The 60,948-nt window shown below is 30.3% G+C and overlaps 7 protein-coding genes and 1 long non-coding RNA gene across 12 annotated transcripts in view; 3 read left to right on the top strand and 5 right to left on the bottom strand.

The window, feature by feature from the left end:
* Positions 1-4,054, bottom strand: part of LOC101268504 (uncharacterized) — a 5,321-nt gene extending 1,267 nt beyond the window's left edge. Inside the window, exons 1-10 of the mRNA XM_069289004.1 lie at positions 3,797-4,054; positions 3,052-3,189; positions 2,568-2,649; positions 2,199-2,275; positions 1,282-1,397; positions 867-975; positions 666-782; positions 493-584; positions 310-376; positions 75-156 (exon numbers count right to left, since the gene is read on the bottom strand). Coding sequence (XP_069145105.1) covers positions 75-156; positions 310-376; positions 493-584; positions 666-782; positions 867-975; positions 1,282-1,397; positions 2,199-2,275; positions 2,568-2,649; positions 3,052-3,189; positions 3,797-4,024 — 1,108 coding nt within the window. The 5' untranslated portion in view covers positions 4,025-4,054. The remainder of the gene's footprint in view (positions 1-74; positions 157-309; positions 377-492; positions 585-665; positions 783-866; positions 976-1,281; positions 1,398-2,198; positions 2,276-2,567; positions 2,650-3,051; positions 3,190-3,796) is intronic.
* A 6,529-nt stretch (positions 4,055-10,583) lies between these two features.
* Positions 10,584-12,642, top strand: LOC101257997 (protein NUCLEAR FUSION DEFECTIVE 4-like). Its single transcript, XM_010327661.4, has one exon. The coding sequence runs from the start codon at positions 10,673-10,675 to the stop codon at positions 12,518-12,520; it is 1,848 nt and encodes a 615-aa protein (XP_010325963.1). The 5' UTR covers positions 10,584-10,672; the 3' UTR covers positions 12,521-12,642.
* Positions 12,643-19,483: 6,841 nt separating this feature from the next.
* Positions 19,484-24,719, top strand: LOC101257697 (probable pectate lyase 12). The gene is made up of 4 exons (XM_004246563.4): positions 19,484-19,815; positions 21,332-22,238; positions 23,166-23,368; positions 24,352-24,719. Exons 1-4 carry the CDS (start codon positions 19,679-19,681, stop codon positions 24,554-24,556), a joined length of 1,452 nt encoding a protein of 483 aa, XP_004246611.1. The 5' UTR covers positions 19,484-19,678; the 3' UTR covers positions 24,557-24,719.
* A 2,635-nt stretch (positions 24,720-27,354) lies between these two features.
* On the bottom strand, positions 27,355-28,235 carry LOC138338246 (uncharacterized). The gene is made up of 2 exons (XR_011211689.1): positions 27,796-28,235; positions 27,355-27,488 (listed from the first exon to the last, which is right to left on the bottom strand). It is a non-coding gene; the product is annotated as an uncharacterized lncRNA (long non-coding RNA).
* Positions 28,236-29,052: 817 nt separating this feature from the next.
* On the bottom strand, positions 29,053-35,582 carry LOC101257402 (serine/threonine protein phosphatase 2A 57 kDa regulatory subunit B' beta isoform). The gene is made up of 2 exons (XM_004246562.5): positions 33,305-35,582; positions 29,053-29,873 (listed from the first exon to the last, which is right to left on the bottom strand). The coding sequence occupies exons 1-2, from the start codon at positions 34,481-34,483 to the stop codon at positions 29,571-29,573; spliced, it is 1,482 nt and encodes a 493-aa protein (XP_004246610.1). The 5' UTR covers positions 34,484-35,582; the 3' UTR covers positions 29,053-29,570.
* A 258-nt stretch (positions 35,583-35,840) lies between these two features.
* LOC101257104 (peptidyl-prolyl cis-trans isomerase CYP21-4) lies at positions 35,841-44,550 on the bottom strand. Its single transcript, XM_004246561.5, has 8 exons — positions 44,371-44,550; positions 43,203-43,382; positions 40,063-40,102; positions 39,033-39,089; positions 38,519-38,604; positions 37,621-37,758; positions 37,376-37,526; positions 35,841-36,316 (listed from the first exon to the last, which is right to left on the bottom strand). The coding sequence occupies exons 2-8, from the start codon at positions 43,352-43,354 to the stop codon at positions 36,230-36,232; spliced, it is 711 nt and encodes a 236-aa protein (XP_004246609.1). The 5' UTR covers positions 43,355-43,382; positions 44,371-44,550; the 3' UTR covers positions 35,841-36,229.
* A 2,143-nt stretch (positions 44,551-46,693) lies between these two features.
* LOC101267926 (carbonic anhydrase Nec1-like) lies at positions 46,694-51,504 on the top strand. 2 transcript variants are annotated; one of them, XM_026032822.2, is made up of 7 exons: positions 46,694-46,822; positions 48,447-48,667; positions 49,373-49,479; positions 50,127-50,232; positions 50,517-50,690; positions 50,805-50,858; positions 51,219-51,504. In XM_026032822.2, exons 1-7 carry the CDS (start codon positions 46,723-46,725, stop codon positions 51,291-51,293), a joined length of 837 nt encoding a protein of 278 aa, XP_025888607.1. In that variant the 5' UTR covers positions 46,694-46,722; the 3' UTR covers positions 51,294-51,504. The 2 variants fall into 2 exon arrangements, with proteins under 2 accessions (XP_025888607.1, XP_019071065.1); XM_019215520.3 differs by lacking the exon at positions 46,694-46,822 and adding an exon at positions 47,843-47,975.
* A 249-nt stretch (positions 51,505-51,753) lies between these two features.
* Positions 51,754-57,602, bottom strand: LOC101256801 (RING finger and CHY zinc finger domain-containing protein). 4 transcript variants are annotated; one of them, XM_004246560.5, is made up of 13 exons: positions 57,419-57,602; positions 55,770-55,924; positions 55,593-55,680; positions 55,447-55,506; positions 54,717-54,749; positions 54,546-54,623; positions 54,419-54,462; positions 53,665-53,705; positions 53,342-53,424; positions 53,033-53,124; positions 52,748-52,817; positions 52,388-52,429; positions 51,754-52,299 (listed from the first exon to the last, which is right to left on the bottom strand). In XM_004246560.5, exons 2-13 carry the CDS (start codon positions 55,853-55,855, stop codon positions 52,150-52,152), a joined length of 867 nt encoding a protein of 288 aa, XP_004246608.1. In that variant the 5' UTR covers positions 55,856-55,924; positions 57,419-57,602; the 3' UTR covers positions 51,754-52,149. The 4 variants fall into 4 exon arrangements, with proteins under 4 accessions (XP_004246608.1, XP_010325961.1, XP_069145107.1 ...); XM_010327659.4 differs by having other exon boundaries at positions 55,770-55,913; positions 57,419-57,579; XM_069289006.1 differs by having other exon boundaries at positions 56,149-57,511.
* Positions 57,603-60,948: the final 3,346 nt, after the last annotated feature.

Consider the following 60,948-nt stretch of genomic DNA (forward strand, 5'->3'; position numbering starts at 1 on the left):
ATTAAATATCTAAAAATAATATAAATTTTTAATTTCATCGATTATGGTGAAATAGATAGGAACGATAAATTTACCGTCTGAAAAATGTAGAATAAAGGCTGTAATAAGTAAACCTAACCCCATTGAGATCCATTGTTTTAGCCTCTCACCATGACCCTAAAAAAAATTGGTCCATTGTATTTAACTTATATACACTGACAGTATATCAAAATTTTATATTTACAAGTGCACTTTAACCAAATGTAGCGCGTGATAGTGTAAAATTTCTTCTACGTTGTCAGTGTATAAACGTTAAATCGTTGAAAGTACCTTAAAATGAATCAAAACATGTCCATAATGTATGCCAATTGTTCCAGACATGATAGCTGAAATTGAACTAAACAGAGGAAACAGAACAAATGTTCTTAGCTTAAAATTTTGTAAACATTATCTTTTTCATTTTCGATGAATAGAATACAAACACGATATATATATATACACACACACACGAACCTCAGCAAGCCTTCGGGTTCAAATGGAGCACGACACCAACTAGGAGCATCATCTCGAAATGGACCTGTTTCTGGATAACTCAATGTACATACCTAAATATATAGTTTAGTGATTTCAAATTAAGATTCTTAGTATAATAATCAACGTAATTAGCTTTGATTATGTTGCGATACCTTGGAACGTGCCCAAACAGGTTGATTATACAGATGATTGATACCCCAAACTTGTCGATCAACGTAACCTACTGCATTGCAGGCAGGTCCTAAATGCCCCCTCATACCACATTTTACCTGAAAATTTTCACGTCGCTATGGGTTCAGATAAAGTTCAAATCCTGAATACGTATCTAAGTATACTATTCTAATGATGTATACCGTGTATCTTTGTGATGTATCTCCGTCGTGCACCAGGAAGTTCCAGTCAGGAACATAAAGACCATATATTGTTGTCGTGTAAACAACGAATGCAACGAATCCTCCAAGCCTACAAACAACGATAGAAAGATCTAAAAGTCACGTGTTTGAACCATGAAAAATAACCAGGCCAACACGTAAGGAGTGTGTTGAAGGTAAACAAATACGTTACTCTCTGTAACAAATTAAGCTTTTAGATGATCGTATTATCAAACAATTAAACAAGTTCTATGACATGAAAGAATTTCACATTTTCTTGAACCATTGAACACGAAATGAGTAAAGAATCAAGCTATAAGTCTCAAATTTATACGAAATATACAGGACGACGCGATGATTAATTATCAATTAACATGATGAAATTGTGTTTGCTTACCATTGCCATTTATAGGCAGTGAAAATTGAGAAATGGCCAGGGGTTAAAGTTGTTGGCCTTAGCTTGGTAGTTAAGATCTCTATTAAAGCCACTATCAAATACACCAAGGCTATTCTCTGTAAAAATAAAAATAAAAATAAAAAATTGTATTAGATTAAAAAAATAAATTCATTTCAATATAATAGCTCCCTAAATTTGACACCGTTTTTCATTTAGATATCTTATCGTGGGATTTGACATACTGAATACCTAATGTAAAAAAGTACTGAATAGGGGGTTGTCGATGTATTTGGCTTAGCTCAAAGGCCAAATAGATCAACGGTTGACCCCCTAAATTTGACATCATTTTTCATTCAGACACTTAATCGTGAGAGTTTGATATATTCAACACCTATTGAAAAAATAGTGTCGAGTTAGGGGCTAGTCGATCGATGTATTTGGCCTAGCTCAAAGGACAAACACATCAACGACCGGTTCCCCGAATTGACACCCTTTTTCATTTAGACACATCATCGTGGGATCTGACATACTGAGTGAAAAATAACATTGAAAAAGGGGTTGTTGATGCATTTGGCCTAGTTTAAAGGACGAATTGACACCATTTTTCATTTAGACGCGTCATCATGGGTTCTGACATATTAAACACTTAATTAAAAGATAGCGTTGAGTAGGGGGCTATAGCCAAATTTATCTACAACCCCTTCAATTTAGCATCATTTTTTATTTAGACACCTCATCGATCACGGGAGTTCACCATATTGAATACCAATTGAAAAATAACGCTAAACTATGTCACTCGAATCCTTCGAAATATTGTTATATCTATGTCGGAGGAATTTACACACACTTGAGCATATTTTTGAAGAGTCCGAGCAACGCATAGACGCAAAGTAAAGAATGAAAGAGGTTGAGATCACCTGTAGAATACCACACCATCTTATTACTTTCATGTCCACTCCATAAGCTAAATCATATGGTGCATGTGAGTATCCTCCTATATTTATGCATACACAAATTTTATTTATCAAAAAATATATATATATAATTCCAATTCGGACTTAACTTATATACACCGAGGACTGATATTTAAAGAATTTTACACTATTCGTAATTATGTTACAACAGGTAATCTGTTTTATTTTTATGAACATGTTTACACTATCAATGTATCAAAAGTTAAACTCTTTCCTTGTATACATGTAAAATTTCACAATTTTTTTTTTTAAAAAACTTTAGTCTATGAAATTATTTGATCAACAAAAGTTTGCAAAATTTATAGTTTATACCTTGTAGAATAATTCCCCAAAAGAGAAGCTTCAATGTCCTTAGTGTTACTTTTTTAATTGCAGCACTAACCTTTGGAACTCTCTGAAAATTCAGAAATAACTCCATTAAAATAATTCCAATATTTAAAAGTTTTATTTTACTTTCGAATAACGAGCTATTTATAAGAATGACTTTGAAAGTAGGTGATCTTGAACTTTTGACATCAGTTGCTATGAGCAAAACCGTTTTTTTAGTACTTTTGAGTTTAGACATTGAAAATTTGACCATTAGAAAAACATAGTCAAAAGTTCAAGATCATCTACTTTACGTGTATCAGGTGTAATTTCCTGAAGTATAATGTGTCATTATATATTTTTGAAGAAATAATATCAATTGATCACTTTTCGGATATATCTTCAAAAAATTATTATTTTCTTAAAATTTCACTCGTAGAATTTAAAATTATATCATGGAAACTATTATATATTTTAATTATATGTGTACCTTTAAGGCAAGAGCAATTGCAACACCAACAATGAAGAGAAAAAATGGCATTACAAAATCAGCCAATGTGCAACCATTCCATGGTGAATGATCAATACATGCATATGCTCCTCCAGCATCATCAACTAATATCATTAACTATAAGAAGAAAAAAATAAAAATAAATCGCAAGGGAAGTTAGTGTTACGAAGCAATATAGAAAAAAAATAAAAAAATCGCAAGAAAAGTTAATGTTACGAAGCAATAAAGAAATAAAATAAATAATAAGTAGTGGTATTAGCAAGTTAAAGAACAACATGGAGAAAAACTACGATATACTAGATTTCATCGAGTTTAACTTTTGCATACTGATAATATGAATAAAATGAATCACACTATCAATTCACCAAAATGACAAATGAGTGTAACATATTAAACTTTATGTTATCTCTTGTATTCAGGTCAGACCAAAAAAATAACAATGAAGATAAAACAGACAGAAAATAAATAATTCGAGTCCACGTCTACTAAGTAACAAACAAGCATTTTATTAGAGGTTTCTAATCCATTTTTATGTGATTCATTATAAGATTATAAATTATAGGGGTATATAAGTTAAACTCAAAATAAAGATATGTAATACAATTCACAAAAAGATAAAACTAAGTAACCTAAAAAAAAAACAAAGGATATAGTTACGTGCTATAACATGTTAAAATAAACTGATAATTTTATCATATCAGTATATATAAGTTAAATCGCGTACCACTATAGTGAGACCTCTAAATGCATCCAATGTTGCAACCCTTTTACCCTTCTTAATAATTGGTTCTTCTTCTTCCTTCTTTTGCAATGGTTGGCTCAATATTTTTTGATCATTTTCATGGCTAACCAAATCTTGATTATTATCAATTCTATTTGTATCAATATTTTCTTCACTAATATTATTCTTTTGATTGCTAAATCCTTCTTCTAACTTCTTGGGATCCTCCATTAATGCTAATATAATTAACTCTCTTACTTTTCTTTTTTAAATTTCAAATAATATGCATGAATTTATAATACTAGTATGAAATTGTGACCATAGTAAAATATATAAATAAATTGATGGGGAAATGGACAAGGCTAAAATCAAAGCCGGCTATTTAATTAATTTTTAGCCTCTAACTTGGATGGATTATATTTAGCGTAAATTACATAAATTTCATAGTTTTAATATGAAATTACAATTTATATATTCTAATAAATGTCTAATTACATTAATCCTTTAAAAATTAAAAAAATTGTATACAATAATTGAAGCTTGAAAACATTAATATATAGGCCGGATACATTAAATACTAATTTGGATACATTAATATGTAGCTCGAATATATTAAATACTGATTCAGATACATGAATATGCAACTCGAATATATTAAAGAAATAAGAGATTTTAAATTTTTTAAAAAATATAGAAATAATAAAAATAAGTGGAACAAATGATGTGTACTTCTGTAGTTTTAGCCTTATATTATATGTATATAAAATAAGTCCTTAATATGGAGTGAGAGAATGTATTTACCTTCTAATGTGAAACTTCTTGAGTTTTGATATAAATTTAAATAGATAAATGACAGAAATTTCTCATTTAAATTCTCTTATTATCATTATCCTCTATTAATTTTACAAATTTCTAAAATCTCTCATTTTCACGCATCAGATTAATGTATCAGCACATCAAACTTATGTATTTCGCGCATCAGATTATTGTATCGTATATAAAATGTAATGCATCTTACTTAACGATTAATGTATCTCGCGCATCAGATTAATGTATCATATATAAAATGTAGCACATCTTACTTAACGATTAATGTATCTCGCGTATCAAATTAATGTATCGTCGCTTATATTATTGTAACAGTTTGAAAATTTTTGTAATTATATACTTATAAGAGACAAATAATAATTTTTTGCACTAAAAATACGTGATTCATATCCTTTGCCCAATTTAAATTTAATCAAACTTAGTACGTATATTAAATATCTGGTGGACAATCACAAAATACATAGTGTATACTTCTTTAATTTTCTACTCACTTCAACTCTTTGACAACTTATGGGTATTGGTCAGACACATGGAATCAAATTATTATACTTTAAAAATCAACCTTAATTTTGTACTATATGATTGAACATATTTGTCCTAACAATATTTGATAATTTTTTTAATCTCTCAACTACATTAAAGGTTGATAAATGAGTCTAAAGGAAGAAAACAAAATTGACTACAAAAAGTAGGTGGAATTGCAACTCTTCTACTTTGTTTCAATTAGTTCCAATAAGAGCAAAACAAAGGGGTCATATATTTAGTTTATAGTCAAGATGTGACAATGTTGTCACACAGAGTTTGAATCACAATTATCTTATCATGGCCGTTGATGAGATTTTTCTTTTTAAAATTAGTCTGTCCCGTTCGTTATTTTAAATTGAGCAACTTTCACATTTAATAAACACAAAAATCATATTTGTTATAATTTTGCTATGTTATTTCGCTATACATATATACAAAGGCAGTGACTATTTGCTATACATATATACAAAAGAAACAATTGTATAATTAATGGTTGGCTCCTCATCAGATTTGTATAATTTCGCTGGCAGGTCATTTGCATAAATTGTTGTCAGTCTCTCATTTGTATAAATAGTTGACATCCCCTCGATTCAATTTTATGTGTTTGTATATCTGTATAAAATTTGAATTTGTATACAATTGAATCGAAATAAAACGTTTGTATATCAAATATCTCTCTCTCTCGCTCTCTTGCTTTATACAAACATAAATTATACATTATATTTTGTATATTTTGTGTTTGTATAAAGCGAGAAAGAGAGAAAAACACAAGAAAATTGACATGGAACATTTGTATTGTATAATTATAAGTGTATAGGACGAAGATATATGTATTTGCATGTGTATATATTATTTTCTCTCGATTTATACAAACAGAAACACAATTTGTACATTTCTGTTTGTATAAAGCGAGAGAGGCGAGACTGAGAGTGGTGAGCGAAATTTTAAAGGAGAGACGTGACTGGCAACAATTTGCTGGGGCACAATTAAATCAAAATATAATTATAATATTCAATTTAAATTATAATTTGTCATTATATACAATTTTTCGTTCACCTTGAAGCCTGGTTAATTATGACTCATGTCAGAAAGTCTCACTTTAAAGATAAAGTGTTTTTTATCAAAAGCGATTTTATTTCAAAACACGAACCTGACACCTTTAATTAAAAAAAATAGAATTCAATGTACTTTGTGTTTGTAAGGAAGTCAACAAGCAATCATATAGCTGCCGGCATAAAATTCTCAAACATCCAAATTGCTACAAAGACTATAAGTTTAATTAATTTTTTTGTACATAATATTTAGTATTGAAAATTAAAATCCCTCTTAGTATCTTTTTACCATGTTAGTCCATACTCAAAATATAATTTGTCACACAAAAATTAGTCTTTGCAATAGCAATGTCAAATGCAAATTTTAGCCTTTATGAAGTTTATTCTACAAAAAAAAGTTCACTTTTAATTTGGAAGTGCAAAAAAAGGACTAGTGAACGCGTCAATTCAAGTGAAAAATCCTCCTTCATCGAAAACAAATTGGAGTTTGTGCTTTTAGAGCGCGTTTAATCCACCAAAAAGAGGTGAAGATCACACAATCTTGCAAGCATTCTTCAACATTGACAAGTTGATTCTATTTGTAGCTACAACATTCGGGGTTGGAGGTACATTAACATCTATCGATAACTTAGGTCAAATTGGGAAGGCCTTAGACTATCCTGACTCAAGCATCAATACGTTCGTGTCCTTAGTAAGCTCCCACTACTACACCATCGACCATGGTGTTTCAAGTATTAAGAGGAATCCTTTGCTTTTCTTCCGTCAAAGATTATGTAACAACCTCACATTTTAATGAAAATTTTGGATTCTGAATGTAATAAGGTCTGCGTATATTTTACCCTTCTTAACATGACTTGATCATGTAAGTTTTAGTTAAGCGTGAAAGGATCATATTCAACCTATACCACCATCATTGTTGAAAAAATTGTTCATTAATTTGTACCATAGTATTAACATTATTGTTGGTCCCAATTTATATAAATCTAACAAAAGTTGAAAGCTAGTGATAGCATGCGCAATGCGCTAAGGTGGAGGGGACCTCAGGGGATCATGACGTCGTACTAACATGGCTATAGGAAAGACTATAAAAATCAGTGACAGATTCAGAATTTTTGTTTAAAGAAATTCAAAATATAAAGAAGTAAACATACGAAGAAATCTCAATTATATTTACATAAAAAGTAATGTTGACAGTGTATTTAGGGATATAATTTTCGATGAAGAGGATTCAGATTAACCCCCTTATGCTACACCTAGCTTTGTCCCTACTAATTAACTTCCACCCTTAATCGCGATGGGTGCTAGATCTTTCTTTACTCTATTACCTCTATACTCAGTTAAAGATTCGAATAATTCAAATTTGTTCAGAAAGTTTGACCTTATTACCAAAGCTCAATTTTAAAATTTCTAATTAAAAATAAAACGAAACTTATCACTAAACTACAACTTAATTTTTTGTGGTTGTAATAAGTGCAACTTGATATAACTTTACAACATTATGTATTGTTGGTCAATATAAACTCTTTATACATCCATCAAGATCACTTTTATAGTGGAAAAGGAAAATGATTGATTACGAAAACTCCAAATTAGGTTTTCATTGTCTAGTAAAACCCACCCAACAAATTAGGAAAGTGAGGTATGGAATTTTCCTACGTAAAAAATATGAGTTCGGAGTCTGGTATAAAATATTAATAAAAATTTCAAAATGATATATAAAATTTTATATCAACCAAAACGGCAAAATTGCTGGAACAACAGCGATTTCCTCCACTGAAAAAAGCAAAATCGCTGCTACTGCAACGATTTTACAAAATGTGATTTTTTTAAAAATTTTATATACCGTTTTAAAATTTTTGTTAATATTTTATACCCTTTACGCTCCAAACACTAAAAAATATTACTATCTTGTTAATTATTACACGTAAACAAACACACACTTGATAATTCATTGAAGAAATGTCACAAATATTATCTAGTGTCTAGTCAAATTCTAAAAGAGATATACCAAATTTCCTTTTCCCTATTATATATGCCCCTCGGTCCAAATAGTGACGGAATCAGAATTTCGAATTAGAAAATTAAAAAAATAAAAACTATAAATAATATTTAATATTATATTTCGAGTAAGTTACTTAACTAATGAGATTTACATGATAGATCAATTTAATTTTAAAGTTATGTACTAATTAAAAAGTCGTTCAACCATTGAAAATGATGTAACATATATAATTACTTTGCTTTATTTTGTAACAGAAAAATTATTGTTCACACCAAATATTCTCTAAGCCTAAAGCGTATTTATGACACAATACATGGAGCCAAGTAAATTAAAAAAGAAAAAACCTTAAAACCATTTAAACCAAAATTACAATATCCTACCAATAAACCCGACCCGTATTACATAGAAAAGGTCACAATGCATTTGAGATAAAATCGGGTTTGATTCGGGTCAATATTTTTTGAGTAACTTTCATATATAGCAAACATAAAAATCATATTTATATGTTATAACTATATTTTGCATAATCGCGCTTATCAAACATAAATATGTATATTTCGCTATATATATATAAAAAAAGGGCAACTTTCACATATAGCAAACAAAAAATTCATATTTGTATAATATAGCAAACTTTGCATAAATGCGCTCCATAGCAAACATAAAAACTGTATAATTCGCTATAAATATACAAGTGTATAATTCGCTGGCCTAAATTGTATAATTCGCTGGCCTATTTCGCTGCAATTGTATAATTTGCTTTGCATATAGTTGAATCGAATTAAAATGTATGTATATTGCATAATTATAAGTTTATAGCAAAAAGATATATGTTTTTCTCGCTTTATACAAAAACAGAAACACAATATATACACTTCTGTTGTATAAAGCTAGAGAAAATTGTATATAACTGCAATTGTATAATTCGCAATTGTATAATTCGTTGGCCTTTTTCTCTGCAATTTTTGAAGTAAAATGTTTGTAAATTGTATAATTAAGTGTGTAACACGAAGATATACGTTTTTGCATGTGTATATACAATTTTCTCTCGCTTTATACAAAACAGAAACAAAATTATACACTTCTGTGTATAAAGCGAGAGAGGTGAGCGAGATTCCTGGGAGAGAGACGCTAGCAAATTTTAGATAATGTTTGCTATGGAGCACAATTAAATCAAACCCTAGCTATTCTATTTAATTTAGGTTATTAGTTTGCTATTTTATACAATTTTCCCTTAAAAAAATAGTTGTATAATTCGCTATGCATATACAAAAAAAAGCAGTTGTATATAAAAGATCAATTGTACAATTTGTGCACGTATAAAACAAGAAAAAGAGAAAAAGACAAAAGAAAATTGGCCAGTGAAATATTTATATTGTATAATTACAAATGCATAGGACGAAGATATATGTATTTGCATTTGTATATATAATTTTCTCTCGCTTTATACAAACAGAAACGTAATTTATACATTTTGTTTCTGTTTGTATAAGCGAGAGAGGCGAGGGTGGCGAGCGAGATGTGGGAGAAAGGAGGGGAACGGAAATATATGTATATATATCATTTTCTCTCGCTTTATACAAATACAAACGCATTTTAAATATTCGTGTTTGTATAAAAACGAGAGAGGCGAGCGAGACTGTCACCAAACAAAAGTGGCAAGCGAGATTCCACTAGGAAGAGAGTCAAAAACAACAATAGTTTGTTATAAAGTACAACACCTAATTATTGACACGTTTAAGATGGAGAAAATTTAAGTTGTCATTTTCATTATTACAAGGCCCCTCCACTTGCAAAAGCCAAAAAATATAAAAATAAAAATAAAGAATGGTCAACTATAAAGTCAATGTGAAATTCCATTCCTAAGTTTAGATAATAACATACATCATCGCCCCGAATTGTGACGAAACGAATAAAATTTTTCTATCGTTAATAAAAAAATTTCAGATTCAAACTTTGAAATAAAAACAATCATGATAATAATTATTTTACTCTTTAATAATATTTTTGCGTCTCAATTTCGATTTACTCAGCCTCAAAGCACGTGTACCAGACAGGTATTTATAAGAATGACCTTGAAGGTGAATAATCTTGAATTTTGACCTCGTTTTTTCCATGGGTAGAATTTAACATTTTAATTTTATTTTTTAACCTTAAAGGTTTTCCTTTGAGCAAACGTGAATCAAAAGTTTAAAATCATTTATTTTCTAAATTATCGAGCGTAATATCTTGATTTTCGCGGAGTAAAAATTTTTAAAATAGAAAGTTCTTTTAACACACTACCAAACAAATATATATATATATATACCAAACAAATATATATATATATATATATATATATATATATATATATATATATATATATATATATATATTCCCATAGTGCACTCAACATTTACACAAACAAAACACTCAAACCAAAATCAAAGCACACAAAATATATTTTTCCTTATCATAAGCCAAAAAAAAAAAATGGTGAACACTAAGTTCATGATGAATGGACATGGTGGCCTTAACTCCATGGCGAGTTTTGGCCACCATGTCTTCACGGGTCGATGGTTCATGGTATTCGCGAACCTTTTAATCATGTCCATGGCTGGTGCAACCTACATGTTCGGTCTCTATAGTGATGAAATCAAATCATCGTTAGGGTATGACCAAACCACGTTAAATTTGTTAAGTTTTTTTAAAGACTTAGGTGGTAATATTGGAATTATTTCGGGTTTAATCAACGAGGTAACTCCACCATGGGTCGTACTATTCATAGGTGCAATTATGAACTTTTTTGGGTATTTTATGATTTGGCTATGCGTCACAGGACATATAGCCAAACCGCGTATTTGGCAAATGTGTTTGTACATTTGCATAGGTGCAAATTCACAAACATTTGCTAATACTGGTGCATTAGTAACTTGTGTTAAAAATTTCCCAGAAAGCAGGGGAAGTTTATTAGGGTTATTAAAAGGATTTGTTGGTTTAAGTGGTGCAATTATAACACAATTGTACCATGCTTTTTATGGTAATAATGGCAAGTCATTGATTTTATTAATTGGTTGGCTTCCTAGTGTTGTGTCTTGTATTTTTCTACGAACGATTCGAATTTTAAGAGTTGTTAAACAAGCCAATGAGACCAAAATATTGTACAAATTTTTGTACATTTCACTTGGCCTAGCTTGTTTTATCATGTTAGTTATCATCATACAAAATAAGATCAATTTCGCGAGGTTTGAGTATGCAGGAAGTGCAGCCGTTGTGTTGATTTTGCTCTTTGCCCCGTTGATCATCGTGTTTCAAGAAGAAGTTAAGCTTTGGAACGCTAAGCAACAAGCCCTGGATGAGCCTCGATTGAAAGTTGTTAGCGAAAATCCGCCTTCAGTAGAGCTGACTCAGCCCCAGAAGCTAGCTTTAAGTGAATCTGAGGAAAGTTTGACATCAGTTGACCTGAGTCAACGTCAGAAGTTAGCTTTAAGTGAATTTGAGGAAAAATTGTCATCAGTTGACCTGACTCAACCTCAAAAGCTAGCTCAGAAAGAGTACGAGGAAAAAGAAACTTCTTGCTTTAGTAATGTGTTTAATCCACCACCTAGAGGGGAGGATTATACGATATTGCAAGCGCTTTTTAGCATAGACATGATCATTCTATTCATCGCGACAACATTTGGCGTGGGAGGTACATTGACAGCTATCGATAACTTAGGTCAAATTGGAAAAGCCTTAGGTTATCCTGAGAAAAGTATCACGACATTTGTGTCACTAGTAAGCATTTGGAACTACCTAGGACGAGTTGTCTCAGGATTTGTATCTGAAATCTTTCTAAAAAAGTACAAATTCCCGCGCCCTATGATGCTCACATTAGTCCTCCTCCTCTCATGTTCGGGCCATCTACTTATCGCGTTTGGTGTCCCTAACTCCCTCTACATCGCGTCAATACTAATGGGGTTCTGTTTCGGAGCTCAATGGCCTTTGATTTTCGCGATTATATCGGAGCTTTTCGGGTTGAAGTACTACTCAACATTGTACAATTTTGGTGGTGGTGCTAGCCCTGTTGGTGCATATTTGCTCAATGTAAGAGTAACTGGCCATTTGTATGATAAAGTGGCTAAAAAGCAAATGTTAGCAAAAGGGCTAAAAAGGGAAATTGGTCAAGATTTAACATGCATTGGAGTGGAGTGTTACAAAATGGCCTTTCTTATAATTACCGGGGCTACATTGTTAAGTTGTGCTATTTCATTAATTTTGGTTATTAGAACAAGGAAATTTTATAAAGGTGATATTTATAAAAAGTTTAGGGAACAAGCTAAACATGTAGGTAGTTCTTAATTAATTTTTATCACTAAGTATATATATATACTGATAAAAAATAATTATGAGCAATTATTGAGTCATAGAAATTATATGTTGTATCATTTTCACTAATAGACAAATATAATACTGAATAGTCACATGTTCTTGTTTTTTTTTTTGTCTTTTTATCGAAGACGGCTGAATTTTAAATTTACGATTCTCTCATAAAAGGTAATATGGAATGTTTCTGTCTTCAATGAATCTTACATGTAATGTAAGACATGAAATCAGACTGATACGAGCCTTGAGATGAATATAAATATCAAATTTAAAATCCAAGAAAATATTGACAAAGGACATTTCACCGCTTGTGAAATCATAAATTTTAATACGAGTGTTCAAAATTTAATATTATTATAAGATCTGATTTTTTTAAAAATCTATATACCTAATATAACTATTTTTAGGCAAGGGTATTTTGTTGACCCATTTTTTAGTCTACATATATACACTACTATGCTTCACCTTTAAGTAGATTTTACGTGACGTGAATAATTTATATATTATATATTTATTTATTATTTTTAATTTAAATGTTAAGTAAATGATTATAAAGAATTATTTATTATAAATATTTCGATAAGAAAAGAATTTTATCTAATATTATAGTATAAATTTAAATTAATTAAAATTTTAAAATGAATAGCAAAATATCGAATGAAAAATTAAAAAAAGACAGACTTATTATGGCAAAAAATATATATTTATATATATTTTCTTGGGGCACCCACCATAAACCTGTCCAAAAGATATGTATGATCACCAAAAATCTAATAATAGAGCAAAAATTGACAAAAAAAAAAAAAAAAACTCTATTTAGAAATTTTATTAATTTTATCCCTTCAATAATGTCAGTATCTAAGAAATGAAAAACAACAAATTCAATGCATGCTTTTATTTGTTTTGTGTAGCTTTCACTTAATTTAACAAACAAACAAATGAATATGCAAGAAGAGTCTACCCATCTTTTTGGTCAAATATAATTATTTTATTATCTTTAAAAAAAAATTGCTTTTGAGACTGTTTAGTCGAACTTCAACGTGGTATTAGACATCAGATGAGAAATTAAAAAAAGGAGAAAAATTTGCATAAACATGTTATATTAAAAAAATATTTTTATTTATAGCAATACAATAACATTTATTTTCATTGAAACAGTTATAATACAATTTTAATATATACTACAGAAAACAATTTATGAAATACATATATACAAGTTTTATTGATGAATATTATGTTTATTACACATTTTAATACAGTTATATCAAACATGCATACTATATTTCAAATATATTATTGCATTTATAATACATCAATATTGCAGGTATTTTTCACTTTTAATACATAGTGCATATTTATCTTACTAAATAAAAAATATCGCTAAAATAAGTAATTATTATTTTTTTCAAGAAGACTGTAAATGGGCTTTAGTTCCTGAGAAAGCCCATAGTTAGCATTTTTTGGGCCTTGTAATATTTGCGGACATTATACCAAAGGCCTGTTCAACAAGCAAAGAGCACGAAAATCACGGCGGAGATTTTCGTAAGTAGTCATTATAATAAATTTATTTATGCTACATAACTATAGTTTGTATATTTAAAAAATGTATTAATAGTTTAAGATTCGTCATTTGTAAAATTTGAGGGTTTAGTTTATATAATTGAGTTATTTTTATATAAATTCGTTATAAAGAATTTATACAAATACAAACATCTGGAATTTTAAACAGTTACACAAATTTTAAATTATACAAACTTGAAACTCCAGTCCACATAATTATCACTGAATATTCATCGCGAATAATAAATAACTAAAACTGTAACTATAATAACTAATTAGTTTAATATATATATTTATTCAACCATGTACTTCTCCCAATCGCGAATACTTGATTTTGAGATCATCATTTTAAGTTATATTGTAGTTATTATTATAATTTTAAGAATTGAAATAGTAATTCTTGTAGACATATTATTTCAACCATCACAAATAGTGATGTATCAATGTCATGCCTACACTAGAGCATTACAGTATATTTTAGCTCTGTTTGGTCGTAATCAAGGTCGAATATATATATATATATATATATATATATATATATTGTCCAAAGTAGGGTTATCGAATGGGTAAATTTTAGCGAGGACGTTGAGTTTATAAGAAGGTGTATATGTGATGTCCTAATTTATGTTAAAAATTCACATTAATATAATATATGAGTAATTTTATTTATATAAAGTAAAGCATTACATCTTAGTGATATTTTTAAAGTCGAGAAGGTCTAGGTTGATCCAAAGCAGACAAACATCACTAGCAGATTAAGCTGTTACATTTTTTTTAAAGCTTCATATCAAGTTAAATTCAAACAAAAAACCAAAACGAACTAAGTACTCAATGATATGTTTGGTTTCAAATTTATAATCTCCTCCTCACGTACCCGATACTCGATCACACCTCATGCGCCCTACACCCTATCTCTATCCATTTTCATAACATTTTACTAAATAACATATAAATATATTTAATTAAAACTTTCGATAAAAAATATTTTTTTTTTTACCAATTATACCCTTTAAAGTCTTGCAAAGAAGAAAAAAAATAGTCAAAGGAGATAGGACCCATGAAGATACAAAGTTCAAAAAAGGAGCTTCGAGTTTTGTATATTAGTGGACAGCATGTTGTATATTAGTCTTATGTTGGGCTCAAAAAGTCTCCGTGTATTGCACCCCCCTATACACTATATATAACGTTTTTTTGTTCTTTTATAGCTCTACTTTCGAGGATGTTGAAAATTAACTTTACCACATTCAATTAAATATATCATCATTTGGTAACTGGCTAGAGTTACGTAACGTATTAGCTATATATATATATATTTATTTGGTATTATTTGTTATGTTACGCTTTTTAAAAATTAATTGATTAATTTTTAAAGTTAAATTAAATCACATTAATTTGATATTTTAAACAAAAAAATTTAAATATTCTAATACAATATGAAAAGTACTATAAATTAGAATTTTTTGTATATTGATATGATGAAAAAATACATCTTAAATTATTAGTTAAAATTTTTATAGTTTGACGCTAAAAATAAAAATTATGACAAATAATATCGAAAGGAGGGAATAATAATAAAAATTTTAGTAATGAATATTTGTTATGTTTCTATATATGGAAATTTGATTTCTCTGGATTTTCCTTGTTATTTGCATCGCATTGTTGTGATGTATTTAATCATTAGGAATGTTGGAAGAATAATTTTGATAAAGATAATATTTGACGTCTTGATCTATTTATGAATATTTAGGGAGCATATATGATATTAAATTTTAGTAGTTGTTTCTTCTTCTCAACAAACCCTAACAGAAAACTGATATAGTACACGCCAAAATTATTATTTTTTCTTCGAAAAAGTAATTGTCATGATGATAGCTCCACGAGGTTACTCTGCGTAATTGCGCTCCGTAGCAAATATAAATATATATATATAAAAATATAGTTGTACAATTTGATGTACATATACAAAGAAAACAGTTGTATAATACTCTATACTTATACAAAATAAAGCAGTTGTGCAGAAGATCAATCGTATTGTGTATGTATAAATTGAAACGAGTAAAGAGAAAGATAAAAAAAACTGGATAGGAGAATATTTGTATTGTATAATTATAAGTGTATAGAACGAAAATATATGTATTTGCGTGTGTATATATATAATTTTCTCCCGCTTTATACAAACAGAAACATCATTTATACATTTCATTTCTGTTCGTATAAGCGAGAGAGTTGAGGGTGACAAGCGAGATCGGTAAGAGGGGAATGAAAATATATGTGTATACACAATTTCATCTCGCTTTATACACACACAAATATATTTATATTTTATACATTTTTGTTTTATAAAAGCGAGAGAGGCGAGCAAGATTCCACTAAGAAAAGAGGCCTTACAATAATTTATTATAAAGTATAATTAAATGAAAGTATATTTACAACACTTAATTTGAATTAATAATTTGCTATTATATACCAAATTTTTATATTTTATTTAGAATTTATAAATATAGAATTGCAAAACAGATTTGAAATCCAACTGCAAATAAATAACTTGTCATGGTCAAATTACACAAACTAGTCAAATGCAATGATGGGATTAATAATGTGGTCTAGTAACTAAATTTCTATCTATTTTTTACATTATTTTGTGTGATACAATTTATATGTATACAATTTTTTAAAAACTATATTCCAAAAAGAACAATATTTATTTTACTTTAAAATATTTTTAATTTTTATTTATAATTTCTTCAAAGATTATAGCCATAGATTCATGATAAGACAAAATAAAGGGTCCAATGATAGTTAAATTTTGGTAGAAATTAAAGAAGTTTTGTTACTTTATAATGTTTGATAGGAAAAGAATATACCTCTCTTCTCAAGCTTGAAAATGTATATGTAATTATTTATGTAAAGAAATATTGTCACATTTTTTCATTTTCATTTTTTTGCTTTGTCTAAGTGACTTTAAATAAAGCAAATGATGCATCTTGAAATATTGTAATGATATATATAGTTTAAATTATATATATATATATATATATATATATCATTAATTTAGATTTAATTAATCTAAAATTGGATATCTAAAGTATAATTATCTTTTCTTAAGATGACAACATCATTGGTTGAGAATGCAACTTTATTTGCTGAAACTTTACGTGAAGTTAGAAATTAAAATTTATGATTTATGGGTTTTTATATTTTAAGATATTGATTTATTAAGTAATAATTTATACATACCAAATAATTATTTTTGCAAAACAAATAAAATTTGGATCAAAATTAGTGAATTTAGTCAGATTCACTTTCTACTCTCGAGCTCCTTCCTTGATCGAAGGTTCAATCAAACCCGACATTCTTGACATAGTTCAACTATTTATCAAAGTACATTGAATATACTGCTAAAAAACTTTAAAATTAAAGTATTTTAGATTTAAATTTTGAATTCGACCATAGTAATACCACAAAGAAGGAGAAGTAATTAGGGAGGTTAATATTTAAAAAATGTCATGTTTAAGGTCTGGTAATTTTAAAAATAATTACTGTTATAGTGCTAGGGTGCTAGTCATAATTTGATAACAATCAATTTGTTTCTTAGGACATTAAAAGACCCTATTAACTTTATTTAAAAGAATTACTAAAAAAAAAAGGAAAAAGGTATATATGTAGCCAAAAATTAGGGTAACTTTTCAGTTTTAACCTAAAAACTGAGCAAATTACGGTTCTAAAGGCTTAAAAAAAGAAGGTTCTTTTTGCAAAGTGTCAATGGTATCAATAACGGTAAAACTTACTCACATCGAGGTATATATCAAGTTAATATATGAATGTATTTAAATTTATAGTTTATTTTTCTTAATCATAATTAATTTGCATGTATTTTACCTCATTAAATCACGTAATAATGAAAATTTCATAATGACCTTTGAGAATGAGCTCTAGCTATAATGAAAATCTTTTTTCATCTGTCTCAATTTATACGATGTAATTTAATTTAACATAAATTTAAAATTAAATTTTCAGCTTAAAATAAATTATAGATACTATAAATCATTTCAAAATGGATTGATCATTAAAACACTTTGATCTTGCTCCATAAACAAACCTTCAAGATTAAAAATAATAAAAAAATTATTAATAGGCTAAATTTGTTATTCTTCAAATTTTGTTCATGAAGCAAACTTACAAACTCATGGCTATCCATTTTTTAAATTATTTTGGTAAATCATCCCCATTTTTAATAATATATTTTAGAAATATCAAGAAATTTTAAATTCTACAAGTAACACCTTAGAATTTAAAGCTTTATCATATTAATATTATTCTTTAATTATATTATATAAAAAAAATTCGAAAATTGACTATAAGAAGTGAATTTTACCCTTCTTTTTTTCCCCAAAATATATATAATAATATAAGAAGTGAATTTTACCCTTTTTTCTTCTTCCAATATATATATATATAATAATATAAGAAGTGAATTTTACCCTTTTTTCTTCTTCCAAAATATATATAATAATATAAGAATTGAATTTTACCCTTCCATGATACCATAAAGTTGTTATTCAAAATTGTCTCCAATTCCTAGAGAGGATGTGACAAGTGTAATTATTACTATTATTATAACAAAAAAAAAATAATGTTATTAAAGACATAAGTCAGTTATACATGGCCCTCAAATTAGGAATTGAGTGGTCCATTATAATATAAATAATTTTTTTAGTTTCCCCAATATCCAAACCAGTTTTATTGACAATAAAGTATGAAAATTTCATGTAAAAGAAGTTTGAGACTATACTTTTTCATCCTTTTTTTATCTTCTAAGTACTCTTTTTATTGGATTGCCCTTGATGGGGGTGGTAGGAGGAGGGGGGAGTTGATTTTGGGACGTTGAGTTGGGATATTTTAAACGTTATGAGATGATTTGAATAAAAACGTAATATTACATCATGCTAAGAGTATATTTAATCTGAACTAGTCCAACGATTAATATCGAGTTGCTAGTTTTTTTTCTTAAAATAATTATATACAGATGACACAGAATGATAAACTAAATACAAAATGTAGTAATATTCAAAGCATCACACGTTCACGTAGAACTTTAAAAAATAAATCACACGATAAAAGTAATAAAACATAAACAGTCTAGCTATCATGACACAAATAGAATCGATGATTCAAACACGTGACGTAAATCATACAAATACAAACATAATATAGATAGTCTATCCTAACACAAACATCGTTAATTACTTTCACTCCTCAAAATAGTAACTTATACATACATCACAAACGAAAATAACTTTATCGTTAATCGAAAAAGAAAGAAAACCCTCTATTTTCTTTTTCCACTATTAAATCATGAGTGAATCCAGGGTAAGAGATTCTCTTAAACAATGACACTATAAAATCATGTTAGAAAGTAGTAGAAAAAATACATATAACATCACTTTGTTATTTTTTTCCATAGTCTACACACTATATTTTCTCACTTAACTTGTCCACAATGCAGCTAACTCACTAACCCTAAAAACACACAAAAAAAAAGAAAAAAAACACTCAAATATTATTGTAGAAAATATGTTTCAAATAAGCTACATTGTGGTTTTCTTGATTTTAACTTCATTTTTTCCTTTAGGTTTTGGGATTTTCTTGAATGTTACTACTCTTCCTGGTCAACATCCTGATCCTGAATCTGTTGCTCTTGAAGTTAATAGGTAAACAAAAACACAATTTTTATTTTTATTTTATGATTTTAACCTTGTTTTGTGTCTTTAATTCTATGTTGTATATTTGTTTTTTTTTATATATTTTCCACAATGTGGGGGTGGAGGGGTGGTTGGGGTGAAGGTGAGGTGTGTTTGAGGGAAGTGCAAACATAATTAATAAACGTAGAATGATACTCGTGAAACTTTTTTTTGTATTTCCGTTTAGGTAGTCATTTAATATTTTTTTAAAGAATTTATTTTCTAAGTAGAAAAAATTAAGTACATTTTCCTTCGTAGCGAACATAGTTAAAAGACATGTTTAGGTATGGATTTTCACTTTTTTATTGATATGAAGTGTGATAATACGATGTGATGATAATGTTATAGTTATTATTTATGAATTTACAATGTGAATACTGAATAACGGGCGGAAATTTCTTTTTTAGAAAAACTATAGGTTAATAGTACCACATTTCATTTTTTTTTTCTTGTTTTATGTCTTTCTCTGTTTTCTGAGTGCTCCCTTCTGTTCTTTACATGTTATGTTTTCCATTATGTGGGACTGCCCACTTGGTAGGATGGATTTCGAGTACGAGTTTTGAGTATAAGAATATTTTTTTTTTAATGATAGTAAAAAGTCGAGTTAATCGAGATCTTAATATAGATATTGGACACTAATGAAAAAATAAAATAAAGGTTAATAATTCCACATTTTGTTTTTTTTTTCATTTATTTTTTCTTAAGAATGAGATGTTACTTACCATTTTACCCCCTACATTCAAGATTTTTTTTGTAAATAATGAGCAATTTTTGTTTTCCTTTTGATTAGTTTAGTGTTTGATTTCCTTTTTTTTTTTTTATTGGCTTTTATGAGCTTTAATTAACTTTTTAAAGTGTTCTAGATGTAGGTAGATATGAATATTTATTGGTTGCTTATTTTTCTCTTCTTTTTTTTTTTTTAAAAAAAAATAAAATAAAATTATAGCTTTCTCCTTTTATGAATATCTACTTGTAGGCCCTCAAATCACTTTAATTAGTGGAATTTTAATTTTTTTTGCCATAGATAGATATCCATGTAGCCTCTCTTTTTTTGTTTTTTTAACTTGTTTAAATGTTCCATAACTCTTTACCATGTTTGAACAAACATATATAAAGCTAGAAGAAAACAATTTGTTCATTTACATCATTGACAACATAACATTTCTTTAATTCTTATTCTTAGTGTAATTTTCGGGATTTAACTTATATACAATGATATCATATAAAATATATATATATATATATATATATATATATATATATATATTATTAATATAATTTCTCGTATTTTTCATATTATCAATGTGTAAAAAGTTAAAAATCCATTCGCTCCTAGGGATTTGGTCTAGTGACAATAGTGGATTGTGCAACACATGTTACAAGTTCACCCCTAGTTGAATAAACTTATTATTCGAACGAATTTCAAATCGTACATCATTATCTGTTATAGTTTTCTCGATTATAAATTAACAAGAAGTTATTGCAGGAAAGTGAATGCATCACTCTCAATTTTCCAATCAAGAAGAAAAATGTTGTCCTACACACAATCCTCTTGTCAAACGGGTAACCCTATCGATGATTGTTGGCGATGTGACCATAGTTGGCAATTAAATCGCCAAAGACTAGCCGATTGTGCCATCGGGTTCGGTCAATACGCCCTCGGTGGCAAAGGCGGTCGTTACTACGTGGTCACGTCATCCTCGGACCCGGACCCCGTGGACCCGCCACCTGGCACTCTCCGATACGGGGTCATCCAAGAGGAACCGTTGTGGATAGTTTTCTCAGCTAGTATGGAGATTAAACTCTCGGAAGAGCTCATATTCAACTCGCACAAAACCCTAGACGGGCGCGGGGTCAACGTGCACATAACAGGAGGGGGGTGTATAACGTTACAATATATCTCAAACGTTATAATCCACAACATACACGTACATCATTGTTACGAATCGGGCGATACGAACGTACGTTCGAGCCCTACACATTTCGGATACCGAGGCAAGTCGGACGGGGACGGGATCTCGATTTTCGGGTCCCGAGACATATGGATAGATCATTGTTCATTGTCCAATTGTAAAGATGGATTGATTGATGTAGTTATGGGGTCAACGGGGATAACAATATCAAATAATCATTTTTCACATCACAATGAGGTAATGTTATTGGGACATAATGATGATTATTTGCCAGATTCAGGTATGCAAGTCACAATATCATTTAATCATTTTGGTAAAAAATTAATTCAAAGAATGCCAAGGTGTAGAAGAGGATATATTCATGTTGTCAATAATGATTTTACAAGATGGGAAATGTATGCAATTGGTGGAAGTGGAAACCCTACAATCAACAGCCAAGGGAATAGATATATTGCACCCTTTGACCCTTTTGCTAAAGAGGTACAACTTTTTCTCCGTATCCCCGTTTATTTTTTCTAGTCGATATATATATTGATTATACATATATTATACATTGTATACAACAATTGATTGAACGACTATTTAGGTTAAGTATTTGATATACAACATTACTAATATTAGGTGATATGGTACTTTGTCACTTTTTTTCTCTCTTTCTATTTTTTCAGGTAATAAAATAAGATTAACATGTCTTTAATTAAAGGAGTAATAATTAGGAAAAGAATTTTAAGTTTGGATTAAAGTTATGAGCTACATTATTTAAAAATTTCTAAATATTTTTTTTTTGTCTTTTCTACTTTAGGTCCCATGCTTTCCATTCTTTTTAGTCATGTCTAATATATTTTTATGCCAATATAAAATATAAAGAAAATAACTAGTACTTTTTGTTTTTAATTTGTCTTATTTTATATATTATTAGCTTGAGATTATTTGCTCATACGTGTTAAATTTTTCAAAAATATTAAATATAAAGAATTTCACATGCATGCGTTCGATATAGTTTCAAAAAGATTAAAAAACAAGATAAACTTAAAATAAAATTCATATAGACTAGTCAAATTTTGTGCTTTAAATTGCATTGGATGCCCAATAATGTGAGATGTGATGTGTGTGTGGGGATCACTACATGAAGTGGTGGAGCCACGTACGTTCAGCAGAATTTAATAATTTTATCTTAAATTATATAAAAATTATTTAATATCTATTAAATAATTTATTTAGTGCTCGATAAATAAAATAAAAACTATGATTCGTTATTCTCTCGACTCCATCTCTGACTAACAACAAATATTAGTGAACTAGTCACACTTTACGCTAAGAAGTGTCAACTAACATCCGAATCAGTATATCACTTGACGTGTTTTATTAAAATTTCTGATTCTGTCACTATCCGATCGATTATAATAGGTAACAAAAAGAGTGGATACTGATGAAGGAAAATGGAGAAATTGGAATTGGAGAAGTGAAGGGGATGTAATGGCAAATGGAGCATACTTTGTGGCCTCTGGTGAAGAAGTTGAAATTAAATATGAAAAAGCTTATAGTGTGGAGCCAAAATCTGCTGATTTTATTGACCAAATTACTTTAAATGCTGGTGTTCTTATTCACAGGTTTAACTCCTTTTACTTTTCACTTTTTTTTTTTTTTTTTACTTTTTCTATTACACTTTTATGTTAACCCTAATTAGAGTAATCAACACTTTAATAGTCCCCTCTTAAGACTTTTGTGTCAAATAATTATTAGTAGTAATGTTACTAGTTGTAGTAGTAATAATTTAGGGTACTTTTATAATTTCTTAGTGACACAACAATTATGTCTAAGAAAATTTGAATTTTCAAAAAAATCCAAATGGAACATGCTTTTCACTAGTAACATTAGAAGAAATATTTTAGTTATATATATCGTTGGTAAAATATAATAATAAAATATCTATATATAAGCTTCCTGTGATTATGAAAAAGATTAAGAATTATCTGTTGTAACAAAAAAAAAAAAAAGATAGAAAAGGGGTTTAATTCAACCCCTTTTATATATTTAAAAAAAATTGTTGCACAAATAGATCAAATTAGTTTTTCTTATTTGAGAAAATGCATAAGTCTCCCCTGAAATATGCTCGAAATCTCAGAAACACATTTGTATTATACTAAAGTTTTATTATCTCTCGAACTTAATTTGTAAATAATCTATCACTTTTTGGCTTACGTGGTACTATCTTGTGGGCTCAGCTCGTGTTGATAATTTTTTCAATTATAGTGCTACGTAGGTCGAAAAAGATAGAAAATTATTTATAAAATAAGTTTGAGTAAAATACAAGTATGTCTCTGAAATTTCGAACATAGATTGAGAAGTTACTTGTGCATTTTGCTTTCTTTGTTGGTTCTATTAAACCAAATAGTTTCGTTTTATTTTTTAGGTATGTAACTAGGTGGTTCATCGATTACGTCTTCAAATTCTAAATATGACGATTTAACAATTATTTTTTAAATCCCCTTATTAAAACTTAGTAAATGAGTATGATTAAAATTTTTTTTATTACTATAGTTTTTATTTTGAGTTTACTAAAATGGTTTTTTTTTTTTTTGACAATGAGTAGGGGTAGCAACAGTGGAAAATGGACGGCTACCACCAACAATGACACCGAATCCGCCGGAGACGACGGTGGAGGGGAAGATCTCGTGGCGATTTCCGGTGACTCCGACGACGATTATGGTGGTGATGAAGAGTCTAGAAGCTCAACAATTTACTCTAATTTCTCCTTGCTATTTAATTTACTAATGGCATTGTTAGCCTTATTGTAGTCTTCAAAAAAAAATTAAAAGACATTTAAAAAAAAAAAAGGAAAACAAATTGTCCTTTTTTTTGTTTGAGAAATTAATGTGTTTTGAAGTACTTAATTAAATCTGTGGTGGCATAATTGTCGCCCTAAACTCTTTAATCAAGAAAATTTTACAAGATTATTCATCTTTAAACGTTAATTAGCGGGTGTGAATTGAACGAGTTAAAATAATTTGCTCAAATATTATATGGATTGAATTAAGACAGATTAAATAATAAGGGGTTGTCATTATTTATTTAATTTGTAGACCTCTTATCAAAGTTATAATTTTATTCGAGTTATCTAATTAAAGATCGAATAGTATATATTGTAGGTGATATTTTATAAATTCATTAATTCAGATTCAATTATTTATTTATGGTGTTTCCATTCTCTGATTTTAAATTAAGAATATATATGTAGTTACTTATCTTAATTAAGGATATTTTTTTAGTAATATAGAAAGTGAAGATTTATTATAGTCCAATTTTTTTTTTTTGCTTATTCTTGAGAATATTTTTTGCGATAAATAATCAGAATCAGAATAGGTCTATAAAGAAATACAGAATATTATTTGCTTCGTAAAATTAAGAATTTACTTTTATAAAGTATAAGAGTTTTACGAGATCAAGTGTCTTGAATTAACGAAAAATTAAAGATTTTATTTTTTCATAATTACATCGACAATATTATAAAAAAAAAAAAAAAGAAAGAAGAAGATGGATTGTTCATAACAATTAAAGAGTGTTTATTAATTTATTAGGAGACAAATTGAACTAAATAGATGATGTTATTCTTTCTCTAATTATTTTGTTTGTCACACTTCAACATCCAATTAACTTATTTATTATTTTATTTTAGGAATAATTAATAACTTGTTGATGACTAATGACTAATGACATGATAAAATTGTTTTTTTTTTCACTTTATATCCAAATTGTCTAAATTGTTTGCTAAATATACTGAGATGGATAAAGAAAGAAGATTATCCACTTTTTTTAAAAAAAAGGAGAGGGATTTGATTTTAAATCATTATCCAATGGATTAAATTAAGTTTAATTTTAAATGATATTATTATCATCCCATTTTTACTTTATCTTTGGGATGACATTATTTTTCAATTGGTGGTAATTGTATACTTTAACCTACTTGATGACCTATGGCTATGAAGGGATATTAAATAAAATAGAATAATGCACGAGTATCCCCTTAATTTATGTCCGAAATCACAGAAACACATTTATACTGTACTAAGGTTCTATTACCTCCTGAGCTTATTTTCTAAGTAATTTTCTAGCTCTTTTCGGCCTACGTGGCACTAACTGATGAGATCCCCCCTCCCTCACTTTAAGATTTATAATAATAATAATACTTATAAGTAAAAATTATTATGGGATTTAAAGAATTTTTTATAATTTGAAAAAAAAATAGGAATAAAATGTAATTAGTTGATTTTGTATAATATATACTAATAAAAATGTAATAATACACGTGAAAATGATAAAAAATAACGAATTCAAGATTCATGACTTCAAAATATCCAAATAAACGATGTTAGTAATAAAAAAAATACGATGAACATAATAAATTTTACGTTGAATAAAGTTTGTCAAATAAATTCAAGAAAATCAAGGTAAATTTAATAAATTAATAACTAGATTAACTCAAGTATATTTGCATCTTTAGTACCTCAAAGTTCTTTTTTTTTTCCCTTCAAAATGAAGAAATTACATTAATTCACACACTTGTCTATACAATTCAAACTCTTTTTAATTTCTTAATTTTAATAATTATTCCCAAATAGAAGAAGATGATGAAATATCATCCCATGTGCTACTAATATTTTGATCTTGATAAAAAGAATTACAAGAACATAGGTTTAATATTGTACAAAAGTACATGTGATGTTCCATTTGACTTTGTTCATATGACCAACTTGGTATCATCCAATCCAACAATCTTGAGGATTCATCATCAACTTTTCCAAATGATGATTTTGGTTCTGAATTATTACTTGTAATATTGCTTCCAAAACATTCTGTGACACAAAATAAAACGATTTCGATAATCAGATCATTTAAAAGATAACTGTGTAATAATTATTGATTTTGATAATTTATAATAAATGAACGGAGAGCATTAAGGTGTAACTGATATAGTTGTTGTCATGTAATTAGGGTCATAGGTTCAAACTGTGAATACACTTCTTTCTTAAACGTAGGGCAAGACTGCGTATGATAGACCCCTATGTTCCGCTTCTTCCTCGAATACCGCTCATAGGGGAAGTTTTGTACACCGAACTTCCTTTAAGTAAAGTACAATACATGTACTTATATAGTGATTTATATATATATATATATATATATATATATATATATATATAGACAATCTAGTGCACAAAGTACCATGTGTTTGTGGAAGTACCGAAGAAAGACTTCACGAGAGGATGTAATGTTGACAATATATCTTATAACGAACATCAATAGCTAATTTCACGATTCAAACTTATGAGTTATAGATAATACGAAGAAGTGAATAATGTGAGAAATCAAGGAGAATGTCGAATCGAACCTTGTTCGCAAATAAGTGTTTTCTTTCTCAAATGACTTCTCCAATAATTCTTTATTTCATTATCAGTTCTTCCCGGCAATTGTTTAGCAATCTTTGACCACCTGTTAAAATTAAGTTAGAAAACTAAATTCAATTAGCGAAGTGAAATAAATATTTATTTATTTATTGAAAAACATAAAGTTAAACTAAGGAGATTAATTAATTAATTAATTACTTGTTTCCCAATTGTTTTTGAAGTTTAATAATTAAATGTTCTTCATCTTGAGTGATATGGCCATGTTTTAAGTTAGGTCTAAGATAATTCATCCATCTCAATCTGCAGCTCTTTCCACTCCTTCTCAGCCCTGCATGGAATCGAATTTCGAACACCATTAAAATATGTATATCGATTAGAAAAATAAATAGTGAATTCAACGCGCTATTTATGTAATGATCTCCCGAATAAAAGAATTCGATGCTATCCTACTATTTATATTAATGTCCCTTTGGGCCTAGCTAGGCCCACATGATGACTTCAGTTAAAGTGTATCACTAAGGTCTAAGGGGCTTGATGACTTATTTATGCACCTAATATGTCACATACTTATTTTATCGATATGAAATTTGCCTAGATTTGTATACATTCTATCAGTTTGAAGTACTAATTATTACCTGAAGCTTTTGCTAAGGCATCCCAACGACGTTCACCTAAAATGGCGATAACATATGCTAGTCTCTCGTCTTCCTCATCGAGCCAAGGCCCTTTTCGTAATTTCTCTTCTTCCATAGTTACAAGTTGCAATGTGAAATCCATGTATATATGATGTATATTTGTTCTAATGATTGCAGCAATTTGAGAAAGTGACACTCTTTATATAGTAGTACTCATAAAAATAGCAAAATTGTATTAGAGAAATTAATTACCTAGCAAAAGTAGGTGGATAATGTACACTAGCTAGTTTGTGGAAACACCACCATTGGCTTTAGATATATTAGGTCATCAAAAAAGATTTTTCAATTTTCATTTAATATTATACCTAGTGGAGGACTAATTAGAAATATTCTTTATACCTTACGTAAGAGCAAGCCTCGTGTATACCTTATCTGCTTGTAAATTATATTGCGTATATTGTATTTATACCCAAGACATTGTATATATTAGTTAAACCATATGTATCTCCAACTATTTACTTATAAACTATAATATTTAACTTTAAGTCAGTGTATAAACACTGTTAAACGTTAAAATTCTGAATCTACCTCAAGCTCACCTTTTTTGCATCACTAGTTTTGGTATAGTATTGTCTGTTATACAATTCCTAAATACCATAAAAGTTTGTCTTGGTTTCATTATAATAATGTCAAACTTGAACTTTGAATATGCATGAGGTCACATATAGAAAAAAAAAGGATAAACATTATATAATGTTTTGTGGTGCATATCAAAAATCCAAAACATATATCTGCCCAAATCTTTGCTTAATTAAAGAATTATTATGTGAGGGCTTCTCAAATCCTTTAAGTTTTTTTTACTAATTAGCAAAGTTAACACATGGACAAATTGAAATTTAGCACTATTGTATCAACTATAATCTTGTTCCTCATATCAAAGAATAGACTATAAGTTGACATTCAAAAGATCATCAATTCATGGTATAGTAAGTATTTTTCTCATCCTTAGAGATATCAGATTTGAAATCACCTCTGTTAGAAAGCGTTTTATCCCGATATAGAACTTGCAGCACAAAAAATTGATATTGGAACAAAGGGGGTCGTAGTGACCAGGCCAAAACTTATACCACCAAAAACACAGGTTTGGCAATATCGTACGACCATGAGATACACAAATCTTGCCCCTATCTCATGCATGCAGTTAGAGAGATTATTTCTAATAGACCCTCATCAACGGTATATCTCATCTACATCCTCTGAAGATCATAAAGGAGGTTCTCTTATATAACACTTTCAAGAACTGCCAAAAACCATACAAGCTATACAAACATAAAAGAGAAACAAAAACCAAAATACTTCTTTCAAGAGAAGGAACAAAAGAAAAATGCCCAGAATAAAAAGCCTGGAGGAAGTCCTCTATTCTTCGGCTTTTGCTCTCCCACTCCTGATTTAGTGTATAAATTAACGTAATTTCTTGCTCCATCGAGTTCATTGCAAGAAAAAAAAATTCTCCTGACGAAAAATATAGAACAAATTACAACATCATACTTCCACAAACCATTCTTGAGCAGCAGCACACGACTAGTGATTATCGAAATACATACTTGAATTACACCCTGCTGCAATGCCTGTCATCCTCTTCAACGATCCGGCGTATTGAAAACAGAAGAACAAAAAAAGGAGAAAACTGAATACCACTATAACAGAAGAACATGGTTGATTTGGTGTGTCTAATCCTGCATTTAACATATCAGGAATAACGATCAACGTGTACTTTACCCTCCTTGTCCAGCAGCAGCTGCTAATCTCTGCCATCTTAAATCTCGCTGCTTTTCCAGGTCAGAGGCCCGAGCTGCTTTCTCGGTATATTGTTTCTGACAATCTTCAAACAAATCAGCATCCATTTCAAGGAACATTTTGCGGACATTTACAGTCAGCCCATGGACAGCCTGATTCCAATGACTCCTTATATTTTTTTCCAGAGCCTCAAAAATTATTGGTAAAATAACATTCCGATTCTGGGCAATCAGACTCACAACGTGCTCATTATTCCATAAAAATAAGGCTCGTTCTGCAACCTGAAAAATATAAAGTTACTTCAAAGATGCCTTTTTATAGTCCTGGATCCTCCTTAGATGAGATTAAGAAGTACTGAAATAACCTGGGCCACTTAAAACTTCTTTTTAATGTTCTTCAAACAGAAAATAACATCAGACATGTTCATTACTCTGCAACATTTTACTCTCTCCATTTTAGATAATATGACATTGTTTGACTATACACGGAGATTAAGAAAGAAATAAGCTTTTACAAATTATGGTTTAAACATGCCATTAAGGATATAATGGGATGTCTAAAGTTGAACTCTTTCCATATATGAAAATCTGTCGTTCTTTTTTGGGATTGACTTATAAGAATAGAGTGCTGCATAAAATAGAACAATGGAGTACCATAAATAAGGAACATGACCAATGAACAACATTAAACACAAAAAGGACATACCCAAAAGGTCTATCCTTGAAAGGAAACAAGGAGGTATGGGAGGTGAAATTGCAGGGACAGAGTCTGTTTGAGAGTTTTGGTCTCAGCCACTGAGGTCAAGGAATGCAAATCTTTTCAGGTACACAAACTCCAACCCTGTCCCTAATGTATGTTTTAATCATGGAGATTCTTAAAAAATAGAAGTTAATTATAGATTGAAGCCTAATGTATGCTTTCTAATCAATTATGAGTAATGGTAGGCTCTCTGAAGCTGATGTAGTTTCTAACTGATATGATAGATAGAGGAGTTGAGCCAAATGGACATATGCTAATAGATGAACATGTAAGAGGAATAATGATCCATGTTTTTAAATGTTTCAACAAGTTGCTAGAAAGTGATACAACACGAACACTTACATACAACAATACTCTATTGATATTCCAATTATTGAAGATCATGTTTGAAGAGAGATTTATTTCTCAATTCTCAGCATCATATGATTACGGATGTGCCTATATTTCTATTTAGTTCCACCAACCAAGACTACCAAAAGACGACATTAAATGATTAAATTGATGTTACTTTCTTACATCTTCCCAAAAGTGTTGTGCTTGTTCTCCATTTTTGTAAGCACTTTTCTTTTTTTTCCTTTTCTATGCACATGGTTGTACTTCATATTAAGATAAATAAAAAGAACACACAAGTCTTATTAAACTTTCATTGTTCATTTTTATAGTTTCAAACAATAACCAATTATTATTAACCTAGAAAAATACGTAACCATATGACGATCCACATTGATCATTTAGAAAAATTTCTATTATATCCTTTTGTGAAAGTTATACCTTCCAAAAAAAATGAAGGCAAACACCTACACCGACCCTTGAGCTAAACCGAATAAGAGAAAAAAAATTTACAAACACAAAAACTTGGGGCTTCAAACAGGGTTGGAGTTATCCATTTAAGTGCGGAATAAGACCTCAATTAGGAGCACCCAAGGTGTGACCTACTTAGTGGTCAGTGAAGTGGTTTGAAAACTATGAGGCTCTCAAATTTAAATCCTAATTGAGGCAAAAACACTTGGTGATTTCTTTCCATTTATCCAAGCCTTGGGATAAAGTTACCCAATACCTATTTTGGTTGGAGGTAGCAGGTATATCATAGAAATAGTCAAGGTGCGACAAGCTGGCTAGACACCATGTTCTTTTTTTAAAAAAAAATAGGACCTCAATTAGGATGATTTTTATAAATCACTTGCTCTTTTGTATGTTATGGAGTAGCAAGTCACTACTCCATCTAGAAAGCTCTTTTAAATAGCATAAGCTTATTACTAGATAAGAATCCTTTCAATGGACTTCAAACAAGGGAGGATATGCTATGATGGACAGGAAACAATAGAGGAGTATACAAAGTCAATAGAGCTTATAAGCTATGGATTAGACAAACCAACAAACCACGAATTGTCATGGAAACAAATATGGAAAAGCAGAATACCCCATAAAGTATCTTGCTTTGTCTGGTTGTTGGCCAAAGAAGCAGCTATTTCTCAAGACAATATCATAAAGAGGAATAACCTTATACTCTAGACGCTTTCTTTATGGGGAGACTTTAGAGACTGTTAACCATCTGTTGCTACACTGCAAGTACACTCAACAATTATGGAGAATCTTTTTGAGACTCAAAGGCATCTCTTAGACTATGCCTAGGAAAGTTGCAGAGGTTTTAAAGAGTTGGGAGGAAGCAGGAGTACTGACAAAAGACAGATGCAGATGGAGAATTACCCCTGCTGCAATATGGTGGGCAAAAATATGGAAAGAGAAGAATTCTAGGTGTTTGAGAGCATAGAGAAGTGTGCAGAAAGTGAAGCTCAACTGCATTTTGCTATTATGTTTTTGGTGTAATCAGTTATACTCAGATGATATTGTCTCAATAATTGATGTTTTAGAATCAAATTAGCTAGAGCAACAAGAATTGGGGCCAGTTATATATAAGGTTTCAGTACAACCCACGTACTGTTTTATGATATAATAATAAGTTACCAAGTTCAAAAAAAAAAAAGTCTTCCTCTTTCTGGCCATGAACTGATATGGAACTCTGCTTCATATAAAGGCTAAAGTAGCAAATTTTCATTGGTTGGTAACTTGTGAAGCTGGTGCAGCCCAGCATAGTGAAGAGGGATCGTCATCTGCACTTAAGCCCTAAATCTAGGTGAAAAACACACGGAGCACTTTGCCTCACCTAATCGGAGCTTTAGTGCAGTCACAAAAGTGATGTGGTCTACACTTCATTGCAAATAGGCACCATTCTAAGAAGTTGACACTAAACAACAAAAAATTCACTCAATTGTACTATTTGAATTTTACTTTTTCTATTTGTTTGATGACCCTGGTGTTCGGGCCAGCATTCGCGCACCTTCGACTATTTGAATTTGTTTGTCAGCCCATATAATTGCTTTTTTTCACTTCATTGTACTTTTTAAATTCATTTGTCCATATAATTGTTATTTATGGTCATAATTATTGTTCTTAAGTTTCTTTTTTTATATATATTTTTTTCTTCATTTGCGCCGTCCATTATTAAAATCTAAACCCCACACTTTATTTGCACTCGGTTTAAAGCTTCAACAGACGTCATTGCTTTTTGCATCTTTCACTTCTGATATAATTGCACCTAAATGAGAATATGAGGGGGGGAAAAGGGGGAAGGAAACACTTTCTGGCATCTTACCAACCAAAGACTGAAAGTAGAGTCCAGAAATGTTCTATTTTTCCGAAGTTAATATAGTTTAAGTGCAAATTACTCAACAATCCTTTTTTTATATTAGTACACAAGCAGTATACAGAAGTAGAGAATCCAGACAAAAGCATGATTCAACAAATATTCCAATCATCTGCACACCCACCAAGTAATTAAAATATATATATATAAAAAAGGTGTCATAAAGAAGTTACTATCTACATTCACTAAATTAACAACCAAGGAATCAGGTAAATGGGGGCAATTAATGGCTTTGAAGTTTCTCCTAACCTGAAAATGCGGGCTGTTAAGGCAACGAGCAACCTGACGAAAAAGAGGAACCATGCAGCGCTGAAATTCAGCAGCTTGTGTGGCTTCCAGAACTTCTTCAAGTTCCCCAAGAAAGAGAACTTCCTTTTGGCAATTAGTGACAGGCCAGTATTTCAACAAACCCCTTATAACTGTATCACACAACTTGTAATCCTTCTCCACAAACTGGACAATACAATACGACAATTGCTGATGATACATTGCAATTGGTTTTGGCTTGTGGAGCGGTATGAGAGCTCGAACAAGAAAAAGCTTATGTTCCTCTTTCATTGGCAACGCGAAACCATTTATAATACTCCCTAAGATCTCCAAAAGTTCACCTATTCCGCTGTGCCTCTCAGTCTCATATATAAACCTATAAAAGATATTATTAATTGCCTTCCGGATAAATGGCCTATGCACCATAAATTTCCCATATATCCGGTGAAGAATCGTTTTCAAATACTCTCTCTCCCTTGGGTCCTCAGACTCAAATGAATCCAATAACTTCAACACAAATGAATGATCAATAAACCTTTTGGCCACCTTTGTATCAGTATCTGCTGAAACTATATATCTCAATAACAACTCATATACCAACTGTAAATGCGGCCAAGACGCCTCGAGATACTGTTCTTCCTCTTCAGGTTCCACATTTTCCGACCCAGTATTCTCATGTGACGCCGGAGGCAAGCACCGGAATATATTAACAGATATCATTTTCAACATTTCTTCCTGATTAATTTCACTGATTTTCAAAGAATTAGATTGAACGCAATCCACAAGTTCGGCTAGTGTTTGTCGTTTGATCTCTTTTTCCCTAACCATTTTCATAGTATCATTGAAATCAAATTGGTAGCAACAAACCTGAAGTTTCCTTAAGAACAAACTCTGCCGTTCAGCCATTGGCACGTCCTTCAACAGTGGAAGTGCCTCCATTGTTCCCGGCGCCGGAACTGCTGCTGACATCACTATCTGCTGCTGCGTCGAATTGTTCACCACTCCAACACCAGCACCAGCACCTCTAGAAGCATGATTCACTACCACATTGGATGTTGAAACCGACCCGGAACTCCGATTACCTGACGCAGCAACCACAAAATCCGAAGGATCCGATTTCGGCACCTTTTTCTGCCCTCGCTTAATAATTTTATTCAACATTCTTCTCTTTTTCTCTCCTCCAATCAATACAAAATCAAAAAAACAAAAACCTAACCCTAAATTCTTACGCTTATTAGCATTTATCAAACATTAACAACCAAAACATATCCTCCTCCTTATGTACAAAAAATTAAAATTGAACGAACACTTGATTCTCGCAATGTGTCAATTTTCAAATGCGGATCTATTCAACGAATCGTAGAGAGAACAGAAACTGAACATGTATATAGGAGGGATGATCCATGATTTGCCGGCATGGAGGACGGTGATCGGAAATCGATTTCCCGGCGATCAATCGGAGAAAATGGAGGGAGAGATATGTAAATAGAGAGAATTAAGAGATATGGCAAAATGGAAAATAGCAGTAGTGAGAGAGAGGAGGGAAGAGAAAGAAGAGAGAGAAAGTGACCAAAGTGGGGATAATTTAAAATAGAGGGACTGTTAATGAAAAAAAAGTTTTATTTCATTTTATTCCTTTTTTTTGCATAAATTTTTTAAAAAATAAATCCCATCCAAAGTTTTACTGATTCTAAAATTGGAAATAATAACTATAATAATCCCATCCCGTCTTTAATGAAAGGTCTCAATTTTTTAGTATAAAAAGATAATTTGATACATAAAATATCTCATGTTAATCGAGTTCGAGAAAAGCTACAATGAAAAAATTAGGTAGGAGGCTTCCTCTCAATTTAGTGAAGGTCGGAGCAAAATCTAGGTGCTTCTAGTATAAAATGGAGAAGAAATTTCAAGTTTGAGTCCTAAAATAAATAAACAATTGATATGAAGCATCTCCCTCTAACTTAACGCAACACGAATATGAATTAGTCGAATTTTAAAACCGAGTATCAAAGACCTCATGGAAAACTTACAAAAAGAACCACGATGAGATGCGATGAAATTTCTTAATTCTTAATCAGAAGTCTCAGATTTAAAGTCGAGTAGAAAACCTCTTCTCCCAAGTAGAAAGAGCACTTGTGAGTTGAGACAAAAGCAAATAGAAAAAGAAGTGGATACCAACCTACTTTGTGGTTTAGATGAAACTACACCAAATGAACTACCAACCCAACAAATACATGACAAATATTAAGTGATGATATGATGTCAAAGAGGGCAAAAAAGTTTACTCTTGTAATCATTTATATCCTTTACCCTTAATTTATATGAATTAATTTTGATTACTTTTTAGAATATGGTTTCAATATACTTTTTTTTTTTTTGACGCATAAACCTTACCCCTATCTTAGAAAGGGTAATGTGTTCTCAAACCTTACCCTACCTAGAAAAAGGTAGAGATGTTTTTCCGATAGACGCTCGGCTAGTGTAAAACATATCAAAGAGCAGAATTTCTCAAGAAAAATTAAACAGAAGTGGTTATATTGTCATTCAGAAGGGGTCTATAATGGCCCTTAGATGAAAACTCATTCAATGTGTTGTACTCTGCACATTAGGGTAAACTCAAGATAGTTTTTTACTCTTAACATAGTATGTTATAAAATAACATCTGAACATTAGTCTAAGGGGAAAATTTGGGGAAAAAACAAGAAAAAAAAAATAAAATTATACAAATGGAATATTATATCCAGATTTTTACACCAGAATCATCGATAGCAAGTCGTGTCATGTCAATATTGAGGATTTAAAATCAGCAAATGATGGTTTCCAATCCAGACCCCAAGTAAACATTTGTGCTGCAGACGCCGTTCAATGAGGTTTAAAAAAAACTTCATGTTATGGACACTGCAACCTTCAAGTACTGTATTTCAGAGTCACTTCGTTGATCTGAACGGGAGTTTTGGGTCGATAATGGTCATCGGTATCTACCTCTTCAATTTCCTGAGTGGCCATAATAAACCATGTAACATTAAAGGAGCCGAATTAACGACAGAAGAAAGGAATTTCTTCACAAAAATTGTAGATGAAATAGCAACCAAATTCGAATTTGCATATTTAGTTTTTTGTTCTTTGTTTTACCCCATTCTTAGCTCCATTTTTACATTGCATCGATGTTTTACTTATAGTTGTGTTATACTTTGGATTAATTTTATTTGGTTAAAAATTTTTTTGCTAGAGCTGGATGATGAAATAATGTTGTGCATCCAGGACACGGTGGGAGGAGCCTTTGTGGTTGACAAGATGAGAGAAACGAAACTAAGATGGTTTGGACATGTGAAGAGGAGATGAGAAAATGACCTAGTAAGGAGGTGGGATAGATTGGTAGGGGTGGGTTTAAAGAGGGGTCGACGAGATAGGCCGAAGAACTATTAAGGAGAGGTGATTAGACAAGACATGACCCAACTCCAACTTTCCAAGGACATGACTTTAGATAGGAGGATATGGAGGTTATGAATTAGGTAGAAGAGAGAAGGCAGTTGAGGGTTGTCTCGGTATCCTGCGTGGTAGGCTTGGTTGTAAAAAAGTATTAGCAGTATTCTCATAGTTTCCTGTTCTTAGATTACTGGTACCACCTGTTGTTTCTTGTGCTTCGTTTATCACATTATTCTGCTTTGTATGATCTGTTACACTTCCTCTATTATTTGCTATACCTTATAATCTTATTTGGTGTGTCTTATACTACTATAATCTTATTTGTTGTGTCCTGTTCTACCTCTGTATTGTCCCTTTCAAACTGCCTTGTTATGGGTTACTTGAGCCGAGGGTCTTTCACAAACAACTTCTCTGTCTCCACGAGGTAGGGGTAACGTCTGCATACACTCTACCCTCCCCAGACCCCACTTGAAAAATACACTGGGTATGTTGTTATTATCCACACTGTTCAGGACTTGGATTACTATTAAATGCTAAATGATATGGGAAGGCAGTGAAATATCAAATGCTTATCTGCATCGTTTTCTATGCAACAACTGATAGAGAAAAGGAGAAGGTAACTAGTACCTGCACGATATCCTCTCCCTTTATTACACGCCCAAATACATTGATCTTGTCATTCAGATCTGGAATTGGTGCAGTTGTTATAAACAGATCAAATCCTTCGCCTTCATGATTTGTTTTTGAAGTACCAAGCATAAATGCTTCGTGCTTCAGGCTGAATATAGAGAACTGTAACTTAGTGATCAATGAAAACAACTGTATATCAAGACTTGTTTAGACCAAAAAACAGCAAATAAGATTAACAAAACCTTGTGTCCAGTCGACTGTAATGCTTTCCCCTCGAAGTCCAATCTTCTGTACCTTCAGGTTTATCAACTTTACTACCATGGATTACAAAGTGCTTTATTACACGATTAAATCGCATCCCCTTGAAGTGGCCCTTCTGACTGCAAAGGCATTTAAATAGAGTTTATGCATATGAGTTATGACAAGCTTTTACAGTATAACCACAAATGCAGAGAACTCGGTTCGCAGAGCCTCTTCATGCAACTACTATACTAAATAAAGCAACATCTATCATCGCCACTGGCCTCAAAGTGTCAACTTCATGACTTATACATTGTGAACTCTAGCAAATTAGGAATGATACATCTCCACCGGCACATTTCCTAGATTTTGGTTCTACTTCTACACAATGTTATGCTTTAGTATTCATTTATTGATCACTGTGAGACTGAAATTACCAGTCATAGAATAAAAGGTTCTCTTTCAGATAACAAAGAAAATGAACTACTTCTGAAGAAGAGAACTCTTTAATAAGCCCTCATCTGGAGATCAAAGTTCGAAGACTTGGGGTTCATATAAACAGTGGGGAATTGATCAAGAAATAAGCTTTATATCATTTTGTAAAGATATGACGTCTAGGCCTAACTCAACCCCAAAGTTAGCTCATAAGTAGACCATCAATTCATTACCCAACCAATGTGGGACTCTAACCCACTCTAACACCTTTCATCAGCATGAATCTCAAAACCAACATCAATACATGCTTCTAGACACTACGCCACCCCACCCTCACACGCCCACCGCCAAAGTATCGACCACTGTAGAGTGAAGAAAAAAACTAAGGTAACACGAACGCAAATGCAGACATCATTTCAACGGAACATTTTCATAGACATAAACCAAAGATAATGAAGTACGCACCAGAAATCAACAAATTCATCAACAATGTCAGGAGAACCATCCTTGTAAAGTTCCACAATTATCAATCCTTTTGAGGTGGTTATGGACTGTAAAAGTTTAAAAGAGTTAAGAAAGGAAAAAGAATCAAGCAGAGACAAACAACCAAATAGGGTAGCGAATTATCCAATCGTACCCAAAATATACAAAAGAATAGAACTTGTAAAACAACCGAAACAGTAGTAGACAGTCATTTGCCTCCATTTACAGAAGTCCCAAAAAGGGAATTTTTCTCATAAAATGACTCGTTAATACTTGGAAGTTAATCATATGATGTGGTAAGAGCACGTGCTGGAAGTAGGAAGAAATAAACTAGAAAAGGATACTTGAAGCAGATCCCTAGCATTACTTCTGTATACAAAGTTCTGAAATTCTATAAGAACCAGTATTAAAATACTTGTTTCTTTTAACAAAACAGAATTGAATCACTCATGTGACCACTTCCATATAAAATGCAGAAGAAATTTTCTGTACTCACAGCATATGTAGGGCCATTGACATCAGATCTCTTATGCTCAATAAACGTATTTTCATCCTGCATCATGCAAACAGAAATATGCATTCAGCACAGAAGAAGAATAACCAAGAATTTCATCTGCATCTATTCTTATTCAATCCCAGATGATCTCGTAGTGTGGATTCCAGTGTTATCAAAAGCAAAAAATGCAATATAGTAGTAATATCCGTTGGGCTTTAAGCGTAAATAAAGTGCGGGCTGTAATGAAAAAAGGTGCAAATGAAGAAAATACAACTACATGGGGTTGTTTGGTGTGACGGATAAGAATAAATAGTCCTGGGATAAAAAAAGTAGTCCTGGAATAAAAATTTGGTGTCTTGTTTGGTTGCCATGTTTGGGATAACTTATCCCATCATTTAAACCACAGTGATGGGATAAGTTATCCCATATACATGATGGGATACGTTATCCCAGGATAACTACCCCAGAATAATTGATCATGGGTCCCAACCAAACGACACCATATATATGTTTAGTCTAAGACTAATAATTATAAGCATGAATGACAAATATATGAATAAAGAAAATTTGAAAAGAATTATGATAAAGAGAAATATCAATTCTTCTTCAAAAGAGGCTGATGACAATAAAGCACATTAAGCGACATGAGACGCTGAACAAACTTTGACCCTCGCTTCAGGGCTTAAGCGCGCTTTTGACAACACTGGTGGATTGTGACATCAGTTCAGAAAGATGAAAAGTCCCAAAAAGTCTAAATAGGGTGTGGGTGTGGGGGGTTACAGGTCCACCATCCCTATGAGGCGGGAAACCAATCCCTCCTACAGGTCAAGAATTATGAAATTCTCACAACAGCAAGGTCTACTCGAAAAGAATTCCGCTCATTGAAACTTTTAACTGTGACAAATGCAATTTATCAGTGACAAGTATCTCATCTCAGACCATCACAAGCTACAAATAAATCAGTCCCATATTTTTCTAAAATGGACAACAATTTATCATCTAGCAGAATTGAAATTGCAGTTTTTCATACCTCAGTGGTTGACAATTCATCCCGTGTCTGAATCATTGACCTACAAGAAAATTATCAAGTGTAAGGTCAGCGAACATTCATATCGCCAGCCAGACCCAATTTGCTTGGGATTGAGGCTAAGTTGTTATTGTTATAATGTACTTTAAAATGATCGATAGACTTGCAGTATCCCATAAATTAATTAAAAAGTTACATGTACGGATAGTTCACGACACAAGTGCGAAAGACTTGAGTCATAATTGCATTCGCTCAGAAAATGTGCATTTTATGAAGATTTTTCACATGAAGAGTTACTTTTGACTTACTAATGAGGTTTCTTTTGAGTTTTGACAAGGTACAAACGGGGCTTATATAGAACAAAACTAGTTTTTCCTGAATATTATATGAATGCATGAACCATTAAGAAATAAGAGCTACATTTAACAAGTGTCAAATTAAGGCAACGACTGTTAATACCCAGGGGTTTTGTAAAAACAGCAAAAAAATGCCTTGGGAGGTATAAATTTTAGCTTGCAGTCAAAAGCTGAAAAATTGATCACTTCTTAAATAAATGAATTACTAGAGACTAAAGTTTGCTCTTGTAGAATCACATTCATAAATTTTTGAATGCTCCCTTTGGTGTAAAGTTCACAAACTCTTCGTTTAGTTGCCACGAAACCCACGCAGTTCCTTGCTATCAGTACCCAAAACAAGCGCAAAACCTTTACACATCCAACTGCCGATTTATGTTCTACACTACACTGTAGTTAAGCCCATGCTAAATAACATAGACACAACTGAAGTTCAATGTCAGACTCAAATATGGATGACAACACAAGAATACAGAAGTTTCAAATTTTTTTCTTTTTTATTTTATTAATTTAACTTATTCTTTGATAAACGGAAATTTTGAAAGTAAGGATACATGATATCGAATCACATGTTTACATATACAAAAAAAATTTATTCAATCCACCAAAAAAATAAAAATAACAAAAGAAACGGAAAAAGAAAATACCAATAAGCAAGCAAATAACGACCATAAATTTCATACATCATAACACCAAAAAGAGTAGATTTATATAATTCAATATCGAATGAGTTTTTTAAGTAGCATCTCTAGATCTGTCCATGACATGTTAGTTGTCACAATTCATTTTTCGCCATTCAATATAAGCTAGAGTAGTCAGAAAACATATAGTGATTTATCCATTAATGATGAAAACCAATATCAATCTGATCACTAACAGCAAACCATTTTCAACACTACGAGCTGCAAACAGAGGGGATGAATTGGATATAGGTAGATTGAATACGCATAAAATATCCAAGCCACCCATATTTAACACGGAGAATACAAGCTAAAAGTCAGAATAAGCTTACAGTCCCAAGAAAACGAGAATTCATAAAAAATACTCCCTCCATTTCAATTTGTTTTTCTTACTTTCCTTTTTATTTCGTTTATAAAGAATAACTCTTTCCTTTTTTTGGCAACTCTTTGATTTCAACTTTCCACGTGACATGTTCAAGAGCACAAGATTAAAAGACATTTGGGTACATTCTACCTATCTTTAGTATAAGACCACAAAATCAAAAGTTTTCTTCACTTTCTTCAACACTGTGCCAGTTAAAACCAAATAATCAAATTGAAACAAGCAGACAAACGAGTATTGATAATATGGGTATTCATACTATCCATTTTTAGTGGATAAAATCCATATTTGATCCATTTTTAAATGGGAGTTATCCAACCCATATCTATGGATCGAATCGGATGGTTACTAATTTTTAAAACCATTTTTCCAAGCCTAGTCAGAAGTAAAACACTATCAGAAAACCTTGGTGTCAAAACCAAAGAAAGCCTCATAGCTCATCACCAGCAGCTGTTCTGCCATTAGATTCTTGTCACTATCGATTCTTATAACATGGACGTTTTCATGGTACCTTCAACCTTAGATGATCTAGATTTTCCTCTAGCCGTCACATGTTCTTAGAAAATGAAGAGACTGCGGGAGAGAAGGAGTATGGACAACCAGAGGCATCAATGAAAAGTTTTAGAAAGGTGGTTCGGAAACATTGGGTGTTTAGGAAACTTAGACCACAGGTTTTCCTTCATTACATTTGGATATCAAGGTAAACAGTTGACCTTGGAATGATAAAGATCAACCCCGACCAATTTACATAACAGGCCATTAACTCAATCCATTCAAAACTGGTCTGTCTGTGAAGATACAGAGATGATCTAAATCGATTCCATCATCTTGCGTAGGATCTTATAAGCAATAAATTCATTTATGTATGCAAAAGGAAAACATGTTAGCACTAATCCAAAAGGAGTTTGTTTTTTTTCAAAATCGCTACTTCATTATTATTTCTCTTTTTATATTGTGAAGATAATGAGCACATTGGTGAAAATTTTGACCCTAGTGCTAAATACTTCTTAAGTATGGAGTACTGAAATATTAGGGACCCAAACAACGCATTTATAAGGATTCACACAGACAAACCCACCTAGCTTGGGTTGAGGCATAGTATTCTTTCTATTTTTTATAATAATGGTAGCCGAAGTAACTTGTGCACACCTTAACTATCACACCAGATACCTGAATCCTCCTAATAGTACATATTCGGCTAACTCCGTCAACCAAGACTTAGAGATATGGCAATTAACTTTTAATTGAACCTTGCTCAGCCATAATCTTCAGATCCTTGAATGCACAACTCACCCCATCATTTGTAAATGTAGACACATCCTCCAATCCATCCACTAAAAGGACAAAATATCTTTTAAGTCATTTAGGTGTAATGTATGTCGGAGTTATTTTTGCATCATATGGGTTAAAAAGTGAAGAAATTTGTTTTTTTCTCCCTAAATGTCTTTACTACTTTCATATAATTGTACCTATAATCCACCAGTTTTGAACTGTATGCCATTGATTCTCGGGGATTTGACAGTTACAAGAACAAAAAATAATCGTACCCACACAGGTTTATCTCTTTCTCAGCTTGTGCTCCAGACGTAAAATCCAAACCAACAATAAGCTCAACATATCAATGAACAGCTCAAAAATTACAAAATTTATACCCTACAAGCAACTAGAACAAGCATCTGAGATAGCTACAACAATACTAGTACGTACAAAGAAAGGATTTTGACAAACCTTCGAGACCAGTGTCTATAAGTAGCAAACAGGAAAAACACCATTACAGCAACAATTAAGCCATATAGAATAATCGTAGGGACACTAATTCCACTTGGCCCTTTCTTCTTTTTGCTTTGCAGCAAAAGTGCTTGTGGTTTTATTTTCGCCATGAGTCTTGGGCCTTGCAGGTATAAATATCTGAATTTAAAAAAAAAAAAAAAAAGACCAAATTAAAAGACATTTTACCAAGCTAAACCAACAAAAACAGTATAAATATTTTGAGAACAACCAAACTAAAAATACAATTTAAATCTAAGATATGTTGCCAGATAGCAAAGCTAAAATCAGTTTCAAAAATCAACTTAATGGACCAAAATAAAATTTCTTTCACCATTAAATTCTTTAAAAATTTTATTCGTCTTCACAAATTTATTAAATCACCAGCCATTCAAAATCCCATATTCAGATGCAAAAAAATCGAACTACATACCCAGCGTAATCCCACAAAGCAGGGTCTACAGAGGGTAAAAGTGCACGAAGACCTTACCCACCCACCCCCATCCCCCTTGGAATAGCGAGACTATTTCCAATAGACCCTCAGCTCACGGAAAAAAAACAATCCAAAGCAGTATAGAGAAAGGAATAGCGGAAATGAAGTAGTAATGGCAAAATACTATAGACAACCATCAACAGTACTCATAGCAAGATAATACAATAATCCAAGTACAAAAAAAGAAAAAACAGATCATACCAAACTCAAAAGGACAATAAACTACAAGATCAATACTACAAGCTGATACACAAAAATCACATTTTTATATTTGCAATCAAATTGATAATTACATAAAATAAATAATCCCAAAAATATTTTAACTTCATATTTCCTAAATTGAAGTTCCAAGCTAAATTCATCAACACAGTCCAACATTAAAAAAAAAAAAATTAAGCTCTTTCCATAAACATGGGGTTTGCTTAAAACAATCTGTGAACCGATCTGAATCTATTTCTTTTTCAAATTAACACATGAAACTCTCAGATTCTACTTAAATTTACAAAATCAAGACATTTATTTTAACATATTGTACCTAAATTATGCGAAAAATAAACCCTAGCTACAATTACGATTCGATTTTTGAACAGAAAAATCAACTGAAATATGAAAAATTGAATAAAATTTTTGAGTCACCTGTGAAAAAAAATTGAATTGTTTTTCGTTGTTCTTCACGGTCGCTTCGTTGTCTACTCGGTGGAGATAGAAGAGAAGAATATACACTTAAATTTTGTTTAATTTTCAAAAAATTTGACTTTAATAAATAGTGGCTTAAATTAATTACTCGAGCCAAATGCCTAAAAATAAAAAAATTATGACCTTTATTTCTATACTATTTTGTATTTGTATTGATATTCGACTAGATCTAAATTTATGCATTGTAAAGTTCTTTTCAAGTTTACGTATTGTAAAGTTTATTTTTTGAGGTAGCACGTGATTTTTTTTTATTTACTAGAGCTAATCGAATTTTTAAAAATTACTAGTCTTATCAAAATAATTTTTAGGAAAAAAAGTGGAGATAAGAAATTGTATAGATACGCAAAAGTGATAGATAGAAAGGCTCGCAATTTAAATCAAGTGAAGTGCGTCGAGGATGAGGAAGACAAGATATTGATGGAAGAAACCTTCATTAAAGCAAAGATGATAATCATACTTTTACGAACTTTTAAACAGCGAATTGGACAAAGATATTGTGTTGAGGAGACCAAACGTGTTATTAGTAGGTTATTGAGTAGGGAAGAATGACTTATCCCAATGATATTTCGGTAAAATTATGTAAGAGCACCAAACAGATATAAAGTGGTTAATTGAATTAGTTAATGTTATTTTAAAGACGTCGAAAATGTCTGACAAATGAAGGTTAAGTACGATAGTTTCATTGTACAAGAGCAAGCATGATATCCAAAATTGTAACAATATAGGGGTATCAAATTGTTAAGCCACACGATAAAGATTTGAGAGAGAGTGATCAATTTGTAGAATCAATTTTGGATTCACGTTGACACCAATGAAATAGTTAATATAAAAATTGTTTAAAAACACTTTAAACTTTTTGATAAATAATTCAATTTTTAAAAACATTGTATAGGTTGTCCAATACCATGTTTAGCTTTGGATTTATTATTTATTCATATATTGCTTAACTATAAAAAAAAAAAAAAAAAACATCACACTGTTATCTTATGATGCAATAACTTGTGAAAAATTTTAGACTGTAACTCATATTTTTTTAAAGATTTTCAATTTATTTAATAAGAATATTAAAATCACAAATCGAAAAATCGAAAAATAAGAGAAATAAAAGATGAACCACTTACTAAGAAATTGTTCCAAAATGTGACAAAGAATGAGAGTTTCATATAAGACTATTATAAGACATGAAATATTGAATCTAACTTGAGTTCTAAAATTAACTCTAAAATAATAATTATCCAAGATATTACAAAAAACATTTTTCCATCCCTAAATAATGTTGATGAAAACCCAACACTGACAAATTAATATCAATTTATCTTCTGAATATTATATATTTATTATAAATTATTATGGATAATATAAAATAAGAAGTAAAGAGACTTCAAGTCACTATTGAAATTGTCTTATATTTTAAAGAAAATATCTTAACTTTGTGGACATTTACTATACATTTATAAAAAAATCATTTTGGCATATTTTTTTTATTATGAAGACGTGTGTGATGCTCACCCTTTTGATCATTGTAACTAAATTTAAGTATTAATAAAAGTAAGGATAATCCGACCCGAATCTTCACACAAACATTAAGAATGTATAGTAAATGTCCACAAAGTTAAAATGTTTTCTTTTACAAATAGACATTGATCCGCATCATCTGTTTGTTCACAAACATAGTGAGAAAATGAGTCAAAATGATCCTTTTACAAAGGTATTCAATACTTTTGTAAGGTAACAGAACGTTCACACAATTAAAATATCTCTTAAAAAATTTGAAACAGTTTTAATAATGACTTTATGTCTTTTCTCAATTAAAAAAATGCAACCTAAATAGGTAAGCAGAGGAGAATGCAAAGTTCATCTTATTTAAGTGTATTTATTTATTCTCTTGTAAAATTACAAATATCAGTATATATATGGTGTATAATTTTATTTAAGGGGTGTATAATTCATCTTATTTTAGTGTCTTCAAATGTATATATTTTTCTATCTTTTTTTTAAAAAAAATATTTAGATAATATTAGAAAAAAATTAAAATATAATCCCAAAAAAAAAAAACATGTGGCAAACTAAAATCATGTTATTGCCAACAAAAAAGATCAATAAACTAATTAAGACCACAAACACAAGATAAAAATTATCTCTTGATATATTTATTAATCATAGTGGATCAGTCAATATTATATTTTTCCTATTGTTATGAAAGTAGTTACTCAAATTCTTTTAAATATGTGGGTTTTTTTTTCAATAATCACTTAAAGTAAATCTTCTAATTAATCATCATTTATCTCAAAAATGGAGCAAAGAAACTACTATTCAATTTTGATTATTTTTGTATCACTCATATATTTGCCATTATTCATGAATGCAACATTGGTCCATCACAATGAAAGTGGTAAGTTATGTTATTTGTATACAAAAAAATTCCAATTAGTTTGGATAATTTTATTTGTAGTTGAACTCATAGATATGTACATATTTAATAGATTTTTCGATTCATAATTTCATATACAAAAATAAAACTAAAGTTTAGATGAACTCATATCATATGTTTTATATTATATTAGTTTTTTTCTACTTTTGAGACAGACTTAAAGATAAATTTTAATTGAATTTGACCAATTTTATTATTTTCAGTCCAAACTATTGATCAAATTTAAAAATAGTCATTTTCTTTGTAAGACATAAAGTATTTAATATGATAGTATTATTATTTATATTGGAAGATTTAATTCAAGTTGATGTAATGTTAGTCATTTATTTACTATTATTACCTTTAATCTTTGTGTAGAAAAATTATTTAGTAATATGAAGAGTTGATAATTCAAAATATTGCTAGTATTAACAAGTAGATAATCTTACATTTTTCAAATAATATACGTATATATATATTAAAAAAAAAGTCACTATTGTCTTAGGGGGAATATAATTATAAATTTACTAACAATATTTTTTTGATTGCTCAAAAGCTGCATATAGAGGCAATATGTATTTTTCAACTATAGAAAAAAAATTATATGATTATTTAATAATTCAGTAACTTACTAAAATTTTAGATCATGTGACACAATATAAAATATCGTTGCACTTAATTCGATCCCATAACTAACTTTGAAACTGAGAATTGTTCAACAATTATCGCTAAATAATATTGTATACATTTAATTTTACATCAAAGGTAAAATAATAATTCAAAACATATTAAGAAATTGTTTATGAAGATTGTGATTTTCTTAATTTAGTAAAACATTTATAAAAGATTTTCTCTTCTTATTCTTTTGGAATATTTGTTAATAATAATGGATGAAGTCAATATCTATATATTTTTTTCCTATTATGAGTGAAGTAGTTACAAAAATATAATATTCCTTTAAATATGTGTTGTTGTTTTTCACTAATCACTTCAAACAAATTTTCTAATCATCATATTTCTCAAAAAATGAAGAAACAAAGCTACAATTTAATTTTAATTATTTTTGGATCATTCCTCTATTTATCTATATTTTTGAATGCAACATTCATTGGTCATCAAAAAAATGAAGGTGGTGGTAAGTAATATCATTCTTATAAGCTTCTTTTAATATATACATGTTTAGTCGATTTCTCAAATATAATATACAGAATTAAAATCAAAGCTATTGAGTTCATATGAATTCATCATATACGTTTTATCCTTCTCTTCCTACTTCCAGCGTCGATCCTAAAAGAGACTTTTGTGCATGTATATTCAACCGAATCTATTATTTTTGTTTCAAATTATGGGGGTCGAATCCAAAAATAGTCACTTTTCAACCCCATGTATTATTCACGGAGTATCAGTCTTAACGAGTGTGAAACTGTCCTTTAATTTCAAAACCCTAAAGCTATTTCAATTTTTCAAAAACATTCAAGAAAGTGGCCAATAATGTAAGACTCTAGGTTCTGAATCGCGTCTCGATATTCAGATGTTTATTATTATTTTTTCTAATTTCTATTATTTGATGTATGTTGATACTAATTTTGACTTTTTTTATGTGTAGAAACTGAGGATGAGGTGAAGTTTGATTATAATGAAAAGAGTGAAAAAGGACCAAGTAAATGGGGAGATTTAAATAAAGAATGGGAAACTTGCAAGAATGGGAAAATGCAATCTCCAATTGATATTTCAAGTTGTAGAGTCAAAAATATGAGAAAAATGGGTCACATAAAACACTACAAGCCAACTAATTCTACTATAAGAAATAGAGGACATGATATTTCAGTAAGTATTTTATTTATTTATTTTTATTATAAAAGATATTCACCATTTTTAGAATATTCTAATTGATTTTTTATTCTTTTACAAAAAATTACAAGTGGTATTATGAAAAGATTCAATATTATTAGCAAATTAGCTAGTTCTACTATTTCGTTGTTGTTACTGTTTTTTTTCTTTAAATGATATAGTTTTTCTTATTTATTGATATGTTTTTCAATTGTTATATTACCTTTTTTTAAAAATATATATATATTTTGAGTTGTTACGCTTGACTCGAGTCTTTTGAAAATAATATTTTTATCTCTTTAAGGAAGGGGTAATTAAATTCGGCTATACGTTATGGTTTATATATCCTGTCAATGAATAAAATCTAAACTTTATGTAAAAGAGTTGGTGAGTACTTATTAAGCGAAATTAGCGCTTATTGACCTATTTTGTGAAAAATCAATCATATGGGTGAAACATGACCTATTTGTGAATTTCACTTTATTATTTATCGATCGAAAAATATTAATTTTTTGATATATTTTTAAATTTTCATTTTCATCTTTTCATCACAATAAATTATAGGTCCATGGATTTATGAGATAACTAGGACTAATTAATAACGAATCAAAAAAATCAAATCAATTACGATGAAATCTAAAATTTAAAATAATATAATTTAAATTCTGAATCCGTCTCTGATCTGATTATATTATAACGCAGATGCATTGGCATGGGGATGCTGGATCAATTTTGATGAATGACACAAACTACCCTCTTATCCAAATTCATTGGCATTCACCATCTGAACATACTATTAATGGTAGAAGGTACTAATAATATTTTAATCCCTTCGTTTTAAATTATCTATCGTTATTTTAAAATTTTATTATTTAAAATTATTTATTATTTTAATAGTTCAAAATAATAAAAAATGAGGCAGGAAAAAGAGATTACAAGATACAGAATCGAACTTTTACTAACAAAGTAAAAGATTAGTTAGTCAATCAACTAGACTTCTACTTTTTCTTAATTGAATATTTCATCGTTAATAATAATAATTAACACATTTTAAAATTTTATTTTTTATTCTCCAACTAATGATGTAAAAATATTTTCACATAAATTATAAATGTTAATTAATAACCTAATAAATATGAATTTCCAAAAATATTTCACTGAATCCTTCTCTTTATTTATTTGCTATCTTTATCTTTGTATCTGATTTGATATATAATATTTTTAAACATCGTAAAATGTTTAAGAAAATATATTTTAAATTTAATATTACTTTTTATGTTGGAGCAGTTTTTCTTTATGAGAAATTTTTTTAATACTTGAGCTGTAAAATAAATTATAAATATTTATGTCTTATAAAATAATTCAGTAATAATAAAGATAAAATTATTTTTAAATATATGATTTTTTTTATCTACTTTAATTATTTTTTTATATTATTTGAATTTTGAATTGATAGGTATGCATTGGAATTGCATATGGTTCACCAGGAGCAGGTGAATAAAAAAACTGTTGTAAATGCTGTCCTTTACAAATTTGGCAAACCAGATCCATTTATTTTTATAGTAAGTATTTTTATTTTTTTTTCCCTAAATCTATTTATTGTCAATAATAATTAAATTTATCGACGTAAATTTAATTTAGCCGAACCTAAAATATTTTTTATTACTAGTAGGAAAATTCATAGTGGAAAAAAAATCCTCTTCCTTGTTTTTTTTTTCTTTTACTGTTTCAATCAAATATCAGTGGAAATAACCTCTGAACATTTTTCAGTGATTTTTTATTCGTATTTATCGTCGCTCCAACATTTCCTTTCGATATATTTATATTATTATTTTTTATATTATAGTTGAGGGCACATATATTATCTATGATAGATCAAGAAGGTGAAGAGAGGAGTTTGGGCATAATTAATCCAAAGTATATTACTAATAATATTCACAAAGAAAGTTATTATGAATACAAGGGTTCACTCACTATTCCTCCTTGCACAGAAGGTGTTACTTGGATAGTCAACAAGAAGGTAAAAAAAATTATTTTTTTTTAAAAATAAAATAAATACAATTTTTTAAATATTATAAAAAATTTATATGAGATTATTAGAACTAAATAATTAATTAAACATTATTTATTTTAGGTAGAAACTGTTTCAAGATTTCAAGTGAAGTTGCTTAGAAAAGCTGTACATGATGTAAGTTCCCCTCTACTTTTTATTATTTCGATTGTTTTAATTTATCTGTCTAATTTCTTTCTTTTAAAAAAAATAATCTTTTATATATATGTTAATTCTAATACATGTTTAAAATCATATATTTCGATAGATTATGCATATATTTAATATGAAACAAAATCGTCAAAGTTTTTTTATTTTACTTTAAAAATTTTGTGTCAGATCAAATTACGAGATATAAAATGAAATAACGAAAATAACATTTTGAATGTTTTGTATTGTTTTTTTTTTTTAAAGTTTGATTTGGTATTATATATATATATATATATATATATATATATATATATATTATGTAACAATATTTATTTATTATTATTTCAGCATGCAGAAAGAAATGCAAGGCCATTGCAACCAAATAACAACAGAGAAATTCAACTTTTATTCTCCAAGCACTAGAGCATGTCAATATTCACTAGCTTTTGAGATTCGACTAGTTCAAATTCGCATTGAAAAGTCTCCGGAACTACATTTTTCTTTTATAAAAATTTTAGAAAAAATGTAGTAGAAAAAAAAAAGAAAAAAGAAAAAAATTTGTATTCTATATTTGTATTAAATTTTTATCTGAATATTGATGGAAGACATGAAGAAACAAACTAAGACTAAGCCAGATTCATGTTGCATGGAGCTTTCTTATCAAAGATTTTTCTATTTAGAGGGATCGAAACCTCTCGATAAAGAGAAATCACACTTTCAATTTGTTAATCAAGAAGAGTGTATGAGTGTCTCTCGTTAAGCCTCGAAAATGGAAAAACTCCTAGTAGAGAGAGGATTCCCTTAAGTGGGACGTTACATAACGTCAATCCAGATTAGTCAGACTAGTAAATTTCGAATACTAGGTAAATCAAAGAACAAAACATAGCAACAAAATCTACACTCTTGTCAAGTTTAATGAAGTTTTACACAAATACTTCATTTTGCCATATCTTCTTGTATTCTATACGAGTTCAACAGAATTCAGTAGTTTTCCTCTCGAACTAATATTTGTATTGAGGAGAATCCACTCAATACATATAACTAATCTATCTCGAATCTAGAAAAGTAGAAAGGACAATGAGTTCAGAACAAGAATAAGTGAAGAATGTTCGACAACTCCCCTTGTTGCAAGTAATGACATGTAAAATTCCTCCTCGATGCTTACCCTAGTAAACTCGTGAAAAATAATGAAGTTATAAATCATACCAATTGTTGCAGTCGTGACTCGTGGGCATTGATTTCATCGTTGAAAAGCTTGTCAATGTCGCGATGAAGAACCTCATCTAACCATTTCGGTAATATTAGAGCATGAACTGGACCCTCCTCTTGTCTGCCTTGTATTATAGGATTTGCAACTTGGACATTTATGTGCTACTATATGAAAGTTAACCTCAGATGTTTCTGCACAGTCGTTGCAAAGAATCCAAACCTAAAACTCAACGAAATTCAAATGTAAGGCAAAAGGCGATCAAATTCATGTACGAAATTACAAATGGATCGATAAACGTGCTCCTTACCTTCTTGTCCTGATACATTTCAGGCATAGCTGTTGATGCAACCTAGAATTAGAAAATAGACGAAACTTGTCAGTTTGAAGATAAGAGTCGGGAAAAAAAGTGTCAATCAGCTTAGTAACTACTCCCTCAGTTTCAATTTGTTTGTCTTACTTTCCTTTTTAGTCTGTTTAAGAAAGAATACAACTTTTCAGTTCTAACTTTCCACACGACACGTTTAAAACATTAAAGGTCATTTTGGTACATTCTACGTATCTTTAGCTTAAGATCAGAAGATCCAAATGCCTTTTTTATTTTCGTAAGCTCCGTGTCTAGGAAATTAGAGACAAACAAATTGAAATGCAGGGAGTGTATAGTGTGTACCTCCTGGTCCAGTTGCTCCCAGACTCGAGACATGTCACAGTATGATTTTGAGCAAACAGGACAAGAATACCTGCATGCACAAATTATTGGAACCGAGCACAATGCAACCAAAGTCTATGTTGCTCGGATCATCCAAAAATGCATAGCTTTTGGAGGATCCGACAAACAAGTAGCGATATTTTTTAAGACTCCGAGCAACATAAAACAAACGGGGAAGGGTGTTCTGTTATGGGATCTTTAAGGAATTGATTGTTCATAGAAAGTCATAACACGTTATGTACGTACTGGAAATGTTGTTCCATCTGCATGACACATTCCAGATGCATTGTGTGACCGCAAGGCAAGACGATGATGTTTTTTGTTGTATCAAAAATATACTGCATGAAGTTGAAAGAATTACGAGGCAGAGTTAGGAATTTTACTAAGGGGGTTCAAAATCTATCATATATATACATAAAAAAATAATTTTGATACGTCAAAAAATATACGTACGCTATATCTCATTCTGAAAAATATAGTGTAATTTTTTGACATAACCCCCTTACGGGGTACCGTAGGTCCGTTTCAGGGTTGTCATCGGAATTCTGCCCTTACCTCAAAGCAAACAGGGCAATTGTGGTGCATCGCTCTTTCTATACATTTATGTGATTCCTTCATTGAATTTGTATAGCAGCATCCTGCAAAAGGAAGGATGTTCCATAACACTAACAAACTGAAGACAATCTAATAAGTTGTGATGCTCGAACTCTCCAAAAATGTCGCTGCACTGATGTCGGATAACCCATATGTTTAAGATTCCACTGCTCTTGGAGGATCCGACACGCACCACAATAATTATAGAGAGTCCGAGCAACATTGTTGTTAAGAGCTTTTATTGCTGAAGTAAGTTCTAAGTCAAGATTGAGCATCACACTCACCACATGTGTCACAGTGAAAGAAATTCTCCTCGCCACCCGTTCTGTTTTTCAAATATTTTTGAACCGGAAAATGATGAATAATATAATTAGACACAATGTTACCGCACCAAAAATATACAACGGCATGTGCAGATGATGCAACTGATGTAAGTTTAACTGAAATGGTAGTAAATTTTCGTTATTTTTATTATTTCCATCTTTCTCATTCTTAATTTTCTATTGCTATTTTTTGTCTCTTATCCCTCGGTTTTATTACTATCATGTTTTTGTTACGGGCTATTTTTCCATAAGTGTTGTGTTTTTGCGTTCCTTGAGCCGAGTGTCTAATCGTAGACAGCCTCTCCAGACCCCACTTGTGGGATTACACTAGGCATGTTGTTGTTGACACGGGTGCAACAACATTTTTGAAGAGTCCGAGCAAGATAGCTTATGTCTTTTCATGGCTGTAATGCAGATATAGAAAGTAAAGAGACACAAGAATACTAAACTAGACTGAATCATTTCTAATCCCTACCATCTACAATCAACCACAAGTAATCCTAATTACATATGGAACTCGTTAACGGGACATCATTTAGCATGCACTTAAAACGAAGCACCTTCGTAAGAAAGGTTGCCTTCAGCCCATTTTGTGACTACAGACCAACCTATGTTTCAGATGTCGTTGGCTTTGTGTTTACACATATATGGCCTAATTTAGGAAAATGCATCAGAGAACCGATAATGATGTACAGTATAAGAGAAAGATATTAACCTGCAGATTCCACATTTATCACAGTGGTATTGATTCTTCGAGACCTAAAAATAGCAATCATCTTGTTAAAGCGTAGTATAAATATCAAGCAAACAGCGTCGTAGACAAATTATTTAAAGAATTTTACATCATCATCGAAGAAGTTGCATTTTGAGCAAAAGTACTTCCCCATGCAAACCCCGCACTGGATGCATTTTTGTTGAACCTGAAGCACAATCAAGGACCAAGCAAATTTAATATCAACTCAAAGACATTTATAAAAACTTGAATCGAGCGGTTAACAATTGAGGGAACTCACATCCTGTTCAGTATTACACAATGAGCAAATGACCTGAAAAACATATAGAGAAAGCATACTCGAATCAATCAACATCAAAAGGTATGAACAAGAATCTTAATCAAATACAATGTGGAGCTATATAGACCGACACCCTTTGTCAGAATATTGTATTGCGTATACAAAAATTTTTTTTGTGTATATAGGTCAAAAGTTACTTTTTATACATACATATCAAATCTTGGACACTCTTAACCAAATTCTTGTTACTACGATTACACCATGACCACTCACACATTATATAAATCAAATATGTCTCAAGCAAGCTGGGATCGACTATATGATTCTTCATTCACCATGTCTAACAGTTTAAGCTCATCTCAGTATAGTATCATATATAACATAATCAATCATAAAAAACACTTGACGTTCTCTATATTTTCCTATGGGGATGACAAAAACTCATGTGGCTAAACGGATCTCCCAGTAGAAAAATGTTCTGCCTATTCACACAATCAAACTAGAATAGCTTCATTGAGAGTTACACATAACATAAAGCCTAAATCACCTGCCCTTTGTGTTCTTCTTCCCTTATCTAAATAAAGAGGATTACCTATTTTAAGATGTGTTGCTCGAGATAGCTTTAGGAGGATCCAACACACACACGGGTGATATTTTGAAGAATCCGAACAACATACGCACAACTATAGAATCTTTATACAACAGAAGAGGGAAAACATTGAAAACTAACCCTTTTAATATCATGACGAGGAATATCGTGTCGTTCGAGTGGATCAACATCTAAAGAATTCTGATCAAGAAATGAAAAACTAATATTAATTCTCACATAAAAAGGAAACCAAAAATTTTTCAGCTGAATATGAAAAAAATTTCTACCTTTGAGTCATTATGGCAATGTCTGCAATCAAATATCTCATCACAACAAGGTGCTCTAATTTTGCATCTCCTTCTATAATGCGAGCACCTAAAGAAGAAAAAATGAAAAACAATTAACAAAATCATGAAACAAACAAGGATTTTTCAAAGAAAGAAAACAAAAAAGATGAGAAATACCCGTAATCCCCGGAACCCATCTCCATCATAGATTCATCACCAGTAAAAGAAAGAGTGGTTATATGTTCCTCCAAAGTACATTCCATTTTCTTCTCCGGTTCGACTGAATCAAGATTATTTTTTCCAACGGATACTCAAAAATCCCTGAAATTTAGCTAATCATGGTAAAATATAAACAAATTCAGATATCAAAAAGTTTGGAACTGCACAAAAAATCATACCTTTAACTATAACAAAATACATATAAAAACCCCAATATCAAGAAAGATCGACTCTGAGCTAAAAATCAGACCTTTAACTATGGCAAATGATATACAAATTCAGACAACAAGTAAAGACTGAAACTGAACTCCATTCTCTTCACCCAACAACAACATACCTAGTGTGTGTACACATACCTTACCGCTACCTCCACGAGGTAGAGAGATTGTTTCCGAACGACCCTCAGATCAAGTAAGCATTTCGAAAAAAGAAAAATAAAGAAGTGAAGAGGACATACCAAATAATAGGGAAAACATTACATAGCATTCATAAGTCAAGGAACAATAACTATAGCCAAAAAATGTGATAACCAAAAGCACGTGAGACAACAGATAATCACAACAATCGCAGGACATGAAACAACGAGAATAATGCTACTACTACTGTATGAGCGGAGAAACAGATAATACGCACCAAACTAACACCGAGCCTATTGCTCAAGGAAGTAAGACAATACTCTACTAACTACTAACCTTCTATCTTAATACGCGACATTTCATTTACTACTATCTAAGGACATGTCTTCAATAAACTAAAGATGCATGATGTCATGTCTAATCACCTCTCTCCAGTAATTTTTCGCCCTACCCCTACCTCTCATTAAACCTGCCATAGTCAATAACCTCTCAAACCTCCTCACTGGGACATTTGCGCATCTCCTCCTTACATCCCCGAATCATCTCACTCTCACTTCTTCATCGCATCGAACACGAAAGTCACTCCGACCTTGTCCCGAATATCTTCATTCCTAATCTTTATCTCTCCATCAATTCTACTAAATCACAAAATTTCTCCCAATGTGTACTCAAAATCCTAGTATTTCAACTAATTATGACAAAGAATTTACAAGTCCAGACATCAAAACAAATCTAAAAATCAAATCTTTAGTTCTGAAAAAATACACAAATTCACACCTCACAGAAACACTGAAACTAAGCTAACAATAAGCCATTTAACTATGACAAAATAAACTGAACTTCATTCTCTTCACCCAATTCTACTAAATCAAGAAATTCCTTCCAATGGGTAACTGACCCCCCACCCCACCCCCACCCCATTTTCAACCTAATTATGGCAAAATAACTTCAAATTCATACATCAAAAGATTGAAACTGAACTAAAAATCATATCTTTAATAATCACAAAAAAGGCATACAAGTTCAGACAACAAGAAAAAGATTGAAACAGAATCAGAAACCAGATATTTCACTAAAGATTGAAACTGAAATAAAAATCAAATCTTTAATAATCACAAAAAGACATACAAGTTCAGACAACAAGAAAAAGATTAAAACTGAATCAAAAACCAGACATTTCACTATGATTCCAAGAAAAGATTGAAACTGAACTAAAAATCAAACCTTTAACTAAGAAAAAAAAAAACTGACCTTTTGGGATTTTTTTTTGTAGATAAGAAAAAGAAACAAGAAGATTTTAAACAGTAATAATGCATAAAAACTTCTTATTTTTATAATTATTACAAGTTATAGACGCCATAGTTCTTAATTTTTAGCTTTTTCCTTTGTCTTTTGATTTGACTGATGACGAGGCGACGCGCCAGCGTTTATGCCGGCTGTATATATCGACTATGAATCAATGTTTCGAGATAATTTATCCCATCATAAAAATAAAATTATTTTATTTTATTAGTATTATATAAATAATAAAATAATAATAAATTAAGATTTAAAATTTTTTATCTCATCGTTATTTTCTTATCGTATCATTATTTATTTAAACAATCTTTTAAACGTATATAAAAGTAAATCAGATCAAAAATTCACTTGAAAATAAATATTTTATGTTATTTGAATCGTTTTAGAAATAATAACTTGAAGCAATTTAATCAAATAAAGATAACTGAAAACGTGATTAAGAATATTTGAGGTTTGAGAATTGATGGTCCATCATTTGGAGATTTTAACCAAGTTAATTAAAAGGCAAATTACAAAAATTACATATTTTTAAGGTAAAATTATAATTTATTTTTTTAAAATTTATAATTATAAAAATTTCTCAAAAAGGATATAATAATATAAGCGTTATAAATTAATTTAATGCGCGACATATATTAATCGTTACGTAAAATACATTCATTTTATACGTGATAAACTAATTTAATGCACGAGATACACTAATATGATGCGTAAGGTACATTTTATACATGATACACTGATATGATGCGCAAGATACACTAATCTAATGCGCGAGATACATTAATTTGATGTACGAGATACATTAATATGATACGCGAAAATGAAGAATTTTGAATAAAACTTATAGGAAATAGTGATAATAAGTAAACTAAAAGGTGAGATTTCGGTAATTAATCTTTAAAATATTTAAAGCTAGAGTTCAAATATGAAATAACATTTGTGTGCCCAAGTCCGATTTCCTTTTTGTCTGGACAAGCAACTGGGCCTTACTATTGCTTATTTGGGCTTTTGATCCAATATCTCTTTTTATATATACCTGCTGTATATCAATGTATATGATACATATTAATCGCAACTCTGCTGTATATAGCCCTACATTTCAGCTTCCAAGACTAGTAACACCTATAATCTTCATATATGTGAAGCAAAAAACTGAGTAAATGTTTTATCATTGTACATTCATGTGTATATATACAACTTATGGAATAGATGAATAATAAATTATGAAAAATTAATGGAGAACGTAATCGGCCAACTATGAGAGTATGTCTACTTTAAGGGTTTTGTGAATAAATTGGTTCATTGAAACAAAGATTGAATGAATTAGAGTGACATTAAATCGATAAAGAAATTGTTGTTTGACGAAATGACAATCAAGCTCCACGTGCTTTGTTCGTTCATGAAAAACAGGATTTTTGATGATATGTTTAATAGTCTTTTTTTTTTTAATCATTAGTTCATTACTCAAGTGAAAATAAAATGTTAATTGATGAGGCTTTTCAAAAAAGGTATTGCTTATTTATTCAAAAAAACACCCTAGGCCATTAGACGATTCTTATGGCTAAAATTTAAAATGAAGATAATTTATACTCATTATTTTCAAAGCGTCGAGGAACTTTATACGAGAAAGCAACTGATCTAATTCGAGAATATGACATCGATGTGGGAATAATAACATTTCCCCCCTCTGATGATCCATTCTCTTTTTTTTCATCCTACAAATGTTGTCGTTGATCGTTTCTTTAGTCCATATACCCAGGGAAGTAAAAATAGTTGCCTTAACGTTGCAAACACTCGGATCAGAATCAAGGAGAAACAAGCTGAGCTTGACAATCTCGAAATCATACAACAGACTTTGGCTAATCAGACAACAAACTGAAAAAATGTGAAAAGAAATTAAGGAATTTAATTCGGGGGATTTGAAAAAATCTGAAAGTCGATTGGATGATACATATATAGATATATTTGAGGTGTTGCACCAAGTATTAAAGTGATTAGTCTTAGAAAATTTTCTTTAGATGGTGTTAGTGTGAATAACTGAAATTAAAAGGAACACTCGTTATATAGGTAAAATAACTTCATTTCGTTTTAATCGTATATAATTGCTCATTCAATATTTAATATATTGAGGCTTGACTAAAATTAAATTTACATATTACATAACTTATTTTCAACTTCAATTTCAATATGATTTTTTTTCATTCTCGATTTTTAGTATTAAACATCAACTATTTTCATAAGCCATCGGTTGACATTCCTATAAGATCTCTCAATATCATTTTGATTAAGGGATTATTATATATAAATAATGACAAACTAATAATATAAAATAAATATAGTAGCTCCCGTTTAATTTATTTTGTGTTTCATAGTAAACTGTTTGTCAGTCCCTCTCTCCCGCATATTTTCACTTGCCACTCTCGCTCGCTTTCTTCGCTCGCCTCTCTCGCTTCATACAATAGAATTGTATAAAGTGTGTTTCTAATTGTATAAAGTGAGAGAAAATTGTATATACATATGCAAATACATATATCTCCGTCTTATACACTTATGATTATACAATAAAATTACTTCCCTGCCAAAATCTCTTTTGTCTTTCTCTCTTTCTCGTTTTATACAAATTCAAATTGTATATAATTTCTCTCTTTCTCATTTTATACAATTAGATTCAATTGTATATTCCATGCCCAAGTCTCTTTTGCCTTTCTCCCTTTCTCGTTTTATACAAATTCAGATTGTATATAATCGTCCTATACACTAATAATTATACAATTCGTTTTATATACTTCATTTCATACACTTCGTTTTATAAAATTCTCTACTCAAGTCTCTTTCTCTTTCTCGTTTCATACACTTTGTTTTATACAATTCGCTTCAATTGTATATGTATAGCGAATTATACATATATATATGTCTGCTATGGAGCGCAATTATGCAAATTTTACTATAGCAAACAAATATAAATTTTATGTTTTCTATATACAAAAATTGCTCTTTAATTAATTGCCTTTTAATATACCTAATAATTTTATTATTTATTTAAAGGCTTTTGTAATAACAAGTCAAAATATATACAATATTGTAAGCAAGGAAATATTCTAAAATCTCACAAAAACAAGAGGAAGGTTCCCTAACTAACTTTTCCTTTTTTTTAAAAAAAAAAATTGAAAACAATTGAAAGAAGCATAGCTAAGTTACATACAAGGGATTACTAACGTACTTAATTATAAATCATAATAATTGATAATTTAAAATATTTAAAAAAATTATGAATAATTTACGATAAAAAATAAATTTTTTAAATCTCAAAATTTGAAAAATGTCATGTAAAATAAAACAAAAGAGAGTATATAATAAATAATTAAAGACATATGATGCTACTTTAGTGGTATTTATATAGAAAATAATCTTGACTATTAATTTGCATTTTTTAAATTCTTATGAAATAAGCCTTTCACTCATGTACACGACATAATTTTTTC

This window comes from Solanum lycopersicum, chromosome 9, assembly GCF_036512215.1.
Source record: "Solanum lycopersicum chromosome 9, SLM_r2.1".
Taxonomy (NCBI): Eukaryota; Viridiplantae; Streptophyta; class Magnoliopsida; order Solanales; family Solanaceae; genus Solanum; species Solanum lycopersicum.

What these genes read in the sequence shown, in the direction of transcription:
- LOC101257997 (XM_010327661.4), top strand. Translation starts at nt 10,673, where the DNA reads ATGGTGAACACTAAGTTCATGATGAATGGACATGGTGGCCTTAACTCC.
- LOC101257697 (XM_004246563.4), top strand. Translation starts at nt 19,679, where the DNA reads ATGTTTCAAATAAGCTACATTGTGGTTTTCTTGATTTTAACTTCATTT. An exon ending in GTTGCTCTTGAAGTTAATAG is followed by an intron (nt 19,816 to 21,331) that starts GTAAACAAAAAC and finishes AAGTTATTGCAG; the next exon opens with GAAAGTGAATGCATCACTCT. An exon ending in TTGACCCTTTTGCTAAAGAG is followed by an intron (nt 22,239 to 23,165) that starts GTACAACTTTTT and finishes CGATTATAATAG; the next exon opens with GTAACAAAAAGAGTGGATAC.
- LOC101257402 (XM_004246562.5), bottom strand. Translation starts at nt 34,483, where the DNA reads ATGTTGAATAAAATTATTAAGCGAGGGCAGAAAAAGGTGCCGAAATCG. An exon ending in TTAACAGCCCGCATTTTCAG is followed by an intron (nt 29,874 to 33,304) that starts GTTAGGAGAAAC and finishes TATATTTTTCAG; the next exon opens with GTTGCAGAACGAGCCTTATT.
- LOC101257104 (XM_004246561.5), bottom strand. Translation starts at nt 43,354, where the DNA reads ATGGCGAAAATAAAACCACAAGCACTTTTGCTGCAAAGCAAAAAGAAG. An exon ending in ATGAATTGTCAACCACTGAG is followed by an intron (nt 39,090 to 40,062) that starts GTATGAAAAACT and finishes TGCATGATGCAG; the next exon opens with GATGAAAATACGTTTATTGA. An exon ending in AGGGAGAGGATATCGTGCAG is followed by an intron (nt 36,317 to 37,375) that starts GTACTAGTTACC and finishes ATGGCCACTCAG; the next exon opens with GAAATTGAAGAGGTAGATAC.
- LOC101267926 (XM_019215520.3), top strand. Translation starts at nt 47,867, where the DNA reads ATGAAGAAACAAAGCTACAATTTAATTTTAATTATTTTTGGATCATTC. An exon ending in ATAGAGGACATGATATTTCA is followed by an intron (nt 48,668 to 49,372) that starts GTAAGTATTTTA and finishes ATTATAACGCAG; the next exon opens with ATGCATTGGCATGGGGATGC. An exon ending in CATACTATTAATGGTAGAAG is followed by an intron (nt 49,480 to 50,126) that starts GTACTAATAATA and finishes TTGAATTGATAG; the next exon opens with GTATGCATTGGAATTGCATA.
- LOC101256801 (XM_004246560.5), bottom strand. Translation starts at nt 55,855, where the DNA reads ATGGAATGTACTTTGGAGGAACATATAACCACTCTTTCTTTTACTGGT. An exon ending in TGTGTAATACTGAACAGGAT is followed by an intron (nt 54,624 to 54,716) that starts GTGAGTTCCCTC and finishes ATTGTGCTTCAG; the next exon opens with GTTCAACAAAAATGCATCCA. An exon ending in CTTTCACTGTGACACATGTG is followed by an intron (nt 53,425 to 53,664) that starts GTGAGTGTGATG and finishes TTCCTTTTGCAG; the next exon opens with GATGCTGCTATACAAATTCA.